Raw genomic sequence first — 72089 nt, 5'->3', positions numbered from 1 at the left:
TAAACTAATTGCTTGTCGGTTACTACTTCACTCGATTAAGAAAGAATTTTCTCAGGGATCGTTTATAAGAATTCAAGATATATACAGGCGTATCGCCAGATTCCTTTCTTTATCCAACTCTATTTATTATTTTTCTAAATGTTCTTCTATGTCATTCGACTCTTTTTTCTATAAGTAAATATGGAACTCATTCACGATCGATTTTCCAGTGAATCGCACAATGTTTTACAGATGAAACTCGTTCTTTAGCCGTACTGTCCAAGTATACTAATCTGCTCAGAATCACTTTCTGAGTCGAATAAACTATATCCGTCTGTCTGTCGCAATTTTCAAGATAATTTTATTAAATTTGTTACATACTCTTCTTTTAACCCAATCTAGATTTTTTATTCCTTCCTTTATCCAACTTAATTATTCCTTTCTTTATCCAACTCTATTTATTATTTTTCTAAATGTTCTTCTATGTCATTCGACTCTTTTTCCTATAAGTAGATATGGAACTCAAACACGATAGATTTTGCAGTGAATCGCACAATGCTTTACAGATAAAATTCGTTATTTAGCCGTACTTTCCACGCATACTAATCTGCTCAGAACCACATTCTGAGTCGATTAAACTATGTCCGTCCGTCTGTCTGTTTGTCTGTCTGTCAGTGTATCCATGTAAGACTTGCGCTCACGCTACAGGTCGCAATTTTCATGATAGTTTTTTTACTAAAAACTACATTTTTTACTAATATATAGACTTTTTACTAATATATAGATTTTTTACTAATATATAGATTTTTTACTAATATATAGATTTTTTCGAAAAACTAGTTTTTTATGAAAAACTAGATTTTTTACTAAACACTTGGTTTTTTCTAAAACCTTGATTTTGTACCAAAAACTAGATTTGCTTGTATATTTCTAGCTTAAATCTCTATTTATACCCTACACCACTTTAGTGGGGAGGGTATATTGGGTTTGTGCTGATGTTTGTAACGCTCAATAACATTGGTCCTATACCCACCTTAAAGTATACCAATCGGCTTTGAATCATTTTCTGAGTCGATTTAGCTATGTCCGTCCGTCCGTCTGTCCGTCCGTCCATGTAAACCTTGTAATCAAACTACATGTCGCAATTTTGATACATGATATTCTATTGTCCCAGGAACGAAGCCTATTGAAAATGGTTTGATCGGTTCATTATTTCACCTAGATCCCATATAACTGAACCCCTGAATAGAGCTAGTAAAACTTGTAATCTGACTACAGGTCGCAATTTTGATGATAATTCAATGAAATTTGGCACATGATCTTCTATGGTACTGGAGACGAAGCCTATTGAAAATGGTTAACATCTGTCTATTAGTTTACCTAGCCCCCATACAACTGAACCCGACTAATATGGCTTTTAAGTTCATATTATGTTTAATATACTCGTATCTCGACAAAAAGCTGCAAAACCAAGTTCTATACTAGCATTGATGACTCTCATGAATTTTATAATTATAGGTCTCATTTCACCATATGCCCTATACAAAGCCCCCTTCAAAATTTGACTTAAATGTCCACAATTTTATTCAACAATAAATGGCTTAATTGTATCTGAATAAATGGCTTAAGTATATCCAAGGTACAATTCAACTTAAATGCTTTATTATGAAAACTAAATCACATTTTATTTTTGTAACAGGTGTAGGGTATTATATGGTCGACCTCGCCCGACTATAATTTCTTACTTGTTTTTCGTTAAATTAAATTGTTCGGCACAAATCTTAATTTTCACTCAAATTCGAATTTTTCATTAAAAATACAGTTTTGATTAAAAAGCAGAATTTTCTAAAACTATTGCTTTTCACAAAAACCGATTAGAATATTTTAAAATTCTTTCCGCAAATCCGCTCCACTCTAATAGATATCTTCACTAAAGGGCAAACAAATATATAATTAAATGTTTTATTCTGCATATCATGATTTTAAATCTCTGTTTGTTATAGTTAAATAAAATAAAATTGTCTATAGAAAACACTACGCGTTACTTAAACAGCTTTTATGCTGATTAGCGAAATGCAAAAAAAACCCAAAAAAATATAAACTGCCAAAGTGTGTAAACGTCATCATTACCGTATTCAATGATTGGTCATGTAAATAAAAGTCAGCCGCCAAAATGATTGGTATGTTTTTCATAGTAATTTTATTTAAATTTTTTTTTCATATGTATTTTATATATTTTCCAGTAAAAACCCACAGAAACAAAAATTTAAAACATTACATTATTATATCTGTTTGTTGTCTATAGTGTTGCTGTTGTTATTGTTGTAATGGCATACCCGTTCGTTATTACAAATGATTGCGTACTAATTAAATGCATACACTCGTACAAATGCAACTATATTTAAATGTATAAATAAATACGAGGATAAACTGAAAAGGTATTTTTCGTTTAATTTTATTTGTATAAATATTAGTTTTGTACAATGTTTTATACAAATGTACTGAGCATAAGAAAATTTATATATACTTTTATTGTTTTAAAATAACTTTTTAGACTGCTTTCGTTTCCAAAATACACAGATCAACAATGGTATTTATAAAGAACATACACTTTCATATGTACTCGTACATGCATTCAAACAATTAAACGTTAGGATCGCATTTCATTTTCTAGTAATTTACATGGTTTTGGTAAAATGAATTTTATTTGGTAGTAAATATGTTTGCAAAATACCGCTTACTCTCACATAAACATGATAGAGCCAAGTATTTATGCAGCTTTATATATTATTAGCCTGTTTATGTAAACAGATACATATAGCAACTATATACAGATAATCACACAAACAGGCAGGACATACACGCCTGTGTGTCCCAGCAGTTTTACAAGTAGATAAAAGTATCCATTTTTTCAAATATCTTACTACTTTGTTGTTTAAAATCTGTCTAAGAATGTAGTAAAGTGTGATAATTACCTGTAAATTTAGTTACTCCTACGAAAGACAAAACTTAATACAAACATGTTTTAAATTTTGCCGTAGTTACCCGGAACTACAGGAATACGTACATACGTATAGGTAAAGGAACAGAGTGCGTATTAGCGTATGTGTGCGTTAAAGGCTAGAGGCAAATTACCACTATGGTGTTATACGAACTGACTTTTATACTGAGGCATTTTGGCCCCCAGCATACGCACACTCTCATTATACATACACAATAGTAATTATCAGTTTGTGTGTGTGTATGTGTGCATTGGGAGTATATGTGTATTCGAGAGAGTTAGTATGCCTGTACAGCTGTCAGTCTGAACTCGGAGGTATTTATGCAGATTACATTTGATTTAAATAAATTGCTTTGGCATCAATACCATTTCAAATGCATTTTAATTATTTTTTGTATACCCATCATCAAAAGAGATGGGAGTGTATTGATTTTGTCATACCATTTGTAACACTAATCTGAGTGTTATTACAATCCCGGTGTTACCAGTACCTCTAGTCTACCGAGACTATAAACTTGTGATTATCAAATGTGTCCTCGGCCTACCCTTGGAATGATTTGACATGGGATCCAACCAGAGAACCACATAGTATGGTACCTTGGGAACCAGTAGACCACAGGGTAGAGTTTCGGACATTGTCTTGTTCCAGTTATTGAAGAGGTCTCTTCGGAGGTTTAAACCATAATTCGCGGTAATAGAATGTTGGTTAAAGGACTGATGCATGGTAAAGTCTATAATTCGGAATAAGTTCTGTGCTGTTGCCGAGACAACAGATATCACGCAGTGATGTGGCTGTGAGACTAAGCGTTGGAAATGAGTTGGTGTTAAGTGTATATGATACGGGATGGATGTGGGGATATGCGGACCACCGTATACCTAGAGTGAGTGCGTCTGATGTTTTTTTCAATGAGTGTGTCGGAGGAATGAGAAGTGTGCCGGGTTCAATGGTGATGGATGTAAGGAATCTTATACCATTGAATTTTCCTTCCCTATCCGGAATGTTTAGGGTTTCCTCTGTTCATACCCGATTTATCACAGTGTGCTCTCTGTGGGTAAGAACAAGTTATCGGCTTATTTGTTAGATTCGCGTTTCGGTCTACCGATTAAGTCTCTAGGTACTATTGCCGACTCAACGGAGTTATCGTTTGCATCTCAGAAGTTAAGCAACGGGGCAGCAATGGTCAGAGATTATATAGTTCGTGTACTTGAGCAAAGTGCTTGTACATGGACCAGCAGAATCATGTGGATGGAAAAGACAACCGTGAAATTAGGCCTTCAATTGATCTTGTCTTTTTGATACTTTTTTTTATAAATTCCAAAAAAATCTAGATACTTTAAATTTCGACTAGAAACGTTGGCTGCTGAATTTACAATAAGGAAAAAATAATGTGCATAGTTCGGTTAACAATTGATTAAGTAAATTCAATATATAAATTCTGTGACGATCGACTTATTGAAGCACGTATGTAGCAAATATCAGTAAGTATTAAAATCTTTACTGAATTTTATGACATCAAATATTTTAAAAATATTTTTATACAAAACATTATATGGAAATGCAATTAAGTATAAGTCTACTACATAAATATATCAATTTATTCAATTACGTAGGGATTAGTCCATTGACCCAAGCCTTTGCTGTAGGGTACTGAATGCTCAAACAGGTCCTACCATTCTTTACTACTGGTCCAAATTAAACTACTTATACTATATATTTTAATTATACATATGTTTGTTTTTGTTTTATAGTAAGTATGTATATACATATGGATACTTTTGTATATATAATTTTATATAAACTATATGTTTTTATTTAAAATAAAAACAATTTATTGAAAGCATATATTTTGAGCGTCACTATATGCGGTCATGTAAACATATGAATTTTGGCTATTTTTTTGAACTGATTTTAATAGGAAGTTATACATGAGGAATTACAATTCAAATAATTTATATTACTAAATATATTACATCCAAAATGAAATTATGTATTAAAAACGATTTCTAGAATAAAATATCAGTGATGATGTTTTTTGATAAACTAAATATCGGCAGAGAGTGACAACTAAAATCTCTGATTGTTTTATTAGGCTACAGACTAGACTATAGACTAGACTATAGACTAGACTATAGACTAGACTATAGACTAGACTATAGACTAGACTATAGACTAGACTATAGACTAGACTATAGACTAGACTATAGACTAGACTATAGACTAGACTATAGACTAGACTATAGACTAGACTATAGACTAGACTATAGACTAGACTATAGACTAGACTATAGACTAGACTATAGACTAGACTATAGACTAGACTATAGACTAGACTATAGACTAGACTAGACTAGACTATAGACTAGACTATAGACTAGACTATAGACTAGACTATAGACTAGACTATAGACTAGACTATACTAGACTATAGACTAGACTATAGACTAGACTATAGACTAGACTATAGACTAGACTATAGACTAGACTATAGACTAGACTATAGACTAGACTATAGACTAGACTAGACTAGACTATAGACTAGACTATAGACTAGACTATAGACTAGACTATAGACTAGACTATAGACTAGACTATAGACTAGACTATAGACTAGACTATAGACTAGACCAGACGTCGGCGCTAGTATTGTTCTGACAACGAAGATTTTCGGCAAATTACATGTACACAACACGATCGCAGACGAACTTCTAAACAAGAGCATCAAAAATACAAATATTTTATTTAGTTGCTTGACAGCATTCAACAAAGCAGGCTGATGTCGCTTTGTTAAAGAAATTGCAAACACAACTTGAAAAAACAATAACAACTTGTAAAAACAAGAGCATAATTTACAAAAACAACGTACACCCTAAATAATTTTCAACAATGAAATAAATAAGTTCATCTTGTTTCATTCTTTTTTTGTACATTTTAATTTGAAATGTTGTTTCTATGTGAAGAAATTATCATTCTTATGTACATTGATTATATTTTCTTTATAAATATTCGCATTTTACAGTAATGCAATTTAATCTTCAAAATTATAAATAACCAAATATTTTTTTCAGTGCAATTTCATTGAAAAAATGCCAATATTGTGTGTGTAGTGGTGATTTTTTTATCTGCCTCTCTATACGCCGGTATATGGACTAGACTATAGACTAGACTATAGACTAGACTATAGACTAGACTATAGACTAGACTATAGACTAGACTATAGACTAAACTATAGACTAGACTATAGACTAGACTATAGACTAGACTATAGACTAGACTAGACTATAGACTAGACTATAGACTAGACTATAGACTAGACTATAGACTAGACTATAGACTAGACTATAGGCTAGACTATAGACTAGACTATAGACTAGACTATAGACTAGACTATAGACTAGACTATAGACTAGACTATAGACTAGACTATAGACTAGACTATAGACTAGACTATAGACTAGACTAGACTAGACTATAGACTAGACTATAGACTAGACTATAGACTAGACTATAGACTAGACTATAGACTAGACTATAGACTAGACTATAGACTAGACTAGACTAGACTATAGACTAGACTATAGACTAGACTATAGACTTGACTAGAAACTAGTCTAGAGGCTAGGCTATAGACAAGTCTATACACTAGACTATAGACTAGACTATATATAAATTTGACCATAGGAGATGTTATTATGCTTTAAATTATTGATTTAAAAATTGTTTTCTTAAATATCTGAATATACATATTTCTAACTTATAGAAAGTATATAAATATATATGGTATGTATGTATATATGTAGTTGGTTTAACTCAATTTATGCATGGTTGAATGAAATTGTCTGTTTTAAAAGTCGAATAGGCACACATGTATCATTAGATGTTTTATAAACTTTTATATATTTACACTTTCAAGTTACATCAGGTTCATATAACCAACATACATAAAACTATTGAATGGTCAATAAGAAAAGAATAATATTTGCCAGACCTACACACCTTTGGTTTTTCTAAAACTAACTTTATAAAAAAAAACCTATCACCAGAACACTAAAAAACTAAGTACTTCTAGTTATATACTACATTCTTTGGTGTGTACTTAGCAGTATTTGCAAACTCCTGTAATCGATGTCATAAAAAGCCAATAAATGTTTTATAAAACAGAGGTGTACTCAACTAACATAAGACAAAATGTTTAAACTTTGTCACTAGAAAATCAAAGGTGGTATTTGGTAACTTTTAAACATAAGAAAAGGTCAAATACAAATATATTGGTTAAATAAATATTTTAGATATCAAACTGGTGAGTAGTTAAAATGGTATTTGCTACGCTTCTGCATTTTTCTTAATATTTTTTATAATATGATCTAAATAGATTTCTCGACATTATGCCACTATACACTTCCACTTACTATCTTCCATAGTCACTCAAAAGCTATTAAGTCTAATATTTATACAAACTCACAACTTGCAACATAACCAACCCAACCACCTCAATGACTTCCGCAATCATGAAACAATTTTTTCTTAAGTAACCAAACTAACTAAAAAAAGATTTTGAAAATATCAAGAAAAATCCTTATTTTATTTGTTGTGGTGGCAGTAAGGAATTGTAGCATTCTTTTTTTTTTTTGCTTGGCATACTTGAGAATTTTAATTATACCCTAATGGTGTATAATAGCTGTTGGCTACCGATGCAGCCAATGCAAAATTAAACAAGTTGAAAGGGAGAGACAATGCAGCAATATGGTTTCTTTTATACCCTCCACCTAGAAAAAACAAGATCTTTTTCATCGAACCCTACTATGCTTTCAACACAAAGACGGACGGACATGCATAGATTGTTCTATAATGTAATAGGGACATGCAATATACCCTTTTGTAGGTCTGCAACCAATATTTCGATGTTGTTGCATATCTTATGATAAACCTATAAACATAACTCACAACTAGGTGCGTTGAAGTATATAATAATAAGAACTGAATTTTTTTTTTGCCGTTGCATACTCATTGTTTAACTTTGGCGTTGTCCTTTTCTTAATTTTGAGAGTTCTTACTTTTCATTATTTTAACAGCAGTTTTCTTTGTATTTCCCTTTACCTTCTAATAATGTTGGTTTCTCTGGTGGAAGATAAAATTTTAGAGCATAATATACAAAACCATTTTGTTTCATTATAATTTTTTTCCGAAATAAAGAACAGTAAAAAAACTCAAAAGAAATCGAAGCAAAACTTTATGTTGGTATTGATAAGATTTTTATTTTACATTATTTCCAAATGCAGGTCATTAGTGTAAAAGAATTTATTCTAGGATTTAAGAAATATTAGCATAGCTATATAGTATATAGCAGGTCATTAGTGTAAAAGAATTTATTCTAGGATTTAAGAAATATTAGCATAGCTATATAGTCCTAATAAATCAAAAAATATTTTGATTCTAAAACTCCTACAGATAAATCTACTTTATCTTATATTTAGATATTGGAGGTTTATTAGATTCTAAGACGATATATCCATATCCATCTGTCAACACGATAGTGCTTAAACAGCTAAGGAGCTAAAATTCCCCATAAATATTATTTATTGATTCAGTTTGTTTGTTATTGATAATAAGTAAATCGGTTCTAAATTGGACACTTCTGTGGCATAAGATCTCATTTCAGATATTGACTTAATAACAAGAACACAGAGGGAAAATAAAATATACACGCCTTGAACCAAATTGATACCAAACTATTTATAATTTGTCAATACTATCCGTTGTCAAAATATATACATACGTGCGACAACGTTGCAACAATTCGTTGTATAAATCTAAATTGTATACACATCCGTTGTCTAAATGTTAACAAACGTGGTAAGCTCACTATTGTCAAACAATCCGTTGGCAATTGTGAGCTTGAAACGTTTGTTAATATTTAGACAACGGATATATAAAATTTAGATTTCGACAACGAATTGTCTAAATGTTGACAACGTTCCGTTGTCAAGGATCCAGAATTCCTTATATATTGCGAAGTTGATTAAGCTCTTTTGGCTAGGCGATCATACCAACATTCCAAATATCTATAATTTTTCAAAATATAATATACTTAGCGAACACATTATATTAAAAACTGTTTCAAAATAGTTTGACCAGAAAATTAAAATAAAAAGTGCTTGATTATTTTATTATCCCCTTATTTCTTTCAAATTTCTCATGCTCCGCAGTCAAAAGGTTTCATGCCATGAACTTTTTGTCTATTTAAATTGAGACACAATTCGAAATTGAAAAAAAATAGTTCAATACAAATACAATTTGACGATATAGTTTTCAAATTTCTCAATAATGATTAAGTTTTAGTTTTTCCTTTTCTTTATCTCTGTTATTGGTTTGCTAATTTTAAATTTTTATTATTTGCAGTTCAGGTGTTTCATTGATATACTAATTCGAAGAATTCAATGTTACGTATACAATTGATAACTGAAATAAATTACAGCAAATATTGATTGTTTAAGAGACTTCATTTTATGATTTTATGTCTATTTGATTTTGAACTTTATTCATTGTCCTTTGTAATTTCACTAATAAAGGATCGTAAAATGTACAGAGAATACATAGAAATGGTTTATTACAGTTTACAATTATGACAGAGAAAGTTTGTATGTGTGCAATATGAGAATTAAAGAAGATGCCTTGGAAATTTTAGAAAACGGGAATCCTTTTTAGAGGTGTTATTTCTCGAACTCAAATAAATTTCAATAAAAAGGAACATTTTCAAAAATTAAGAAATTTCCATGATGGTTTATAAAAGTCCATCTTCTTAATCATTGGCTATCGGAAAAATGCAATCCCTAGCTTTAGTTTTAAAATTCGTTAAGTATTCAAAATTCATAATTGGCTCTTTTAATTTCTTCTACTAGTTCGAACAAAATCTCTTTGAAAATCACCCGTTCTAAAGTTCAAATGAAGTACAGAGGCACACAAGTATTGATTAAATCCCTGCATGAATTGTCAAATGCAAAGAAAAGTCATTGGAGATTTGAAATTATTAATACATTCTCATTATGAAGTGCAAATAGCTATATGACACTTGTATTTGATTTACATAATATTTAAGCAATAGAAAATTTAAATTTGGCTAAATTTTAAGGAATAAGAAACAGTTTATTTTGGTTGAAAATGAAAGTATGTTATAAATAGACATTTGCATGATAAGAATGTCAAATCTAAACGATTCTTACTTAACTGGTAATTCTCAAATATAGATTCGGAGCATAAAACATTTAAAAAGGGTGTTTAATTTGACTGCCTCGAATTTTGTTTTCTCAATATCTAAAACAGAAACAACAACAATTTTCAAATATTTTATACAAAACTTCTAAGAGATTTAACATATTTGATCCATTTTCATTTTTTTTATTGTAACGGTCAGATTTTCTTTTGGATCGAGTTGTATGGCAGTCTCCGGGCATGTAACCCTGATGAACTGCCCTCATCTTGGAGCTATTAGTGTAGTCCCTTCATGATACATGTAGTGGTTGTGGTTAAAGAGAATGTGGTTTAAATAATAATTAATGTTTCGGGATAAGTATCTGATGCCGACTTATCAGGAACCCATGGAAGAGTTGTTACGGGGAATATATAATGGAAATGAGTTTTTATCAGAAGACATGATACAGAATTAGTCAATGGTGGGCGGGTATTTTATATGGCCCTTGTAAACGTATCGAATGAAATTTCTTTGTGATGGGTTGAACGGTGATAGTTTTTGTAATTATGCTATCGATAAAGTTCTCTTCTGTTTCGGGATTTCTTCTGTTCATACCTGACATATCGCAGGCCTGTGTGATAAGAACTAATGTCTGATCGTATTCTCTTTAAATCTCGCCTCTGGATGGGCATTACGGGGATCGGGCATGCCTAGATGGTTTTAGGTCTTACATAAACCAGCTTCTTTATAAGGACTCTGAACATTTGAATGTTAAAATACCTCATACCAAAAATTATGCTATCACTTTTATCCCCTAGGTCTTCTCCTTAATGCACGATCGTGTTTTCAAAAGAAACAAGGACGGAAAGATGGATACAATACCCTACACCAGTTAAGAGTATACCGAATTTTCTGAAAGAGACTATATATTGTATTCATGTAGGAATATCTCTCAATAGATGCTTATTAATGTACTGAACACGATAAAAAAAAAAATTATTTTCGAATGCTCCTCGGTTCCCTAAAAACGATTGAAAATACTGACCCCGGAATAATTTTTGAAAAATAATATATTTTCGATTTTTTTAAATGGGTCTTAAAAGCTCCGGACCAGAAATACACTAAACAAAATTATAACTACTTTTTCCCGCAATAAGCTCAAAATTACGGAATTTTTGAGATCCATTCCGAAAAGATTGCAGAAGTTTTTTTGAACATATGGTACTGAGATCAAGATTTTGACTCATATGTGGGAGACTAAGGAAAGTGGACCACGGGACACCCAACTATATATGGGAGCTATGGGTTAATTATGGAACGATACTATTAAAATTTGGTGGAGGTATCTACATATGTTTATGTTTTTCAAAAAAAATAGTTTTTTATTTATCTCGTTTTTAGTAAATGTACTAATGTACGCATCGTTTTAGAGGTAGGTATTCCTCCAAAAAAAAGTGGACCACGAGACACCCAACTATATATGGGAGCTATAGGTTAATTATTAACCGATACTATTAACATTTTGTGGAGGGATCTACATATGTTTATATATGAGTTAGTTATGTAGAATTTCATAGTAATGGCATTGTTTAAAAGGGAATTAACGACGTACAAGCCATTTTTTGAGGGCTAAGGTAAAATGAGGACCTATAATTACCAAAATCGGAAGTATTATTTATGCCTACATATAAAAATAGTAGATATGCTAAAACATACACACCCTGTTCGTTGTAGGGGGGTCTGGATGAAATACCATTTCAAGCATTTCTTCCTTGGGTCCAAAGAAGCATATGGGACAAATTTCATTAAAATATCTGTAAAATTGGAAATTGTAGTTTGATTACATGGGCTGACAGATGAACGCACATACATATGTATAAAATAATTCTGAGTCGATTGGTGTACTTTAAAATGGGCGTATGAATAATATTTCTATGCGTTACATACACCAGCACAAGCCCATAATACCCTCCCCACTATAGTAGTGTGGGGTATAAAAATCAAAATATATAGAAAATGTTAAAATTTGTCCATAGTACAGGATTTACCGTTATAAATAAATAAGTAATACAAATATTACTAAGTATTATCTTAAGTAAATCCTAATAAATGACATTTAGACATTTGTGATATTACTTAGTATAAACGTGATATTTTATTATGTATGTCTTCATAAAATACAAACATATTTATCTTAATTCTTGTAAAAAAATAAAATTGTATTTAATCTATTAACATTTTTCTTCGTTTTTTTTTTTTCCTCTACGTTGCAGTATTTTATTAGTTAAAGTAGTGAATTTATGAATTATTACATAAAATAACACATCACGTACGGAAAACATAATATAGTGGGTATATTAATGTTAATATTTATTAACAATTATTATGAGTAAGTATATGTATGTAAGAAAAATGTAACTAATATTTAGTTACCTTACACTCAAACAAAAATTTGTGTTAAAATTATAATAAAGGCATTCAACTGAAACAAAATTGCAAAAAAAATTAATTAAATTTTGGTTTATAAACCATTGATAAAATAAAAATTTGATTATGAATATGAGAATTAAACTTCCTCCTATACACAAAAACTGAAATTTTGCGTTTTCATTCATTTTGCCAGTGTACTACTACTTCTGTTCCAGCTTCCTCCTATTATAGTTCGCAATGCAATATTAAAGATTTAATTTACCACAGAGTAAACATTTGTTTAGCTAAAATATGCTAATATTTATGTAATATAGATTATAATTGTAGTGCCACAAATTAGGTTTTAAAATAAAACCTTAATAAAATATAACTTCAAGGAAGATAAGAAGAACACAAACTATAAATATGATTTTAGGTTTAAAACACATGAGAAAAAGGACCATAATACATATATTTTTCTATTGGATATCCAACCCTTCTTCCATATTCTTTTCACTTATGGTTTTTATTTTTTATAAAGTGTTGGATTCATGGTCAGCCTTTAAACTAGATGATGTCGTCATAAATAGTCGTCTCCACAAGATAACATGCATACATATATGTATGTATGTTTTTTTTTTTTTTTTTTGACTGGGAGTCCGTTTATAGCTTTAGTATGTATATTGTATTTCTGTATATTTGAACTTTTTAGTGTGCACAGGTTGTAGGTATAGGTAGGTATGCACTTAATAGAACAGAATTTTACATTATGGGCAATTTTTTAGTTCCTATATAAATACACATATATGTTGTTTTGTATGTAAAGTGTAAATGCCATAAAATTGTAATATATTATCACCGCTACTCTTTCACTGATATATACATATGGGCAATTCCATGAAAAGGTAAACCACGACTGAAAAAATAAAACCCTTATAACTTTTGCATTTTTGAAGATAATTCAACAAAATTTGGTATATGATCTTTTGTAGCACCAAAGACGAAGACTGTTGAAAAACCGAAAATATCACTTTTTAGCTCATTATTCTGTTAATTATAATACTATCTAAACCTTTATGACGATTTTCATAACGATTGGACCTCATTTGACCATAGTTCCATTCAAAGTTTAATTTCAGAAAAACACTTAAACGTCCGTAACTCACCTCTTATCACTAGTATTATGATAAAATTTGGCACAAATAAGTTTTATATGAATTAAAATCACACCCTAGAATTTTATGAGGATCGATCCATATTTGACCCTAGTCGCCATATAACTCCAGTTTTTTATTTTTATCTATAAATTGCTTAAACATGTATTTAGGTCGGCCATGTCCGACTGCACTTTCCTACTCCTTTTGATTTGTTGAAGTGTGTGTATGCATATATTTCCAAAATATATATTTTATAACCAAAAAAAAAAATCAGGAGAAAAATCTGTCACATACGATGTGTCACGTACGATATTTAAATATGTTCATTATAAAATTATATTAATTTATTTTTTATTTAAAAATTATGGATTACTAATGAAAAATATGTCCCATAGTGTAAGAAATTAAAACAAAAAAGATACACCTACAGAATTCGCAGATTTTCGTAAATATTTACATGTACTTTAAAAACATTTCCGTTTTTTGTCACGTATTTTGGAAAACAAGGTTCCGAATGGGATGATTCCTTTTGCAAATATAGTATTCTTTAAATGAAACAGAATGACAAAATTGTTTTCCAAGTACTCCTAATTTTACAAAATCTATACCACTCTGAAGGCGTGCGAATGTCACATACAATCGTATGGAATTGCCCATATGTATATTAGGGTGTCCCCAAAAGGGAAGTTGCTGATATTTCCACCCAAAAAAAATTTAGTTCTTTCTAAGATACCATTTCTCAAAATCTTTGTCAATATTTGGCGTTCTGGATCAAAGGATAAAAAGATCCTTTTTGAAGGTTTTTATGATTTTTTCACATTTCTGGCAAATAAACCATACGCAAATTTAGTATCATATGAAAGGTCTTTGAGAGACGATCAATGACATAACACAAATTTGTATACAACTCCAAAATTATTACAAATGTCGTAATTTTTCGGAAAATTTTTAAGTTTTTCAAAGTTTTGCATAGAATTATATAATGTAATTAATTGAATTTATTACATTATAAACCTCATACAATTTCACCGAAATGGTTTTTTCTGTTTTTGTTTTTTTTTTTGAAATTCGTTATATTTTGTATTTTATTTTAATATTTTAAACTCTATTTTGTCCCTGGCTTTCTGCTAGTTGTATTAATCCAACGTACTTAATATGTACATCAACGTACGAGTAATTTCATTAGCTTTACAATGGTATATAACACTTTATCAAATCTTTCAGTTTAACTAAAATATTAACACAATTTATCCCAAACATCTACTTATTTGTTATACTTGCTTTGTAAACAACGATCTCCAATATTTCGCAATGTTTTGGTAGCGTACATAGGCTTCAATAAATTTAAATAAAATTTGATTTAGATTAAATTTTGAAAAACGGAAAAACCCGTTTCAATAGATTTTATTGAGGATTATTGTGGATTAATTTCAGCGAATTATGTTAAATACATCTGTGTTAAAATGTAGAAAAATCTGAAAGTTTTACGAAAATATAGAAAATTTTGATTACTTTTACTGTTACACAAAAATTTCTGATATGCCATTGAAAGCGTCTCTCAAGGACCTTTCTTATGATACCAATTAGAAGAAATATGAAAAAAATCATAAAAACCTCAAAAAAGGATCTCCTTATTCTTTGATCCAGCTCGCCAAATAATGACCCCAGGAAAAAAATTTTGTTAAACTATAATCAATTAAACTTTAATTTCGACACCTTATTTTTCCTTCATACAAACGAGCCACCCTAATGTATATAGAGGAGTTAAATCGGTGAACTACCTTTTGTGTACATAGTTCAAAATCCACTAAATCCATAAAAATACAAAAATATGTAGTTAGAAAGTACTTTTTTTACCAAAAGATTAACATTCGACTTTTCACCTAAAACAAACAACAAATTTTCACAACAAAGTCTATTTATTTTTTGTTGGAACTTTAAGGCACTGATCCCATATAGACAGACAGAAAGGCACTGATCTGATATAGAATATCATAATCAAGCGGTTCTTTGGGGCAAACGCCCGTACGAATCCGTTGCTTCACGAATGTCTCTAAACTGGAAGACAAATCGGGTCTGAAGAAATAGCTTAAAAGTTCAGAAACTGAGATGTACAACCGTCTACCTAATTACAAAAATAGCTTTCAAACTAAAATCCTTGCAATAACGGAGATTAAAAGAAGCTTTGTGTACCAGGAACAATCGACAATGAAAGATCTAATGAAAATGGTACAAAGGGAAGGGAACTCTAGAAAGTTAATCTTACCAATGAAAACCGTTTGACGCAAAGATTTCCGAAAAATATGGTAAATATTCTATGGGTTGAACTTAACCAGAGCATGTGACGTTACGAATTCTGAGTGGATATGTTCCTGTATACTATTTATTTTAAGTAAAACTTAAAGTTAGAAAAATAATTTTTGAGATACAAAATTACATCTTGATTTCGATCATAAGGTTACTTTTTTGTCTTGATAACACCAATATATGTACATCCCTACCCATTTAAGAAGCATAAAAAAAAAAAAAATCTTGTTTTCTTTTCTTCTTCTTTTTATTGTAAAACATCAACTTTATATACATATGTACATATTTTTATTTTTAGAAGAAGGAAAATATTGTTTCATCTCTGACATGTATGCAATTTACCTTATTAACATTTATTATTCATTTACTATTATTTCGTTTTATAGTACGCTATAAAAACAACACGTAATAGCAGGCAAGCGGGGGAGGGGTGTTTTATATTATATAATGTTTATACTTGTATAGCAAAGTAGTCATATATGACACAAGTAAAACGATATTCATGTTCATATTCCCAGACACACATTCCTTGCAATATCTCCCGACATTACTATAAAAGTTATATGTGTTCTTGTTCTCGGTTGTTGTTGTTGTTTTTTTATGTCCTCATATTTAAACTGATATGAACAATATCTAAATGTTTGTACTCGTATGTGGGAAAGTTTGAGTATGGTTCAGTGCCCGGTTGACCGGTCATTTTTAATATCTTTTCTGTCTTTTGTACATTATGAATTATAGTGCCACTAAAGGATGCTGTTTGTTATCTTATGTTTTTAATAGTTTGTGCACTTGTTGTACTGGTAGTGTTGCAATAAAAAACATTTGATGAGCAATAATTCATTTAGTTTTTTTCTGAGATACATATATTTTAATAAAATTTATATTAAACTTAATTTGTTTAAAATCCAACATTTTCTTTAAATTTGGAAGGCTTAGACTTTTAAAACTAATTTGAATTCATTAGCCATTTTAAATACATTCTAAGTTTTAACAAAAACTTAATAACTTCCGCAAAATTATTTCAATAAAATTTAAAAAAAAAATCTTATAACCACAAACTAAAATCGCCTCCATTTATTTAAATTTAATCTTCCAAAATTTATCTAAATTGCACAATTATCGTATGCACTAAACATATCTAAGACACCTACTCATAAAAAAAAAAACTTTACAATTATTTAACTAACTAATTAGCATATTATCTCTCTGAGTATCTCGTAAAAAAACACATGTTAGATTCCTCACTATTAAAATAATAAACAAAACTTAACCTTGACTTTGTCTCCAGTCACAATCAATATTAACCAAATTAAACTATTTAACCTTACTATCTACGACGAGTGTAAAACAAAACAAAACAAATCATATCTAATAAAAAACATCTCTAACCAAAACGACTTTTTAACCAAAAATTTAAATAAATACTTCAAAGTCAAATTATTAGTATAAATGACACGCATTAGTGGTTGGCAGCACGAATTAGACAGAAAAAAAGAAAAACGTCATAATTCAAAGATACAAATATTTTCCATTTACATATACATTTTTGGCCAAATGACAATCAAACTCATCAAACATTCAAATGCCATTATGACGTTTAATTTATACACGTTTTGTTGTTTTCTAATAATAATGTGAGTGTATGTGTGCTCTGGTATTTTTTTTTTTTTGAGTAAACAATGTGAGAAATATTAATTCATACAAATTCAGTTAATCGAAAACTATCTACATTTCAATAAATTTTTATAAATACTTTTCAATAAACGAATATAAGTAAATTTTTATAAATGGATTTTGTTTACAAAAAAAATTTTAATGTTTAATATGTTTCGGAAAAAATTCTATTTTTATAGAAAATTTTTGAAAAATGCCCTTTTTTATACAAATTTCTTAAAAAATATTCTTTTTTTACAGAAATTTTTTGAACAATGTTCTTTTTTTTTGAATTTTTTTGAAAAATATTCTCTTTTTATACAACATTTTTCTCTCTTTTAGAAAATGTTTCTCTACTTATAGAAAATTTTCTCTTTTATGAAAACTTTCGAAAAATTCTCTTTTTGCTTTCGTAAAATTCTCTTTTTATAGAAAATTTTTGAAAAGTTTTCTGTTTTTATAGAAAATATGTTTATAAAATATTTTCTTTTATAGAAAATATTTAAAAAATGTTTTTTGTTTTTATAGAAAACTATCGAAAAATTCTCTTTTTATAGAAAACTTTAGTAAAATTCTATTTTTATAGAAAATGTTCGTAAAATTCTCTTTTTAAAGAATATTATCGTAAAATTCTCTTTTTATAGAAAATTTTCGTAAAATTCTATTTTTATAGAAAATTATCGTAAAATTGTCTTTTTATACAAATTTTTCTTAAAATTCTCTTTTTATAGAAAATTTTCCCAAAATCTCTTTTTATAGAAAATGTTCCTAAAATTCTCTTTTTATAGAAAATTTTCGTAAAATTATCTTTTTTAGAAAATTTTCGTAAAATTCCCTTTTTATAGAAAATTTTTGTAAAATCCTCCTCTTTTATAGAAAATTTTCGTAAAATTCTCTTTTATAGAAAATTTTCGTAAAATTCTCTTTTATAGAAAATTTTCGTAAATTTCTCTTTTATAGAAAATTTTCGTAAATTTCTCTTTTACAGAAAATTTTCGTAAATTTCTCTTTTACAGAAAATTTTCATAAATTTCTCTTTAATAGAAAATTTCTCTTTTATAGAAAATTTTCGTAAAATTCTCTTTTCCTAGAAAGTTTTTGGAATATTATCTTTTTATAGAACATTTTCGTAAGATTCTCTTTTTATCGAAAATTTTAGTAAAATTTAGTTTTTAAAGAAAATTTTCGTAAAACTCTTTTTTCTAAGAAAATTTTGGAAATTTCTCATTTTAAACAAAATATTGGTAAAATTCTCCTTTTATACAAAATTTTTGTAAAATTCTCATTTTGTAGGAAATTTTCGTAAAATTATCTTTTTATATGAAATTTACGTAAAATGCTCCTTTTAGGGAAAATTTTTGTAAAAAGAAAATTTTTACAAAATTTTTGTAGAATTTTTAATTAAACATTTTAGTAAATTCTCCTTTTAAAAAAAATTTCGTAAAATTCTTCTTTTTATACAAAATTTTCGTAAGAGAATATTTTTATAGAAAATTTTAGTCAGACTCTGTTTTAATTGAAAATTTTCTTCAACTCTGTTTTTGTAGAAAATTTTCGTCAACTCTGTTTTTATAGAAAATTTTCGTCAACACTGTTTTTCTAGAAATTTTTTGTAAACACTGTTTTTATAGAAATTTTTCAATAAATATTCTGTTTTTATTGAAAATTGTCGAAAAATGTTCTCATTTTATTGGTCTTTTTATAAAATTTTCTTTTCATAGAAAATTTTCGTTTTTTTTTTTTATAGAAACTTTTCGTAAATTTTTTTATAGAAATTTTATTTTTTTTTTGAAAAACTTTCTCATTTTATTGGACATTTTTTAAACATTTTCTCATCTTATAGAAAATTTTCCAAAGACTCACTTTTATAGAAGATTTTCAAACAAAATTTCTTTGGATAAAAAATATCTGAAAATTTTCTTTTTATAGAAAATTTTATAACAATTTTTTATAAAAAATTGGTTTGAAAAACATATCTTCTTATAGAAAATTTTTGAAAAAATACCTTTCTTTATAAAAAGATTTAGTAAAATTACCTTTTAAAAAAATTTTCATACAACTTTCTCCAAAAACTTTACTTTTTATAAAGAAATCTCAAAAAATTAAAAGTTTTTATATTCTCCATTTCATAAATTATTATCAATTCTGTGATATAAACATTGTGTCACACTGTAAATTTGTAATTGCAAATATTTATTTTGGCTAAAATATATGCATATTTTTAATGTTGATTTGGCGTTTAAAACCATATTAACAACGTCAAATTTATGTTTTTGTTTTGCTGCAATTTTACTGTGTAAAATAGCAACAATAAAAACGAGACTATTTGTAGCAAAATATTTGTTTAGTCATTAAAATTTAGCAACAACTGAAAAATTATTAGACAAATTCTTGTTGAGACACTCATACATTTATGAACATTTTCATAATATGAGTATTAATGGACTGTCTGATTCCACATACTATAACTAAATTGTCGCACTGTGCTGTACGTGCTGACAACATTTAATATGTATCACCAAATACAAGTAAATTTTTTGTGGATTTCTTTTGTCTGTAAACAAAACGCAACGTGTGTCAACGCATTTTTGAAAACCAATTCAAATTCCCCCAAAACCAAAAAATACCACCACCATTCATAGTTGTATCTACTTCGTCTATATCGTTTGGTCTGCACTAGTCTCAAATTTATATGTATGTGTGTGTGTGTGTGTGTGGGTGAATAACTATAGTTTATTTTTGTGTGTTTGTTTTTTATATTGCTGTGAAGGTTGAATATTTTATTTTTACCGGTAAATTGACAACAACTACTGAAACAGCATATTGACTTTGACAGGTGGTAATTGATAAGTGGGGGTCATTGGTCATTTATTTAGCATACGAAATTGTTTACACTTTTTTATACTTTTATATGTATATTTTGTTTGCTTATTAAGAAATACTGTTGACAGACATTGTCTTGTGGTTTAAAAAGAATTTTTGTATTTGTAACAAAGCTATTCTAATCGTTTAGTTGTTTTAACCAGACAAAATAAGCTTGAAGCAACAGGCTTGGTAATGTTGGAAATGTGTATAAACAGAAACTCTTACTCATGCAATAAAAAGTTATAAAACGAAATTTTTCGAGAATTTTTTTTTACTGATAAATAAAGATTTATTTTCTATAAATTTTATAAACAATTTTCAATAAATTTTCTTTTTAAAGAAAATTATGGATAAATTTTATATTAAAAGAAAATCGATAAATTTTCTTTTTATAGAAAATTTTCAATAAATTTTCTATAATTTTTTCTTTTTATAGAAAATTTTCGATAAAAATTTATTTTTATAAAAAATTCCATTTTATATAAAATTTTCGATAAAAATTTCTTTTTATAAAAAATGTTCGATAAAAATTTGTATGAACATTTTCGATAAAAATTTATTTTTATATAAAAGCTGCGATAAAAGTTCTTTTCATTGAAAATGTTTCAATTTTCAGAAAATTTTGGATAAATTTTAATTTTTCGAAAATTTTGGATAAATTTTTTTTTGATTTTTTTTATAAATTCTCTATTTATAAAAAAATCTGTGAAAAACCTGATATATGTACATATGTATATGTATATATGTTAGTATTATTATATAGTAGGCCAGACATAAATTTTCAGCTCTATCGGACCAGAACTGTCGGATTTAGAGGGGATCAAATTTGGACATTTTTGGTCATACAGGGTTTTATTCAAATTAGTGTAACTTTTTACTTATTGGTCCTAGCAAAAATTGTTCAAAGGAGTTTAAATAGATATTTCTTCATTGTTTCCAAACTTTTTTTTTAATTTTTTAAAAAAATATTTTTTTTTTAATTTAAAAAACTCTCTTTTTGCTCAAAAGAAAGCTTAGACAATTTCTATTAAGGGCTTTATAGTCCTATAATATCTATCAAAAAATTCTGTGATTTTCTGAAAGAGGTCCTATGCATATAAATTTTGGCATGAAGAATTTCATCGCGATACTAGAGTTTAAAGGTGAAGGGGACTTTGTATGGGGACTAGGATCAAATGAGTATCGATCATTACGAATATCGTCAGTATCATTTAAATTTATATAAAATCAAGACTTGCCGATTTTTGTTTAGATTCTATAACATTCAACATAATTATAAACTCAAAAGCCCTATTCGGGCGGTACAATTGTATGGGGGCTAGGCTAAATAACGAACCGTTTTCAATAGCGTTTATCCTTGGGAGAGTAGAAGAAGGCTATGTGCAAAATTTCATCAAATTATCTTGAAAATTGCAACCTGAGCACAAGGTTTACATGGACATACAGACGGACAGACAGACAGACAAACAGACAGACGGACTCAAAAGTGATTTTGAGCACTATAGTGATGTAGGGTATAAAAATAGTTATTAATTTCATTATAACATACATTTTTAAGTAATAACAATAGAGTTTATCCTTATGAGAGTAGAATAAGGCTATGACAAAATTTCATCAAATTATCTTGAAAATTGCAACCTGACCACAAGGTTTACATGGACACACAGACGGACAGACAGACAGACAGATGGACAGACAGACAGACAGACAGACAGACAAACGGACGGACGGACGGACTCAAAAGTGATTCTGAGCACTATAATGATGTAGGGTATAAAAATAGTTATTAATTTCATTATAACATACATTTTTAAGTAATAACAAAAAATTTTATAAACAATTACTATTGTAGTCGTAATTAAATTGTAAACACTTTAAATTACATGTTTAAATGTGAGAAATTTGTACATATTATTTTTTGGTGCACCCGAACAGACAACAAGTATATAAAAAATTAAAAAAAATAACAATAATAAGTAGGTAAATATAAAGTCTTGCCACAACAAGTAACTAAAACTTAAAAAATAAAAAAATAAAATTCCGAAATTTTAAAACAAACACATTCATTTTTAAGGGAGTCAGAGCCGAAAACACACAAAAAAAAGAATACGTCATAAAAGTAACGACCTTCACAAAAAAAAAACATCGTATTGCAATTTTCTTAAACAAACTTATATTACAATGTATTTTTATTTTTAAATGTAAATATGTAGTTCAACCTAAATAACCTAATTATAAAAACTTGCAAAAAAAAAAAACAACACCAACTAAATGTCTTGATTACCTTGAGATTTAAACTCTAATTTGCACTTTAAAATATTTATAGAATTATTAACATTTTCATTGATTTACAATATTTTCTTGACCAACTATTTAACAAGATTTGTTTGTTTTTTTATGATTTTGTATTAATATTTTACACAAATAGATTAGGAAATAGAATACACTTTGATTTTATGTTCAAAAGGCTAAAGTTTTTGAAAATTTATGTTTAAAAAATATTTTAACTACAAAGAGCAAAGTACATACTTAAAAGTACTTAACACTTAAACAAGGTTTTAATGTAGGTCAGGGTTTTGAACTGCCTTTCAACATTTAGTTTAAGTTGTAATAATATTAAAACATGTTTTATTATAGGGAATTGTTAAAATTATCAAGAATTTTTTTTATTCGAAAATATTCTGCAGAGAAGCAAATCACAAAATTTTTATTTTCCATTGTTATTATTTTTCTTAATTTTTAGTGTTTAACCACCTTTGTATAAACTATGAATTTTTTTAATTATGAAATATTTTTTATTAGCCAAAACCACGCACGTTTACTTCTAAATCTGAAACAGAACTAAAAAATGTTAAACAGCCAAAAGTTTTCAAAACTCTTGTGCACATGCGCTTTAAGGCGCAATAAAACCATTTGTAGAGTTTTTAACAAAAAAAAAAAAAAAAAAAAAACACTCGCACACGACTTCTTTAATAGTATTAACAAAAATATAACAACTTAATAGAAAAATCAAATTCAAAACAATCTCAAAACAAGTAAGAAAATAGTGTACAACAAACCCGACTTATGTGATACCCTATTATGTTATTAATTAATGTTTTAATATTAGACCTTGAACCATAACTAGGGACAATTATCTCAAAACAAGTAAGAAAATATTGTCCAACAAGTCCGACTTATATGATACCCTATTATGTTATTAATTCGAAAATCCGAACGTGATTTTAGAAAATTCCTTATTTTGAATTGTATATCTATACCAATTAAATTAAAATTGTTGTCGAGAGTGGGTCTTAAAAGTTCTTTGACCGATGTCACAAAATTATATTTTCTAATAAATATTTTTTGTGTTAAAATTTTAATTTCTTAAATTTTAGATTATTTTCTGGTCTAATTCAATAGTTAGGTCGTAGGTTCGATTCCTACCAGAGACAACAGGATTGATTGTGCAGGCACGGGGAGTAATGACTACATTTTCAATTACAATTACATTTGAACTAATTGTAATTGAAGATTCACCAATTACAATTACTTGTAATTGTAATTGAAGTTTATCCATTTACAACTATTTGTAATTGTAATTAAAGTTTCGCCAATTACAATTACTTTTAATTGTAATTGAAGAATTTCCAGTTACATTGACTTGTAATTATATATTTTGTTCCTTATAATTACATGTAATTTTGTAATTAGTAATACCTAAGTTATAATTACAAGTAATTTTAATTGGAAATTGAAATTACAAGTAATTATAATTGGCTAAACTTCAATTACAATTTCAAGTATTTGCAATTATTATTGGTCAATTACACATTACAAGTAATTGTAATTGGCAAAACTTCAATTACAATTACAAATAATTGTAATTAGTTATTTCTCAATTACAACATTACAAGTAATTGTAATTGACCATGTAGTGAATTACTTTGTGTAATCATTACCCCCCATGCCTGCGATTGTGACTTCTGTGTCATTTCTTTGGATCTTATGTAACATACATCCTCCTTTAAAAATAACTAAATAAATATTTTCGTCAGTGGGCCTTATATGCGACTAGAAAATCGTTTAATATAGGATCTAATCCCAACAAAGATCGATCTACACAAAATATTAAGGTTTTGTTTTTGATCACATTGAACACATGGAAAATTTTAATGGGCTTTGATTGTAACCAATTTCCTAACTGTATAATGAAATTTCATTCAGTTGTCTTTGAAATTAATTACAAGCATAAACGGTAAGACGGACGGACAATGCTTAACCAAGTTCAAAAGTAATTCTAAGTCGGTCGATATAGTATTTTAACATCAGCACACATGTCTTATACCCTCTCCACTATACATAGCAGTAGTGTAGGGTATGAAAAGAAATAAATAAACTATACCATTTATAGTACCGCGATACCAAAGTACCCTCAGTAGATATATTAGACAGCTTAAAGCCAGCCAGCTAGTAGCTCAATGTTTATAGATACTTCCAACAAATTGGAGACTTTTTTCATATTGAAAACTAAATAAACACTCTCCACATGCACAGCAAATAACAAGTTATTTTTTTAAATTTTAACTCTTTTAATAATTTTATTTATTTTTTTAATGTTTGTTTTGTTTTTGGTTTTGGGTATTACCAAATTGTTGTGTTTGGTTTGAATGAATGAACACAGCGCAGCGTACAGCAGTAATGGAAATGTCAGTGGTAGTAGTAGTAGTAACAAACCCAGTCAACGAAGTAAAACCAAAAGTTGCTGTAGGTCAGTTTATTTAGTAGAGTAGAGTAAAGTGAATAAGTAAATGACTTACTAACTGACTGCAGACTGAATGAATGCAGCATGAAATGCAGAATCCGTAAAAAATTGTGCTAATAGGTTTAACAAACACAACTTGTGTGCTCCTATGTCGACCATAGATGTATTGTATTCGTTTTCGTTTTTTATATCTTTACATGCATCTTTAGATATTGCATAATAATATCAGTATTGCATTGCAATACAGATGGGCGATGACAATATTATTATTTTTGTTATAGAATTATAATGATGGTTTATGGATAAAGAAAATAAAATATAATTATGACGATACATTAAGTAATAATAGGAAGAATATATATAAAAACTGACAGAAAACTGATAATTTTGGACTTATTCATAAGTTTAACGAATTCGATATTTTAAATGTTTTTATACCCACCATTATTTTTTCATTCCGTAACACTCGAAATATTGGTTGTATATATATCCAGAATATTTATTTACAAAAGTATTCCGAATACTTTTGAATTCTGTGGTGGTCTAGCTATGTCCGTCTGTCTGTCTGTCTGTCTGTCTGTCTGTCTGTCTGTCCGTTGTAGATAGTGGTCTAAAGTTACAGAGCTGAATGTCCGTCTGCCTGTCCATCTGTCTGTCTTTCCGTTGTAGATAGTGTCTAAACGAGAGAAGTTACAGAGCTGAATGTGTTCGCATAGCTGAAACAGTCATAAATGTGTCAAATTGGCAGCTATCGAATTAAAATTCTGCAAAAGTCAGTTATATATATTAAAAAATCATTGAATAAAAGTCAGTTATATATATTAAGAAATCATTGAATAAAGTATAGCGGTCAAATGTCTAGAATTGACCCTACCGTCCATAGAAAACTCCTTCACAAAATTTACTTTAACTGCTTAAATATGTATCATAGGAACCAAAACCTCTCTACCAAAATTTTATGAGAATCGGTTTATAACTGAGCCTTCTCCCCATATAAGCTAGCCTCCAGAAAACCATTTTAATGCTCATTACTGGATTAAAAATAAATATAAGGCCCCCTAAAGTAAATTCCTTTAACACACATAATTGTCTTCAAAATTACATTATAAAATATTCGACAGAAGGAGGTTAAAATATTTATACCAAATTTCATGAGGATCGGATCAAAATTAACCCTATTATGCCCCACATAACGTCCCCGTACGAAAGCGACTTTAAGACTCATAACTGACTTTAAAATTCAATTATAGTGGCGATATTCAACACAAATTGGTTTTACAGGAACCAGGATCTGTTCAGAATTGGTCATCATTTAAGGTCTCAAACTTCAGAAAATAAATCATGCAATAACGATAGAATTAAGATTAAATTCGACAAAAATTACTTTTTGTCACTGTAATCAAACTCTGTAGAGCCCCCTCCATAACTTACTCAAGCCCCCATTAAACTTTTCAGACAATATTTTTTACTTTCCATATATAGGATCACCTTCCGAAATTAACACATACTTTGATGGTGGGTATATGAATAAGATTCGACAGAGCCGAATATAACACGAGCAGTTAAGTTTCAAATTTCTTACAAATTACTTATAACATTCCAAAAATTCGACCTTTTATGAAGTACTGTAACTGCTTAACTCAATATTCGAATAAAGTTTCTTCCACAATTTGTTTAGATCTTTACAGAGAATTATACGGGTTGATGAAAACTGAACAAAAACCACGTCGTTTGAGATATTTTACGATAATGTACCCGAAATGGAATAGATGTAGAAGGACGACAAAAACTGCTAGATAAAACGTATTTTTTCATTTGCTACTTTAAAATCAGTGGCACATACATACATATGGGCAATTTCATGTCAAGTGACCCAACTCGAAAAATCGATTTGGATGATGGTTAGAAACTATTGGATAGTAGGTCAGAGACGGTTAAGAACTGCAGGACTTATGGGGTCAATGTTGAACATTTCGGTCATTGAGTTTTTATTCAAATGAGTGTAACTTTTCATCTATTGGTCCTAGAAAAAATTGTCCAAAGGAGTTTAGATAGCTATTTCTTCATTGTTTCCAAAAAAAAATTTATTTTTTTTTTTTATTTTTTTTAATAATTTTTAAATTTTTTTTTGCTCAGCTTATACAATTTCCTTTAAGGGCTTCATGAGATATCTATCAAAAAAACTATTTTTTAACAATATGACAAGGCTAGAATGTAAGTACTAACATAATTTATTATATGTAAGTCATTATTAGACTCCTTCTAAGTAATGCAGATAGTATGTAGTGGTCATTGAAAATAAGCTGTTGAGTAAGTATAAGTCATTATCATGTTTTTGCTGGGTAAGTACTTACATGTAAATTGTGTAAATACTTATTTTGTATTCAAACAATGTTCACGTTTTTCTTTTCTTTTTTTAATCTAACAACTTTCTTTTAACAAATAGCGTAAAAATAATGTAAATGTTGTAAATTTGATTAACATTTTTTAATGAAATTCTTATATGACTTTGTAAATAATACTTACATTATACACTGTCACTTCAGGGGGCATAATAATTTTTATTTAGTTTTTAATATTATATGTCGCGTGTTTATTGTGTGGTTATTAAGTAATTTGTTTAAGGTTTTGTAACTATTAAAAACACATTGTTTTAATTATTTAGTAGTTCCCATAATGTTAAATTGTATCCAGCCAAATAAAAATAGAATAGAAAAAAACCCGATTTTAAAAAAAAAAAACTGTAAATGTAATATATTATTTCAATTTAAAATAAATGATATAAATTTGCATCATGTTTAACGACATTTTTCGTTATGAAGATTTTTAATAAATTTTATTAAATGTAAACATAACTTCAATGCCGTTATTCTTATACCAAACATTAAAACATACTGTAAAATTTTTTATATTTAATTAAAAGTATTTTATTTAAATACAATTCTAAACAATTTAGTTAAAAATTCATCTCTTTAATACTATAAGTTCCATAAATTTCAATGTTGTGTCCAGTTTTGTACATTTTACAGATCATTTAAGAATTTAGTTACAACTAACTTTTAGTTTACTAAACTTTAACTATTATTCCGGGGTAAAAAAAATCAATGTTACAATGTGAAAATGTCTCCATTTCCTAACGATACCCTTGACTATAAAACACATACATATAATTTAAATTAGAAAATAAAAATATTAACACACAACAATTGTTTATTTGTTTGGAATAGAAATCTAAACAAAAAAAAAAACTTTAAACTTTTAGTTTTCAAAATAAATACTACTGGTAGATAACATACAGTGGGACAATGTAAATTGTTTTTAAATTTCCATCACTCGATGAATACTAGTTCATTTTCTTAGTAGTTTACAGATTGTATAAATCAAAACAATTGTTTTATTTAGTTTACAATTGATCCACTGTCCTCAGTCTCAGATAAACAAGAGTATTCATTTGTAAAATCGTAAAAAGTTGTATGCAACAATGACATAAAAACACTTATATGTATGTACATTAGAGTGTCCCGAGAAACATTATTTTAAAAATCTCATTAATGTCGAAGTACTTTACGTGAACACCTGCCGTGTTGGGCTATTACACGGTAATCCCTTTTAATCCCCTGGGTGACCTTCTTTGACGACTCACCACCGCCTCTTTGTGTATCTTACACCCAGGTGGCAATATTTGTGCCGGTCCATGTGCAAGCACTTTGCTTAAGTACTCGAGCTATGCAATCTATACACAGAGGGAAAAACGTTATCAACATTGCAACAATTCGTTGTCGATATCTAAATTTTATACACATCCGTTGTCTAAATGTTAACGAACGTGGTAGGCTCTCTATTGGCAACGGATTGTTTGTCAATAGTGAGCTTACCACGTTTGTTAACATTTAGACAACGGATGTGTATAAAATTTAGATTTCGACAACGAATTGTTGCAATGTTGTCAACATTACATAGTGTTGTCGTACGTGTGTATAAACTTTGTTGTCAATTTGATACCAGGCGTGTATATTTCTTTTTCCCTCTGTGTAGTAGCCCCGTTGAGGAATGACAGGTATCATGAGTCAAGCTTAATTAGACCTCGATAAAGAAAAGGCAATCATTAGTTTAGAGTCAATAGACAATGTAACTTCAAACCTAATTGATGTTATGACGAATACTCATATCTCTAAATCATTCTCATCATCTAAAGACTCACCCCAATGCATTTCTTGACCTCTTAAGTCGCATAACCATAACTGTGATAAGTTAAGCAGTTAAGCATAACTGTGATAAGTTAAGCATGTTTTAGAGTGAACCATGAAGAAAAATCATCGATAAATTAAAGATTAAGGTATTAACAACTCCGCCAATGTCTCAACCAACTCCTCCTCCACTTCAACCATACCTCCGTCATTCCGACATCTCCACAGATTCAACTCAGAATCCCTCTCATTCATCCGATACAATATTTGCAATAAATCCGATACAATATCAGCTTAAATCCAACATTTTATTAATTCACACAATTATAAGTTTTCTTTTTTATTTTTTTTAACTTATATGCCCCTTAACTCTAAGGAAAATTTTAATTATTTTTCCTGCTATAAGCTCAAAATTACGTAATTTTTGAAACCAATTTCAAAAAGATTTCAGAAAACATTTTTTTTTTTTTTAATATATGAGATCAAGATTTTCAATTCTAGGGAACTGAGGTACTTTTCAAAAAAGATATTCCCAAAAAAGGGTGATCCACGGACACCCTAATGTGCATATATACTACGTATATAACATTTTTTGTCTAAGTACCAGGAATACGAAATGATAAAACAGTAAATAGTCACAGGCAAAGTTTGAAAATAACATGAAATAAAAAGTAACAGATTGATTTTTCAACATAAATTTTTAATTTTGTAATTTTTTGCAGCTGAGTATGAAATAGGTATATTTAATTATTGGATGATTGAAATTTTCCCTTTAATTTTAATAATCTGAGGTCTTGAATTTATTATCGAGAACACAAACCATTAACAACAGAGTTGTTTAGTGTTTGACCGATACAAGATCGATAATTTGTCGATAAATTAAGTGAAAAGCTTAACTACTAATATTTTAGCAAAGTCACAAACCACTACAGCTTTCTAGAAACCGAAATAATAAAGCTTTTCTAGATCGTGGGAAACTGGTAGATATTGCTGATATGTAAAAAGCTTTATGATTTAAAAAATAAAATAAAAAATTTTTATATTTTTGTGTAAAATAATTATTTCCAAATACATTTCTTTAATCCGTCAAGCCTTTGCATTAACGGAAAAATATCCCCTGAATACTTAATTTCCTTGTGTTGTTTTCACCCCAAAATGTCCTCGTTTATATGCTAAACCACCACTTGTTGCTGCATTTTTCTCAGTAGAAGCATAAATTCACCACACCAATATGCGCAGAAGTCAAAATGTAACTTTACTCCTGGAACCGGTGAATAGTATAAAAATATATGTAATTTATTTAAATAAGTCATTCCTCGTGGATTCGTCTTGACAGTAAGACTGAAATTTTGTTTTAAAGGTTGGAGAAAAATACGTTATTATTTGAAAAAGCTTTTATATTTGATACTTTAATATTTATAGGATGTGATATTATCTAAATAAAATTCATCCTGCAAACTCAAACTTTGTACGTAAAAGACGGGTAAAATCGGACGGCCTGTAGATTTACAAACAAAAAAAAAAAAAGAAAAATAAATTAAATGGATTGAAAGTTTGTTGCAACTGGGAAAGACTTTCTTAACAGAGCTTTTTTAAGTTATTATATAAAGCATAGTAGTCTAGGGCTGCTGATCTTTTCCAGCAGAGCTTTCTGAAGTTTTTGTCTAAAGATTTGAAAAATCAAAGATTATGATTATATTCCCTTAATAAGCAGAAAACGGTCAAAATCAGTTCAACCATTAAACCAACCAAACAAAAAAAAATATACGTATTATTCATGGACTTATTATCACAAAATCTATATAAATATAATTCTTATGACAAAGTTGTGGCAAATAGGAAAAACTTTCTCAACAGAACAATTTTAAGTTTTTGCATAAAGAATAGTAGAGTAGCTTTTTAAGTAGAACTTTTAGAAGACATCATATGGAGTCTTGTATAGAGATTTGAAAAATCATATATTATGATTATTTCCCCATAATAAGCAGAAAAGGGTCGAAATCGGTCCAACCATTAAACAAATTTAGAACAAAATATATGTATAATTCATGGACTGAACCGATTTCTAAAGAAATTAGTTTGTTACGAAATATGGACTTTTTCCATATTGCAGCAACATTATTGAAAAATTTTTATTCTTTTTTCCAGACTAAATAGTTTATATCCAAAATGTTAAATTCTCATTTACTTACTTCATTGAAAACAAAAAATAACTTCCAACTTCAAAATGAAAGATTAAATCGTACAATCGTAATTATTTATATTTACATAAAACATAATGAAACACTTAACAAATAAATATGAAATAAATTAATATGAAATTACTAAATTACAACAATAAACTGGAGAAACAATAGAGAAATCTAAATGAAAGGAATAATTCTTATTCTATAGTCGTACTAAGTAATTTTTACTATCCTCCAGCAAATGAGTATAAAAAGGACCTCAACAAATACATTTATACAATGGCATGAAGATAAACACATACATACATATATAGAGATAATGTTTTTATGTACCCAGCAGTTTTAGAAGGAGCCATTATTGTATATCTTTGAGACAACCATAAAAACCGATTTTGTTAATCTGTTGATCGAATACATCGATATATTGGTCCTTGATCATTCAAAGTCTATAGTCTAGTCTATAGTCTAGTCTATAGTCTAGTCTATAGTCTAGTCTATAGTCTAGTCTATAGTCTAGTCTATAGTCTAGTCTATAGTCTAGTCTATAGTCTAGTCTATAGTCTAGTCTATAGTCTAGTCTATAGTCTAGTCTATAGTCTAGTCTATAGTCTAGTCTATAGTCTAGTCTATAGTCTAGTCTATAGTCTAGTCTATAGTCTAGTCTATAGTCTAGTCTATAGTCTAGTCTATAGTCTAGTCTATAGTCTAGTCTATAGTCTAGTCTATAGTCTAGTCTATAGTCTAGTCTATAGTCTAGTCTATAGTCTAGTCTATAGTCTAGTCTATAGTCTAGTCTATAGTCTAGTCTATAGTCTAGTCTATAGTCTAGTCTATAGTCTAGTCTATAGTCTAGTCTATAGTCTAGTCTATAGTCTAGTCTATAGTCTAGTCTATAGTCTAGTCTATAGTCTAGTCTATAGTCTAGTCTATAGTCTAGTCTATAGTCTAGTCTATAGTCTAGTCTATAGTCTAGTCTATAGTCTAGTCTATAGTCTAGTCTATAGTCTAGGATTGATAGAGGATTGATTTAAATTGATAATTGGAAAGGAATAATTGGACTACGATTCCACCTAAACCTTATAAAAATAGCTAATCGGAATTCTGTTAAAATAATCATAAATACGTTTATTATCCAGCAGCTATAATCAGATTTCATGTTCTAAGAAATTATAATGAATAACGGGATCCTTCTAAGGAAACCCATTTATGTCAACCAATGCTTTTAAATTATTTTATCTAAGAAATTAATCAGTTTGTTTTTAAATTCTGTAATGATCGGTTCAAATCGAAATTTAATTTTAAATTAACGACACATATTTTCTTATAGAATTCGACATATCCGAACTTATACTAATTACTATTTCTAATCTAGAGGGAATCAATCGTCAAATTACTTATTGACTATATATAAGTAAAATATCATGAAAAGTGAATTGTTGCTTGTCGAACTAGTGGGTTTTTTATATCTAGATATAAGTCTTTATGTATGAATATGTGTGGGTATGTAATGGATAAATCCTACTTCATGACAAACAAGACAATGTGGAAAATTGCAAGACACTAAATTGGCAAAATAAAACTAAAATAAGTAAAGCAAGTAGAAAAGTATATTCGGGCATGGCCGACAATATGATACGACACCCCAGTAATGAGTGTAATGTAAAACTTATAATTTTTTTATAAAAAAAAACATTTATATTGAATGTTGTATATAGGTAATTTATTGATGAAAAACTGATATTCTGAAGAGAGGACAGGAAAAAATATGGGTCGAGGGATTAATGTTTATTGTGATTGTAATGCTTAGGTGCCAATACAAAAATCAGCAGTATAATTTCTGCCTAACCTTAATTCTGCCGATGATACGTATAGTAGTATGTATGATATAATTATGAGCTAAAAAGCCCAAAATCAGTAGGTGCGGTTGTAGAGAACTATTTGAAATATTAGGCCGAGTTCAAACATCATTAATAGGTTTCTTCGTTAGTCCAAAAGAAAGTAAAAAAGGAAAATATAATCTTGTCTTGTTGATGAACTTTAGAGAGAAACCTCATAATTATCGAAATAAACGAAACGCCTACTGAATATAATTACTTCAATATATTGAGTAGGGTACATTTATGAAAGACTTGATGTTGAAATGAGAACATTTACAAGTGAATGAATATGTGTATACGAGTTACAGTAAAGGACCATGTAAGTATATTTTGTTTGGTTGGTTTGGGTTGCTCTTTTAAAGAAGCACAAACTCATAAAAGTAAGCAACAAATTTCATTGTTTATTGTTTCCTCTATACATACATATACTGTAATACTATACATTACAACTTTTACCAATGCTAATGTATGTCTAAATATATGTACATAAAAATGTATGTATGTGCTTTCAAATAAAAGGACCAGATATCTGGATGCGTATATTATGAAATAAATATGTAGTAGAAGACTTTTTATTATTTGTTTTACTATAATTTCTTTGTATTTATGTATGCTCTATTATATGGCTGATAAAAATTTTATATAAGTATGCCTACACCTTTTAATTTACATATGTTTGTATCTACTTCAGATTTCTTTGTTTTCTTGTCGAACAATGAATAATATGTAGTATGTAAATCAGTAAAACTGTTTCAAAACTAGTTTTAGTTATGTATGAATGTATGTGTATCTAATTTTTTAAGTCTAGTCTATAGTCTAGTCTATAGTCTAGTCTATAGTCAAATCTATAGTCTAGTCTATAGTCTAGTCAAATCTATAGTCTAGTCTATAATCTAGTCTATAGTCTAGTCTATAGGTCTAGTCTATAGTCTAGTCTATAGTCTAGTCTATAGTCTAGTCTATAGTCTAGTCTATAGTCTAGTGTATAGTCTAGTGTATAGTCTAGTCTATAGTCTAGTCTATAGTCTAGTCTATAGTCTAGTCTATAGTCTAGTCTATAGTCTAGTCTATAGTCTAGTCTATAGTCTAGTCTATAGTCTAGTCTATAGTCTAGTCTATAGTCTAGTCTATAGTCTAGTCTATAGTCTAGTCTAGTCTAGTCTATAGTCTAGTCTATAGTCTAGTCTATAGTCTAGTCTATAGTCTAGTCTATAGTCTAGTCTATAGTCTAGTCTATAGTCTAGTCTAGTCTAGTCTAGTCTATAGTCTAGTCTATAGTCTAGTCTATAGTCTAGTCTATAGTCTAGTCTATAGTCTAGTCTATAGTCTAGTCTATAGTCTAGTCTATAGTCTAGTCTATAGTCTAGTCTATAGTCTAGTCTATAGTCTAGTCTATAGTCTAGTCTATAGTCTAGTATATAGTCTAGTCTATAGTCTAGTCTATAGTCTAGTCTATAGTCTATAGTCTAGTCTATAGTCTAGTCTATAGTCTAGTCTATAGTCTAGTCTATAGTCTAGTCTATAGTCTAGTCTATAGGTCTAGTCTATAGTCCTAGTCTATAAGTCTAGTCTATAGTCTATAGTCTATGTCTAGTCTATAGTCTAGTCATAGTCTAGTCTAGTCTTAGTCTATCTAGTCTAGTATCTGTCTATAGTCTAGTCTAGTCTAGTCTAGTAGTCAAGTCCTAGTCCTAGTCTAGTCTAGTCTAGTCTAGTCTAGTCTTCTAGTCCTAGTCTGTCTAGTCTAGTCTAGTCTAGTCTAGTCTAGTCTAGTCTTAGTCTAAGTCTAGTCCTAGTCTAGTCTATCAGTCTAGTATGTCTATAGTCTAGGTCTAGGTCTATAGTCTAGTCTAGTCTATATTCTAGTCTGTCTATAGTCTAGTCCTTATAGTCTAGTCTAGTCTATAGTCTGTCTAGTCTATAGTCTAGTCTATAGTCCTAGTCTCATAGTCTAGGCTATCAGTCTAGTCATAGTCTAGTCTAGTCATAGTCTATAGTCTATCTATGTCTAGTCTATAGTCTAGTCATAGTCTAGTTATAGTCTAGTCTATAGTCTAGTCTATAGTCTAGTCTATAGTCTAGTCTATAGTCTAGTCTATAGTCTAGTCTATAGTCTAGTCTATAGTCTAGTCTATAGTCTAGTCTATAGTCTAGTCTATAGTCTAGTCTATAGTCTAGTCTATAGTCTAGTCTATAGTCTAGTCTAGTCTATAGTCTAGTCTATAGTCTAGTCTATAGTCTAGTCTATAGTCTAGTCTATAGTCTAGTCTATAGTCTAGTCTATAGTCTAGTCTATAGTCTAGTCTATAGTCTAGTCTATAGTCTAGTCTATAGTTTAGTCTATAGTCTAGTCTATAGTCTAGTCTATAGTCTAGTCTATAGTCTAGTCTATAGTCTAGTCTATAGTCTAGTCTATAGTCTAGTCTATAGTCTAGTCTATAGTCTAGTCTATAGTCTAGTCTATAGTCTAGTCTATAGTCTAGTCTATAGTCTAGTCTATAGTCTAGTCTATAGTCTAGTCTATAGTCTAGTCTATAGTCTAGTCTATAGTCTAGTCTATAGTCTAGTCTATAGTCTAGTCTATAGTCTAGTCTATAGTCTAGTCTATAGTCTAGTCTATAGTCTAGTCTATAGTCTAGTCTATAGTCTAGTCTATAGTCTAGTCTAGTCCTAGTCTATAGTCTAGTCTATAGTAAGTATATAGTCTATAGTCTTGTCTATAGTCTAGTCTATATTCTAGTCTATAGTATAGTCTATACTCTATTCTATATTTTAGTCCATAGGGTAGTCTATATTCTGGTCTATAGTCTAGTCTATAGATTAGATAAAGGAAATTCTATTCTGAACCGATCTTCATAAAATTTGGTAATGATATTTTGGTTCCTATAAAATTCGTTTGTGTTGTTAGTTTTCTGAAAGGGTAGGATATATTCTATACCGTTCCTCATTGGGGTATAGGTGAAATCGTGGACCGATTTTGCTTCATTGCATCTAAAACTGGATTTAAATACTTTGTTTTCTGTCACAGGAATACCTTTAAAACTATTCAGTCAACCTATTTGGATGCAAAAAAACAAATTCGATTTCATTGTCCTTCCTTAGTAAAGCAGAAGTTTTTTAGGGGAAAGAAAAAAACAAGTTTATGTTCAATAATTTATATTATTTTATGATGTCGGTTTTTCCTTTTCTATATGATAATATATGTTTCTCTGGATCGTTTTTGTTAAGTACAAAAGAGTAGTTTGTCATTCATAAAAATAGAGTAGAATGTTTTAAGTATTTTATACATTTTCCTCTTTATATGCCATATTATCTTGTTAAATCCTGTACGGTTTTGCATGCATTTGTTTATGTTTTTTTATATACGTATGTGTATGTATGTATGATGTTTAGTAAATATGTTTATGCGTGCCTTAAGGTCCTGTTTTTTGTATTTAATATTTATTTTCTTTGTTTTCTCCACCCACTCACACTCCCTAAACTAGTACCCATACATGCCTGTAGTTTTGTCTATGAATTTTACAAAGCGTGAAATTAAGTTTTCACTTAAATATTCATATAAAAACGAGTAGATTTTAAAATCCGTACACACTCCTATATTTAAACATTCATATCCTGCTATATCCTTTTAAACTTTAGCCTGTTGTTGTCGTTGTTTTTTCCAAAATCCTCATATGCTATAATCATGGACATAGTTTGTTTTTAGGGGGCAATAATATCTTTTTAGTTTTATATGCCAATTTTACTAAACTAGACAGACAAGTAGAGTCTAAAGTTATTTTCAGCTTTTTAGTATTGTGATTTTATGTTTTTATGTCGAAGTAAATATTTGGGTGTTTGTATGTATTAGCATTTTGTTTAATAAATATATTTTTTTATATATTTTACTATAAAAGCTTACGGGGATAAAATTAGTATTTTAAGTTTAATATTCATGTCATAAAAATATTATGGTCGAATAGATTTTTTTAAAATTTTAACACAAAATTTCGATAAAATAGTTTATATATATGTATGTATGTATATAATATGTATATGTGTATAATAGAGAGGCCGCAAAGTGGTAGTTGCCGATGTTTCTAACGAAAATGAAATTGTAAGATACCATTTCTCAAATTTTTTGTGCTGACGTCAATATGTTACCAGGTCTAAAGGTCCCTTTTCCATAATTATGAGAAATGGTATAATGAGCCAATCTTTTTTTTCGGTGGGAACATTAGTATCTTATAGAAAAAATTATCGGTAGTTTATTTTCAATTAACATTTTTTTAAAGAATGAAGAAATACATATCTGAACTGCTTTGGACAAATATTGCTAGGACCAATAGTTGAAAAGTTACACTCATTTGAATAAAATCCTGTATGACTAAAATGTCCAACTTTGACCTCCTCTAAGTCCGGCAGTTCTAGGCCGATAGACCTGTCTGACCTACTATCCAATAGTACTTACCTTGGTGTAAATTTCGTCAAAATCGATTTTTTGAGTTAGGTCCTTGACATGAAATTACCCATATATATATTCAGCTTGGAGTGCATGACATTTTTTTTATATTTTAAACAAATAAATTAAATATAGTTATAAAAAAAGTGTAAAACTAAAAATGGGGTTTTGTAGAAAAATTAATTAATTATCGTGGCAAATGAACCAAGAGAACGTTGTTATCATCATATTTTACATATGGGCAATTCCATGAAAAGGTAAACCACGACTGAAAAAATAAAACCCTTATAACTGCTGCATTTTTAAAGATAATTCAACAAAATTTGGTGTATGATCTTTTGTAGCACCAAAGACGAAGACTGTTGAAAATTTTTTGAAATCGGTCTATTTTTACACCTCGCCGCCATACAAACGGAATTGAAAATATCACTTTTTGTTCATAATTCTGTTAATTATAATACTATCCCTTCAAAAATCGGCAGATCTAAAATGTTTATAAGCCTAAACCTTTATGCCGATTTTCATAACGATTGGACCTCATTTCAAAGTTTAATTTCAGAAAAACACTTAAACGTCCGTAACTCACCTCTAATCACTAGTATTATGATAAAATTGGACACAAATAAGTTTATATGAATTAAAATCACACCCTAGAATTTATGAGGATTGGTCCATATTTGACCCTAGTCGCCATATAACTCCAGTTTTTTATTTTATCTATAAATTGCTTAAACATGTATATAGGTCGGCCATGTCCGACTGCACTTTCCTACTCCTTTTGATTTGTAGAAGTGTGTGTATGCATATATTTCCAAAATATATATTTTATAACCTAAAAAAATCAGGAGAAAAATCTGTCACATACGATGTGTCACGTACGATATTTAAATATGTTTTTTTATAAAATTATATTAATTTCTTTTTTATTTAAAAATTATGGATTACTAATGAAAAAAATGTCCCATAGTATAAGAAATTAAAACAAAAAAGATACACCCACAGAATTCCCAGATTTTCGTTAATATTTACATGTACTTTAAAAATACTTAGGTTTTTTTCACGTATGATATCGCCATATTTTAATCCATATTTTGGAAAACAAGGTTCCGAATGGGATTATTCCTTTTGCAAATATAGTATTCTTTAAATGGAACAGAATGACAAAATTGGTTTTCCAAGTACTCCTAATTTTACAAAATCTATACCACTCTGAAAGCGTGCGAATGTCACATACAATCGTATGGAATTGCCCATATTATAAATTAGTAATTCAACTATATGTTTGTAAATTACTTTGCTGAAATGTTTTGAAGTCAGAAATCAAGTAGGAATCGAGCTCAAATTAAGTTAATTTTGTAATAAATTGAATCTCTTATATTCTTAAATCAGCATTATTTTGATCTCGAAACAAGTATATCTTAAATCAAACCGATTATTCATTTTTTTATATATATGTAGTCAATTCCCTCAGTCTCTCTATTGCCATGGTAGGGGCTAGAGAGCTGAAGACGAATAAGGACGTTAAGATAATTTTTCGTGTTTAAGTGGTTCTTTTTACATCTATTCATAAGAATAGATGTAAATCTATAAAATAAGGAAGTTCCCAAATGGTATTTGCAACTTAACGATACATTCTACAAAATGTTAATTCTAGCACTAGCGTCAGTTGTTGGCTTATTGAATCTAACATTCTGCAATTACGGCAATAATATTATTTTTAAACACATCTGTATATGTATGTACTTGTATAAAATATCAATCTATAGCTACAATTTATATACTTAGTCTCTATCGATACATCATCTCAGCTGTAACTAAACGTTTTATTATTATTATTATTTAAATTTAAAAATTGCACATTAAAAAAATGTTTAAACAACATTTTTCGTTATTATTTATAATTTTATTGTTAGGAATATTTAAAATAGTTCAAAATTATAACGTAAAAAGTTCTGTAAAAAAAGTATTAAACAATTGCGATTATGTCGATCAGAGTGAAGAAAAGTGTGTATACAAACAACCCAACTCTATTTATAAAACATTCGATAAGAAGATGTTAAATCCTTATCCAAAGGTAAAGTTAAAAAAATAATTGTAATGAAATAAAAAAAAATATGAACTTCTCTTTAATTAGGGTATAAAAACCACTAAAGATAAGAAGAAATCATGGTATGCTGAATTTATTGGATAATTATATATATCATCATGTATGTGTGTAATCTGCTCGGAGTGTATGTTGCTGTTTTTAATATTTTAAACAACGAAATTAAATATAAGTTATAATTAAAAAAATTAAAGCTAAAAATTACTTTTTTATAAGTAGAAAAAATAGGTTGAATTAGAAATAAGTTTTTAAGCAAAATATTTGAAAATTGTTACCCAACTGCACTATTTTACCCATTTTTTATTATATGCAGTTTATGGAGCATGATGTGATGTGACAAAAATAAACTTTTCGATAGAAATGTCCAAATGACCTTTTATTTGATGTGTTTTCAGTCTTCAAAATGTTTTTATAGAATCATGATTAATATTTATATAGTATGAGTCAATATTTTATTTATATTGGTATAAAATAATTTCAATACGACTGTTCTCGATGAATAATATAATTACATATAAGAATAAAAAAATTAAATCGTAATGATAAAATAAATTTTGCATGACTAAATAAGTATACAGATTTTGCATGGATTTTGCTCATATCTCCGTAGTTTGTGGAATTTTTGAATATTTGAATCCCGAAGATATCTGGGGTCTTCAGAAAATTGATTCAACAGATATTGGGACAGACATACAAACACACCGACACACAGACGGACATGGCTTAATCGGCTGCGCTATCCCTAAGGATCCAAAATATACATATGGCTCATTTCGTGTCAAGTGACCCAACTTTTAAAATCGATGTCTTCAGATTTTGATGAAATTTGCACCAAAAAAAAAAATAATACATTTTTTTTGGAAACAATGAAAAATCACCTATCTGAGCTCCTTTGAATCATTTTTGCTAGGACCAATAGGTGAAAATTTGCACTAATTTGAATAAAACCATGTGTGACCAAAATGTCCAACTTTGACCTCCTCTAAGTCCGGCAGTTCTATCCAATAGTACCTTGGTGCAAACTTCGTAAAAAATTGTGTTGGGTCACATGATATGAAATTACTTTACTAGTGTAATTAATAGAGTTTTAATGTAATTTTTGCATTCTGAAATATTTTTAAGTTAGAGACATTACATAATTGCTGAATTAAAAAAAAAATTAAATAATTTTCAGCATTTCTATTGTTTTATCTTAATGCCACGGAACTTATTTTCTTTACCCTACACCACTATACTACGTTTGAGTATACTAATTGGTTAAGAATCATTTTCTGAATCGATTAAGCCATGTAAGTCTGACCGTCTGGTAAGGCTGAAATTGTCAAAACAATTTGATGATATTTGATATCGTTATACCAAATTTCATGTAAATCGGTTCAGTAGTTTTCTGTAAGTCTCGAATGAAAATTTTGTATAACAATTATATAGAAAAAAGTGAGCATAAGAAGAATCATGATGTCAAATCATGATTTTATGTAGCCTATTGTTCCATTTTAGAATAGAACTATTAGTGTTCTAAATTTCATGTAAATCGGTTTTTCTTTCATATAATTATAGGGTAAGATATAGAAAAGGATAGTTTTATAAAAAGTGGGCGTAGAAAGGGGCGTGGCATCGGATCAAGTTCTTATATATAGCCTATAGTTCTTTTCAAGCTTATACCTATCGGTATGCAAGATTTCAGGTTAATCGGTTAAGTAGTTTTTACATATTGTGATTGTAAAATCTCTGTGTAATAATGATTTTATAAAAAGTGGGCGTAAAAAAGAGCGTGTAATCCGATCAAGATCTTATATAGCCTATTGTTCCTTATTAGCGGTCCAAATTTCATGTAAATCGGTTCAGTAGTTTTGCCGTGAAAGCGTAACAAACAAACAGTCTGTTTTATATATATATATAGGATAATGTCAGAAAACTATATTGTGGAAATTACAAACGGAATGGCAGACTTATATGGGCAATTTCCGATTTGTATTAAATTAGAAACAAGGTTCAAAATTTTCATTATTTGCTAGTAACTTGGTATCCACATTATTGAGTTTCCTTGTATCTAGTAAAGAGAGAACAAATATATTCATTTCACTTTTTTTTGCTTTCTTTATTTCATTTTTAATATTATTATAAGTATAAATATAGAAAAACAAAAATATCAATGAGAAATACTTTATAAGGGATTTTTCTTGAACCATGAAGAATGGTTTGCGGCATTCATGACCTCTTTTATATGTTTAATAAATTTTTGCTGTTAATAAAAAAATAGTTCTTTAATAAATATTATTTTATATAAAATATTTCAATAGTTCCATATTTACACCTTGCAACTAATGATCTTTACCCAACATTAGTAAGAATTAATGTTCGAAAAAAAATCTCAGTTACGAGGTATTGATTTAACATTAATAATAATACTTTACCCTTGGATATGGTCTTAATTTATTTCTATTCAGATGTTCAGGATCAAAGGTACTATAGTGTTTTTTAAAAATATGAATACATCTATTATTGTGATCGAAATGTTCACAATTCAAGGGCACTTCTAAATTTCCACGTTTGGAAAGTTTAGATTTTAAACAGTACATCGGTACTATTAGCAATGTTATTAATAGTATTAACTTAAAATAATTATTGACCATTTTTTAAAATTATAATAATATGGTTTATAATTTAATTTACGTTCCGTACATTCACTTATTTTAGTATATACTTATTAAAACGAAAAATGCTAATGAGACAAGAGAAATGATTTGCAATGAATCCGTTATTTTTAATCCTATTGCATATTAATTAGGCTGACTCTATTATGTTTAAAAAAAAGAACTTTGATGAAATTTGACGCATACTTTTTTTGCCCAAGTACGAACCTATGATGAATAAATTTATATCACGGCATAAAATCCTTGATCTTTATAAAATCCTTGATGACCCTAACTCCTATACAAAGGCCCCTTCAACACTAATATTGCGATTAAATTCAACACACGAGGCCACTATCGGGACTGTTGTGCGCTCCTTTTCATAAAAAAACATTGTTCAGTGTTCAGTAACTCAGTTTCCTGGACGTAATTCCTAAGAACTTTCCAATCAGTGTTAGTCAGGAATGTTATTTCCGGAATAATATCACTTCCAAGATACTTGGATCTAACTGCGACGAATGCTTGACAGTGACAAAGAAAGTGCTCCAGAGTTTCACTGTCCTCTCCACATGCTCTACTTTCGTCTGAATCCGTACGTCCAATTTTGTATAGATGTGCTCGTAATCTTGTGTGTCCACTCAGATTACGTACCATCATACTAACTTCAGACTTGCCCATTTTGAGGAGATTTCTTGTCTTGTTCTCATCAGTGTCACCCCATAGGATATTTGTGGTTCTACCCACCGTTTCATTATTCCAAGAGGCCTTATGGGATTCTCTCACCCATATTTTTAATTCAGCTTTTGTTGCGTCGAATGGTTCTGCGTTCGTCAGGTTAGCTACCTCGAGCTACCTTCCCTTTAAAGCTATTACATTCGCCCTTTCGTTGCCGACTACTCCCGAGTGTCCTGGTAGCCATATGATGTAGACCTTACCTTAGTTGTTATATACACGTTTTTTAAGAAGTTCATGCACTACCCTATAGACTAGATCAGAAGCTAGTCAATAGACTAGTCCATTGATTAGTGTACATAGATTTCTAGTTCATAGATTAGAAATGAATATTAGTTCATAGACAAGACCATATGCCCTATTATATTCTGATCAATCTTATTACCATAGAGAGGACCCTAATATACCTATTTTTAGAACCACTTTGTTCATATTATAATAATATTAATGCGGTTATTGACTTAGTCATTTTATGAATAACGCAGCGTATAAATGTTTTATATGCTGGTTATTGACAATATATCATTTATATCGTTTTTAATTTACGGTCTTATTTTCAAAGTAGGCTAACTAATAATCTTGACTTTTAGCAAAATTTTAAGGAATAACAAATAAGAATATTATATTTGTCTATGTCGAATCATATAAAGTGAATTTCGGAGAAGATAGCCCTATAGGTCTTTATGAATATAGGCATAGGGTATAGAGTCATAGATTAGACTATCGAAATTTATCATAATAAAACTAAAATTTTTAAATGATTTATTGAACATAATATTATTTTCTCTAATAGTGGTTATATAAGGGGTATAGTCAATTATGGACCGATCCTCATATAATTTTAATTACCGTATAAATTGAGTTTGAGTTAGGTTATTATATATCGAACATTTTGGAATTGATTAAACAAAATTTACTCATTTAATAGATTTATGCTGAACTAGAATACCCTGGGTGCTTCGCTACCCTAACCAAATTAAATACATAGAAAATTTGTTTACCTTTATAGAAAATAAAAATTTATTAAAAGTTTTTTTTTATGTTTTTATAATTTGATGAATGAAAAAGTACCAAAAGTCCCTTTCAGTAGATTCTCATTCACTAGGGTCCCTACATGGTAAATTTTATATTTCTATGTTCAATATCGTAAAAATATCAAAAAGTACCATCTGAAAAACGAAAAAGTACAAAAACTTCTCTCAATTTATGTTCCTAGAAAATTCAAAAAGTACCATTTATGCGATAAAAAGTACTAAAAGGTTCTCTCTTAAAGAATCTTAATCAATGAGGATGTTTAATAATCATATGTTTTGAATTAATATTATATAACATACAAAGAGTATCATTTGAAGAAAGAAAAAGTTCCAAAATTGGAATAAATTCTACCTTTTAAAGATTTACTCCAATTTGGTTCTATATAGGCCTTAGTACCCAAATTCCAAAATAATATACCAATAGCTTATTTTGTGTGAGTAAATAAACTATTTTTTCAAATTTTTATAAAAATTGGCTTAATGAGTTTGAATAAAATTTAATTTCCGGTTTTTCCCCTTTTTGATACATTTTTTTTTTTCGCCAGTAAAATAGCAAAAATTTTGTTTCAATAAATATTACAGAGTTAGTTCGTAATTTAATTGGAATACATACTTCAATAAATCTTAATGTGCTACAAAAAAGTACCAAAAATACAGTTTTCTCCCTTTCACACCGAAAAAGAACTGCATTTTAAAAAAGTACGAAACAGGTGTCTCATAATTTTGGAAGATATATTCAAAATATTTACAAAAACTTTATTTTGTTTATTAGTGAAAAAGTTTTAAAGGGCTAAAAAAGGTACCAAAATCACCTTTGTTACATATTTTTACCCCTTAAAAGTGCGAATTTCAAAAAAGCACCAGACACCCATCTGCTTATTTTAAGAGTAGATACAGCTGTATTTAAAAATTTTCTTGTATCACTAATATTAGGTAAGATAATTAAGAATACCAATTTTACCCGTGTTTTTCCCTTTTTACTCCTAAATTTACAAATTTCCAAAAATCCATCCTTAATCGATCTACATAACTAAAAACATATCCACTGTCAACATTTCATGATTCTAGGTTTAGTCGTTAGGGCTGTGGGATGATGAATCAGTCAGTCAGTAACGCTACTCTTTTATATAATTAATATTATCGCCAAGTTTGACTACCTTTACCGCTAAAATACCTTTTAAGTTCAATTACCGTTACTGAAGTAAATCAGAAAACCGTTATTGCTAAATAAATTGGATAGAACTGAAATCGTGCAAAGGGTTCACAGAGGAAATAATACTTTTTAAAATTATAAACAAAATGTTAACAATCGTTGTCAAAATTACAAGACCCGTGTAAAGCGGCCCATTCTAAATAATTGTACAGTTTGAGCTTAAGGGCACAATTCACAAAGTGGTAAATAAATCTGGGTTTAATTATATTCATTTACTTTGTTTAATTTAAATATGTATTTTTTTCACAGAAACTTATATTTACACATTATTAAAATATCTTTTATAGTGATACCAGGGATATTCCGTTTTGTTAACAATTTTAGACTTAAAAGAGTAAAAGAAAAAAATATTAAAATTTCGAAAAAAAAAACTATTTAAATATGTAAATAGCCAACCTGTTTAGGTTTTGGATTAAAACCACCTTTTAGAAGTCTTTTTTTCTCTGAAATATTATCTCTAGGAGCTATGTCAACACAATTATAATTGTGATCAAGATTTTCACAGTTTAGCTTTACTTCGTAACATTCTAACTTTTGGAATAGAAGTATTAAAAATGTGACCAGCAATAATGTGAGAAGTTTCTTGGACATTTTAAGAAATTTGGCGACAATTAAAATATATATATTTTAATTAAGAAAATTTAAAAAAAAATATAATTCTTGTACCGTTTATCGACAGCTTCAGTGGTTGACTGACTCACAAACTAGTTGTTTAAATAAACTCTTTGTTATCTACTTAGCTAGATTTGTGGTTAATGTAATCGACGCATGTATGTCAATTTGTTTTTCTTTGTTTACATTTACTATTTACAATTATAAATGACATAAGCATAAATAGTCCTTTTATAAGTACACGTGCCCTTCAAATCGTTTGAATAAATTGTTGCATTACCAGAATAAAATGAATTCTAAAAAAAAAAAATATTTAAATTTTAAATATCAATCTTGTTTTAAAAAGTTAACTAGAAAATAATAAAAGTAAAATTTACTACTGTCTTGCAACTGACAAGTAAAGAAAAACATTTCTTGGCACAATTTTAATAAATTACACTTTGTAAATGTAAGGTCCTACCTAAGCATATTTCATCTTTAATGCTCACTTGCACTTATGCCCAGCTTTTTTTACATCTCTTTTTACTTGTAGTTTTTGTCTCCCACCCATTGCTTTTTGTCTTAATTTTTTCAGTTCGCCTGGCCGACTATTCGGTGGACCACAGCAATAGCGTTTAAGTACACATAAAACACCTAAGTAAATTTTCTAGCCCACTTCCAGGGAAGGAAGTAGAAAATGTAAGAACGAGTGAAGAAACTCTAACACTCTCCTTCTGGTGTTTAAGTATTTTCAGTTCGTTTTTTAATTTAGCCAGAGGGCGTTTTAAAAAAAGTAGTAGAAGAAACATTTAAATTGTAAAGCGGAAGTCATGATGTAAAGGGAGATAGTGTTGTTGTAAAATGTTAAAATGTTTCCGTTCCCGCAGTAAGAAGTAAGGTTTCGTAAGGGAATTCTGAAAATAGCAACAGCCCAGTACAACAAACAGGTCTATATTGAAATGCAGATATATAGGCATACATATATAGATAGATAGATAGATAGATAGATAGATAGATAGATAGATAGATGATGATAGATAGATAGATAGATAGATAGCTAGATAGATAGATCGCTAGATATAGATAGATAGATAGATAGCTAGATAGATAGATCGCTAGATCGATGATCGCTCGATCGCTCGCTCGCTCGCTCGCTCGCTCGATCGCTCGCTCGCTCGCTCGCTCGATCTCGCTCGCTCGCTCGATAGCTCGCTCTCGCTCTCGCTCGCTCGCTCGCTCTCTCGCTCGCTCGCTGCTCGCTCGCTCGCTCGCTCGCTCGCTCGCTCGCTCGCTCGCTCGCTGCTCGCTCGCTCGCTCGCTCGCTCGCTCGCTGCTCGCTCGCTCGCTCGCTCGCCCGCTCGCTCGCTCTCTCGCTCGCTCGCTCGCTGCTCGCTCGCTCGCTCGCTCGCTCTCTCTCTCGCTCGCTCGCTCGCTCGCTCGCTCGCTCGCTCGCTCGCTCGCTCGCTCGCTCGCTCGCTCGCTCGCTCGCTCGCTCGCTCGCTCGCTCCTCGCTCGCTCGCTCGCTCGCTCGCTCGCTCTCGCTCGCTCGCTCGCTCGCTCGCTCGCTCGCTCGCTCGCTCGCTCGCTCGCTCGCTCGCTCGCTCGCTCGCTCGCTCGCTCGCTCGGTCGCTCGCTCGCTCGCTCTCGCTCGCTCGCTCGCTCGCTCGCTCGCTCGCTCCTCGCTCTCTCGCTCGCTCGCTCGCTCGCTCGCTCGCTCGCTCTCTTGCCCTCCTTGCCTTCCCTTTCCTCCCCTCCCCCTGCCTTCTCGTTTGTCCTCCCGTCCTCTCGTCCCCTGCTGTCCTTCTGCTTTTTCGCTTGTCCTTTTCTTTCCTCGGCCGTCAGTTTACAAGAAGGAAGGAAAGAAGAATTTAGTATTTCATAAATATGTTTCTTACCATATTTTATTTATTTTTCTGTTTAAGCATTTTGAATAGTTTCCCACAGAAATATATGTGTGTGTTGGTTTTTCACTAAATCATTAAGTGAATGCTGGAGTATGGCTATGGTAGTGTTGGTATGTATAACAATGGTACGTTTCAATAGCTAACAGGGGTCGATAGAAAACGATATCCTATACAAGGGTCACCAAGTAATACATAATGTTTCAAAATTTCTTAAAAGAAATGTATGCTTTGACTTCATTATGTTCTCTTTGTGACAACCACTGCTCGAGACCATTTGGTTTATAGTGTTTGTAAAAAAAAGAAAGCAAAAAGCAGTGTTTTCTTCCACCCATCTTAGTTCTTGTCTCCCTTGCAAATTTCATTATTTTCCTTTTTGTTACTCTGTTCATTTATTTTCTTTTTCCTCATTCTGCAGCTGTATAGACATTTTGATGCAAGTCATTTTCGCATTAGCAACATTCTCCAAAGTTTCTTATTGTTGCCACTTTGATAATGATGACTGCTGCTACTTGTGTGTGTTGAGTTGAAATTCTATTGTGTTGCAGGTGTTAGCGATAGTGCTTGTTGCACAAGAAGTTGTTACATTAATTTGTGGTTCACCATTGTGTTGGTGGCTTGACGTTGATATTAAAATTGCATACATATTTTTTTATATATAATTTTTGCTACTACGAGTTTTTGTATGAGGTAATTTTAGCCAACTGAAAGTACCTACTTATATTTAAAATAAATTTGTTTTGTTTAAACAAAGTTGATATGTAGCATATCTTCAGGGTGTCACAATTAAAGGGCCATCTTTATAATTAATCAAATGCTGTTGTGTCTTATGCAGTTTTAAGCAAAGTAGGCCGTATGTTTTTGTTAAGGTAAGGTTTGCAGCGGACAGAAGATTATTTATTTTAAATTTTTATAAATTTTTTTTGTATGTTTTTGTGGTATGTTTTAAAAATTGTAAAAGAATCTTATAAAATATTCTTCGGATACTTGGTGGGGTTGTTAATTTTTTTACTTGTAAAAAACTGTTTCTTCCAAAGATCAATGTAGTTCAATTACACAAAAAATCATTTGTTTCGTGTTTATTCATATAATTGACCATTAAACTTTTCTAGAAAAACCCCAAAACAAAACACAATTTATTATTTTAACAAAAAAAATTCTACAAAAATAAAATAAAAACAAATTCGACATTGTTTTTCATAACTTTAAGAAAGCAATGAATACTAGAATATGTAAAGGTAACAAGCTAAAGTTAAGTAAAAAAATAACGTACAAATTCATTGTAAATTGGACGAGAAAAAAAAATACAAATAGAAAACAAGTCGTTGACTTGCAAAAATCAACACTATCCCAACAATATTTTAACACACAGATACAAACATACATAGATATGAATACATAGATATTAAGCTGCCACTAAATAAAAGGAAGAACAATAGAAAATGAAAAAAAAAAAAATTACAGCAAAAAGTGAAGAAAAACAAACACGTGTATACTGAATTAAAAAACTTCAGGTAACCACACAACTAAATAAATTTACACTTCTCTAAACAAAACTAAGTTCTACAATAAAAATGAAATAAAACAAAATTCACATGCATATAACGGATCTCAAAATACATTCGCACTTTCGCAAATACACAGATACTCTAGCGCACACAATCATAGTAAACGCGTTAAGTGTTTTTCTTTTTTCGTTCTTTAGTTGGCGGTTTTTAGTAGATTTTCAAGTGGGTTTTCCAATGTTGAAAAATTGTGAAAAAAATACAACAACCGGAAAAAACTTAAATTTAATTTTCACATTTTCAAAACAAAAAATGAGAAAAACATAACTTAAGTGTTATACTGTTGTATGAAAGTATGAAACTATTCATACATTTACAAACATTGTACATTCGGAAAATGAAATGAAAATATTTGTTAAGCCCAGTAGTTTTTAAAAGTGTAATTTTACCCTAAGGCCTTACTACTTAGACTACTTAATAGCCTAGTCCATAGTCTTGTAATTTTGGAATATATCCTAACGCTTTCTGGTATAATTTATAAATATTTCAAAATTTAAAATTTCCATTCTCCATGAAATCTAGCGAAAAGTTAATCATTTAAGTTATCTAGAGAAATTGGAACTTAAAGTCTTTGTTCTGCATTTAAATAAACTTCTCCCGGCAATAAACCATATTCCCACTTTGGGACTGTTACCCCGAATTTTAAGGGTAGTTATTGGTTCATGTTGCTGTAGCTATATTGTTAAAAAGTTTACTTACGTAGTTGTTGTAATAACTGCACTTACCGTTATCGTACATAAAGATATAACGAACAAACAACTTGAGTTTTTAAACATGTTCTTTAAGTTGCTTGAGTACTAGTTATTTTCCCCTCCCGGTTTTTATGTTATAAAGTTTATTAGTTTTTAATAACCAACGTTAGCGGGTTAGGTCGAATTGGGGGTATACAATTGAAAGGCCTTTTAATAAACTCTTTGCCAAGGTAAACATTTATGAAAAAAAAAATATGGAAAATTATACAGACCAATGATGAAAAACTATTTATATAATTTTCTCTAATCCCAGTGTTATTTGGTGTGCTGATTCCTAATATGGCAATAAAAAGGTCGTATCACCCACCGATTTTTCACATTTTCATCTGTTAGTCATTATAGCCTAAACCACTATAGTGGGGAGGGTATTATGTGTTTGTATTGATGTTTGTAACACCCAAAAATATTGGTCCTACACCTTAAAGTATACCAATCGGCTAAGAATCACTTTCTGAGTCGATTTAGCTATGTCCGTCTATCCGACAGTCCGTCCGTCTGTGTGGCCATGTAAACCTTGTGTGCACTCTACAGGTCGCAATTTTCAAGCTAATTTGATGAAATTTGGCACAAACTCTTCTTTTGATCCAAGGACGAAGCCTATTGGTTAAAACCGATCCATTATTTCGTATAGCCCCCATACAACCGTACGCCCCGAATAGGGCTTTTGATAAATATGTTAAATATTCTTGTATTACTTTAAAAATCGGCAAAACTTAGTTTTATGTAAGTCTTAATGATACTGCTGATTTTCGTAATAATCGGGCCTGATTTGACCCTATCCCTCATAGACAGTCCCCTTCAGAAAATGACTTGATGGTCAAAATTCACTAATAAACACTGATATTACGATGATATTCTGCATAAATAACTAATGTAGACATAAATCCCTCTACCAAAATTTATAAGGATAGGGCCATATTAACCCCCTGTCCCCATATAACTCCTCTTTTGGAAAATTGCTTTTTTTTGAACAAATTGTTAAAATGTTTCTGAATTAAGATAAAAATGAAATTAAATACTTTATTATTAAACGAGTATATTAAACATAATTATGAACTTAAAAGCCCTATTCGTCGGGTTCAGTTGTATGGGGGCTAGGTGAGATAATGAACCGATGTTTATCATTTTCAATAAGCTTCGTCTCTGGTACCATAGAAGATCATGTGCCAAAATTTCATTGATTTATCTTCAAAATTGCGACCTGTAGTTTGATTACAAAGTTTAGAAACCCTATCCGGGGGTTCAGTTGTATGGGGGCTAGGTGAGATAATGGACCGATTTTAACCATTTTCAATAGGCTTCGTCTCCGGTACAATAGAAGATCATGTGCCAAATTTCATTGAAGTATCTTAAAAATTGCAACCTGTAGTTTTATTACAAGGTTTACAAGCCCTATTCAGGGGTTCAGTTGTATGGGGGCTAGGTGTAATAATGGACCGATCTTAACCATTCGTTCCTGGGACAATAGAAGATCATGTACCAAATTTCATTCAATTATCTTCAAAATTGCGACCTGTAGTTTGATTACAAGGTTTACATGGACGATCGGACGGACATAGCTAAATCGACTCAGAAAATGATTCTAAGCTGATTGGTATACTTTAAGGTGGGTATAGGACCAATTATAAACATCAGCACAAACCCAATATAACCTCTCCACAAAAGTGGTGTAGGGTATAAAAAGTAATCAATACTTGTAACATAATCACTGGTGTAAGATATCATATGGTCGTTTATGCTCGACTATAAATTCTTACTTGTTTTGTCTGTATACTTGTGACTCTAATATAATTTAAAAATAATTGTATTTGGGATATAGTTATAAATAGGAAACCCTTCAAACGCCAGTTTTAAACTTTTCAATTTTGTTAATCAAATTGTAAAATGTTGAGAAAATCTTCATGTGACTTATAAACAATAAAAAAGGGAATAAAATAGTAAAGAAAATAGGTCGAGTTGTTATTTTTCTTTGTCTAATACAAAATTTTTGAATTAAGTATGAAATAAGGTTAAATCCAAAGGCCCCACTTTATAAACAAACCACCTCAGAAAACACACTCTTTCTCAATTACATCCCAAGAGGGTGTAAAGTGAAATGTTGTAAAAATATTAGCAAAACTTTTTGTTGGATTTTGTATTATATAAAATTGTAGTAAAAACCTGAGTTATTATATTATACATAGGTAAATTCTTTTACTACAATATTTGCTATTTAGTTTGTGTATCTTTATAAATTGACCGCTCCTGGAATATACATACATATGTACGTTTGTTTTTTGCTGTTTTATAGTTGCTGCTTTTAATTCAAAGTTATATTCAACTCACTAAAACTGCTGGCAATAAAATTATTTGTTGCTATAGAGTAAAAGTAGCTAAGTAAGTGTAATAGTAAGTATTGTAAATTTTTCTTCTTGTATTTTATAAATTTTTGTAATTTCATAACAACTCTTTAAGTGTTAAATTGTATCTGTGAAAGTTTCTTTCCTGCAATCGAGGTAAAGCAGTAAGAGCACAAACAGTACAAATCTGTGTTAGTATATATCTATGTATGAGATTATGTTGCTGTTTAGTTGTGTATAGTTTATTAGTATATTTTTTTATTTTTGATAAGTTTTATGATGCAAACGTTAGATAATTTTGTTGTTGGTACTGCTATTGTTGTTATTGAATCTTAACTATCAAGTTGTTTCCTGTACATAGTTTGTTGCCACAATTTGCTGTTGCAAACACACACACACATACGTACTTACATGTATGTGTATGTATATTTCCCTGCTAAAACTTCTTTACTTTTAATATTTATATTGTTGTATACATTTTTTTCTGCTAGCTATTTCCTTGCAACCTAGAATCGTTCTGTATTTTACTTTAAGTCTTGTAGTAAATTGAATTTAATACATTTTAATTATGAACTTTATAATTTATAATAGTTTATTGTAGCTTAGCACTAGCTATACTTCAAAAAAAATACTGTTGAACATTAAATACTTTTAGTGTCTTGTTGTTCACCTGCCCCATGTTTTGGGGGCAGTGCAACAATTCAAGGAGTGTTAAAGTGTTGGATGTTATTATTTTTTTTTTTGTTGGTTGTTATACATAATTTTGTGTTTTTGTCTAGACATGTTGCATATATATTTTTGTATGCATTAAGTTCAAGTAGAATTTTCTATGTGTTTTTGAAGGGTCACTTGGTGTTTTTTCATTTTGATTATTTATTATGCAAAATGTTTATTAATTAAAAAGGTAATGTTTTTTTTTGCAACAAAATTGTTCTAAGAGAGATAATTTAAATGCTAAAGTTTAAAAATATTAAGTAAGCTAGATGGTCTTGGCTGGCCTTATGATACCCTACACCAGTTCTAGGTATATACATATAAAATGTGATAAGTTTTTCATTTCGTTTGTAATTTTAAGATTGTATATAGTATCTGGATCCTTAAATATAGCGGAGTCAATGAACCTCCATCTGTCTGTCCGTCTGTATATTTGTTAAAATCAAATTTTTTACCCCAGATACCTTCAGGATCCAAACTTATAATTATTTCATCAGACATGCTTTCGAGAAGGTTTTTATTAAAAAATCAGCCAACTTTTTCCATAAATAACACATATATGAACAAAATTCCGGATCCTATGTATTAGAAGAAGTGGGAGATTTACGTTTACAGAAGTATTAATGCTAAATTTCATCTCAATATTAGTGTTTTCAAGCGAATTGTGGATATTTAAATCATTTTCTAAAAGGCATTTTGTAGGTGAAACAATGGACCGATTTTAACAATGTTCAATTGGATTCGTTCCTGGTACAATAAAAGATCACGTAACAAATTTCATTGAATTAACATCAAAATTTAGATCTGTAATTAGATTACAAGGTTACAAGGACGGACAAACAAACAGATGGACGGACCTAGCTATATCGACTCAGAAGATGATTCTAAGCCGATTGGTATACTATATAGAACCAATATTACATTAAAGTTATTTATGCAGAATTTCATCGTTATATTAGTGTTTATAACTGAATTTTGATTATCAAGTCATTTTTTCAAGGTACGGTACGGTTGCATCGGGTTAGGCAAAGTTGTGTACCGATTTTAAATATTTTCAATATGCTTTGGTAAAAATAAGAGTATATTTCAAATTTCATCAAATTATCTTGAAAATTGCGAGCTGTAGTACGCGCACAAGATTTACATTGACACAGAGACGGACAGACAGACAGTTGGAAGGACATAGGTAAATAGATTCAGAAAGGACCACTATTTTTGGGTGTTACAAACTATTTTTGGGTGTTACAAACATAAAGCCCTCCCCAATACAGTGGTGTAGGGTATAGAAATGCGAAAAATCTTAAAGTTTTAATAACGTCATAGGCGAGAAAATGGCGAAAATCTTTTATCACTTTTCTAGATGTCGCTTGTGTATGTTCAGACACTATAAGCGGAAAACCTTAGTAAAAAATCTTAGATAATATCTCACCACCCAATATATCAGATCTCACTCTACCAATTAACACACTCGTTAAAATCAAAAACTAAATGTATTTACCCCATCAATAATCTCTCCACTATTTGCACAAACAATTTAAATTAAACATGCTCCCTGGATATTTGTGGATTTGTGTGAGAGTGTGTGTGTGTGTGTCAGCCTTTGTAAACTTATTAACAGAGTGAAAAATTTCTGCCACAAAATACAACCAAAAAACGTCAACCACATCCGTACCGACAGCGGTAAATAGACAGTAAATGCAAAAATGTACGCAGCAAAAACAAGAAATGTTAAATATTTGAAACATAATTACGACATTATTGATGTAACAAATGTTTATACGAAAGAAAAAAAAAAGTAACAGAAAATCGTTGTAAATGTGGAGACTCACCACATTAAATACATAAACACACGCACTCGCACGAACACAGATTTGCCGATATTTACATGTATGTATGAACACCCAGCAAACATATTTAAGGACAGTGATCCTTGCAAAAAAAAAAAAAAAAAAAAAAAACAGAAATATGTTGTAAATCATTAATCATCACATTAAATAAATAAAACATGCATATTTACAAATCACCCAGAAAACATATTATAGGGCAGTAATCAAGCAAACATTTTTATCGTGGAAGTATCATTCTAATGATCAAATTAAAAACATTAATTAGGGTAACAGCTGACACAGCAATCTAGTAGTTTAAATTTGAAAAATGTTTGCTGGGTTAACAAGAATTGTAGATGTAGGTAGTCTAAAGCCAAAACACACAACTATACCGTGTTCATTTTTACATTTTACGCATAAATGCATGTTCATGCATGCAACAATACCAGACGAATGGAATTATGCGTTTATTTGGAAAACCAGGCAGGCAACCAAGCAACCAGCCAAAGTGAATTTTAAATGAAATTTTCAAATTAAAATACTATTACAATGTTGGGGATTACTTTGCATGGTTGTTCGCTGTTCAAACACGTGTACACCTACGACAACACGCATGTATTTCGAACAACAACAACAACAAGTAATATTTCTGATCCTTTAATATCCATAAGGCATTTATTACTTTGAAAAATCATAAAGGAAAAAAAGACAGTCATGTCGAAAAGAAAATATATTTGTACATAAAAACAGTAACTACTACTATGTAATGTCATTAGCCATAACGACTGTTCCAACGTTGTGGAGGTCTCCAACGCCGTCTTGTTGTCTGCTTTACATAAGGTTTATTGGGCTCCGTATCGAAGTAAAAATTACCATAACTCGCACGTTGTGAATGAATGCCAAAACGTCCACGTCGATTGTTCCAGCAGAGACCACGGGCATAATTCTTATAGCTATCACAATGGTAGCCCATAAAGGCATAAGTGGGATCCATGGACTGTTTGAAAAACACAGCTGCCGTCGAATGGCTGCAGGCAATGGGATCTATAGGACCAATAACCAAAAACGAACATAAAATATTCAATTATGACTTTTACAATTAAGCAAACCTGGAGGCGTAAATACAAATTAACACACAAACTTACTGGTATTTTGTACATCCTGTAGATTCATAAAGAGACGACAGTTACGCTGTGGTGCTTTGCCGCCATTAGGATAGAAATCAGCATGACCGGCTTTAACACCCGAACCTAATGTCCCGGCCGAGGTGTGTAGAATCTGTACAAATTGTGCATCACTTTGATCCAGTCTATATTCCGGAGACACCACCGAGGGCATGGTGAATAGTGGTCCTGCTGGATCTAAACCTATAATTTGTTCAACTTCACCATTGAGAGCAGTACCTGCAAAACCAGCTGCATGTGCTCCTAAACTATAGCCAGCTATAGTTACATTCTTACGGCTAAACTTATTTGAGCTTAATTGTTCTAAGGCTTCCACAATACCTGCCACCGTTAGGCCGACATCAAATATAGACATGGAAGCAGTCTTATAATCATTCTGTGACAAATTACCCCAATCGACAACACAAACGCTGCACTCCGGATCAAAATGGGTCCAAGCTGGGTATAAAATTACACATAAAAAGTAATTAATATTTGTAGTTTTATTTACTTTTTAGTACTTACTTCTTAACATTTCCTGCACCCAGCCTTTACTGCCCTCATCATTCCAGCCATGCAAAAATAGAGCCAATCTTTTATTGCTGTCCAACTTACGAAAACCTTTTAGGTCTCCCAATTGCAAGCTAAAGTGAGCTTCTTCTCCTATTCTTACATTAGAGCTATAGGTAATTTTGATATGAGATCAATAACTTGTAAAATATTTGAGGTCTCTGGAATAAAGATCTTGAGTTTGACAGGCTTTCGATTAAAATAAAACTTATTTATGAATTAATTACTAATTATAAGCCTTTGATCCGCAAATTATAGGATTGAACTAGCAGATTTGACTTTATTTTTAGAATATTAGTCGTGGACCCACAAAAGTACATATACTATATATCTTTATCAGAATTTAAAACGTTGTTGTCCGTCCGTCTATCTGTTCGACAAAATCAAATTTTTTTAAGAAAACAAATCTCTCTTATAACTTTTATACAAATAAACATAGAAATATCGGCCGCAGACCCCATAAGGTATATATGTATAAATATGTATATATTCTTGGACTTAGGTTAGACCTTGTAATGTTAGTTGAAGGCAAGTTATGGCCAGGAGGAGGCGAATTAAGAAGAAACATTTTTTTCAAAATATTCTGTGGTGATCAGAAGTGTTTGCTATAAATTGATCAAACGAAAAATATTTTAGAACAAATATCCGTTCGTCCGCCGGATGAGTATGCTTGTGTAAAGACTGTAAGGTATAGAATTTATGTAAGGTAAAGAATATTGAGTGGTCAAAGTATGACCAGGTAAGGTGAAATAGTAACAGTTTTGACTAAACATATTTTTGGGTGTTATGATCGGCACATCCTAAGCAATATGCTTTTAATTTTCATCGGAATCTCTGATTCAGGAGATCTGTAAATGAATCAGCCGATTCTTTCAAAATTAAAAAAAAAAAAATTGTTTTATTTAAAAACATTCTCCTCTGCATGCTGTTAGTCATTGTCATCCCGTACTACTCCAATATGGTCGGATCAGTTATAAGTATTAGTATTAGGGAGTCCCGTAGACCACTTTTTTGTAAGAATTCTATTCAAACGATGAGCATTAATGTACTTTGCATTATAAATAGAAAACAAATTTCAAAGAGAAAATAATATGCCTCTGAAACTAGTGACGTGTCACAATGTCCATGGACACTATGACACAGTAAATTGAGTCCATGGACATTATGACAATTTCAAAAGTGTCACAATGTCTATGGGCATAATGACATAAAGTCCATGGATTTCAAAGAGTCCATTTATCAAAAAAAGCCTAATTTAGCAAAGCTGGTATCCGAAATACCCCAGAGTTTTAAATCCCTGCAACCGGCCGAAGGCCGTCAGTCCATTTTTTAAAGGAATTCAAAACGCTACATACATCAAATTTCGGAGCAATTCTTTTCGGGATAAGAGTGTCCCTTTCCTAAATTCTAAACAAAAAAGTCCGTTTCTCGGGATATTGTAATGTATACATGTATATTTCGTTTAGGTATATATGAAGAACTTAACATTGAATTTCGATTTCATATAGAACTAAGGGAAAACTTAATTCAAAACTTCGTTAAGAAATTATTATTATCTTGATGTACAGTGTTATTTATTACTTGTGTTTGTGGAATTATATTAAAATTTCACTGAATCATTAAAATTATTTTAGGCTAAATGTAATTTTAAATAGTTTTTTCTGTCTTAATCAGTTGATCTTTTTCTTTCTTTTATTTCGTTTTAATCTTCCTTCGTTGTTTGTTAAACTTGAATTAAATTATTATTAACTGGACACATTTCTTCTTTCACACAAATATTTTAAATATTTTTGCAGTCAACTGAAGGCATATATTAATAAAAATTAATTTAAATTAGCATACATTTAATAATGTATTTACGAATGTAATTTGCATACAGAAACAAAACCAATCATAAAAAAATACAACTTTACGCACTTTCTAACACAACAACACTGTTAGTATTTCTCTTCTTTTAACGTTATTCAAACTCAAGATCTCTTTCGGAAAGCAAAATTATCGCAGGCGCACGCACCCCAACACTTACGTTGTACGACATTCGAAGATAATGCCGTAATTAAGTTGAGCACGATTGAGACTTGTTCTTAACATGGTCTCTTGCAAATAGCGAAATGTACTCTTCATCGCATGCCACTTATGACCGATGGCTTTGTTGAATTTTGGTTGAAGTATTAAAATTATTAAAATAAAAGCCGCGATGCTAATAAAACGCGAATGCATGATATGCATTTTTCTCTGTATTTGTTTGTTGTTAAGGCGAATTTTAGTTTGTTTTAAAAGCTCCAACTCATACACACACGTTTAATCTTAACCGAATCTTACACCGAATTAACTCTCTTTAAACTTTAGACTATGGCTTCAACCAAATATTCCAATAAAAGTCTTAAAACGAGATCTTCAAGCCAAATTCAACAATCACCCCATACACACTCATGCATACAAGTGAGTGTGAGATGTCTGTTAAATTTCCAAAAATTTACTTTCTTGCTGTGTAACGTTGATGCCCGGTGGCATGTAAATTCTGCTGCTGCTGCTACCACAACTGATAGAGATGCTGACAGTTGTCTTCTTCACTTTCGTCTTTATCGTAGTCTTTACCTTTAATAAAGGTGTTGTTGTAACAGTTGTTATAATATTTAAACTTTATCAGAATTTTAAGCATCTTTCAAACGGTAGTCACTATAGTTTTTTCTTTCTTAAATTTCAATTAAAACACTTTTATTTATTGTTGTTTATTTTGGTTGTTGTTGTAAATTTGATCAATTTGTATCTTTCGATTGAGGAACTTTTGTAATGTGTGTTGCTTTATTTGTTGTGTATTTTGTGTGTGTGTTTTTTTTATTATTTTTTGGGATAGATCTTAACATTGCCAACGACTCTAAACTACTAACATCAACTTTGGTTAAACATCAAATATATGAAATGTTTGTTCTTTAGTTTCTTTAAAGAAAATAAATAAAACATTAGAAAATAGTTTTCGTTAAATTTTAGATGTTGGTCGAATAACGATAACACTATAAGTACGCAGGCAATTTTTAATATTTTTTCTTTGCACTTAACTCTATGTGTATAATCAAATGAATTAAAGTATCAGGTTCAAAGTTTAAATGTATATAGTGTGACCTATAGTCTAATATAAATTATAATCTTTATTTGAACAATGGTCCAAAAATATCCAAAATCCCAAAAATAGTCCGGTATATAACCTAATCTAAGTATGTATACTATAGTCTAGTCTATAGTCTAGTCTATAGTCTAGTCTATAGTCTAGTCTATAGTCTAGTCTATAGTCTAGTCTATAGTCTAGTCTATAGTCTAGTCTATAGTCTAGTCTATAGTCTAGTCTATAGTCTAGTCTATAGTCTAGTCCATAGTCTAGTCTATAGTCTAGTCTATAGTCTAGTCTATAGTCTAGTCTATAGTCTAGTCTATAGTCTAGTCTATAGTCTAGTCTATAGTCTAGTCTATAGTCTAGTCTATAGTCTAGTCTATAGTCTAGTCTATAGTCTAGTCTATAGTCTAGTCTATAGTCTAGTCTATAGTCTAGTCTATAGTCTAGTCTATAGTCTAGTCTATAGTCTAGTCTATAGTCTAGTCTATAGTCTAGTCTATAGTCTAGTCTATAGTCTAGTCTATAGTCTAGTCTATAGTCTAGTCTATAGTCTAGTCTATAGTCTAGTCTATAGTCTAGTCTATAGTCTAGTCTATAGTCTAGTCTATAGTCTAGTCTATAGTCTAGTCTATAGTCTAGTCTATAGTCTAGTCTATAGTCTAGTCTATAGTCTAGTCTATAGTCTAGTCTATAGTCTAGTCTATAGTCTAGTCTATAGTCTAGTCTATAGTCTAGTCTATAGTCCTAGTCTATAGTCTAGTCTATAGTCTAGTCTATAGTCTATTCTATAGTCTAGTCTATAGTCTAGTCTATAGTCTAGTCTATAGTCTAGTCTATAGTCTAGTCTATAGTCTAGTCTATAGTCTAGTCTATAGTCTAGTCTATAGTCTATTCTATAGTCTAGTCTATAGTCTAGTCTATAGTCTAGTCTATAGTCTAGTCTATAGTCTAGTCTATAGTTCTAGTCTATAGTCTAGTCTATAGTCTTAGTTAGTCTATAGGTCTAGTCTATAGTCTAGTCTATAGTCTAGTCTATAGTCTAAGTCTATAGTCTAGTCTATAGTCTAGTCTATAGTCTAGTCTATAGTCTAGTCTATAGTCTAGTCTATAGTCAAGTCTATAGTCTAGTCTATGTCTAGTCTATAGTCTAGTCTATAGTCTAGTCTATAGTCTAGTCTATAGTCTAGTCTATAGTCTAGTCTATAGTTAGTCTATAGTCTAGTCTATACTCTAGTCTATAGTCTAGTCTATAGTCTAGTCTATAGTCTAGTCTATAGTCTAGTCTATAGTCTAGTCTATATTCTAGTCTATAGTCTAGTCTATAGTTAGTCTATAGTCTTGTTATAGTCTAGTCTACAGTCTAGTCTATAGTCTAGTCTATAGTCTAGTCAATAGTCCAGACTAAAGTCTTATTCTATATTCTCGTAATAGTCTAGTTTTGTCTCTACTTTGTATATAATCTAGTCTATAGTCCAGTCTTCAAATTGGTCATTAATCTTGTCTACACTCCGGACTAAAGTTTAATTTAAGTTTATTCCTTACTAAATCTGGCCTTTAGTGTGGACTATAGTCGACATATTCAAAATGAATCTCATGAGAGACTTAGTTGATTCAATTGCTTAACAACCTACAAATACTAAAAAAATCGACGTAGGGTATTATCAAAACATATTAACGCTTGTCCAAACTAATTTTACAATTTATTATTTCTGTTAATGAGGCTGAATTTGTAGCTCTTCTCTAACTGTGGATATCTAATCGTAATAGGGTTTTGTTAAAGACCGAACCAATGAATTTGTTGCTGTTTCTCAATGTTTATCCCATCGTTGATGTTTGAACAAGTGAAAGTGATCTAACAACTGAGAAGTGTAGTGTATCTATTGTTGTTGTTTGTTTATAGCGTTCAATATGCTGCCAACAACTTGTATAAACAAAGCAACATAAAGAAGACCATGAAGTTAAACATTTGTATAAGATGGTCAAAATAAAAAGAGATATTATTTGGAAATGTATTGAAAAAAAAAAACGAAATAAATTTATTACTTTAGTAACTTATAAGATAGTCTTAATAAACCGTTAGTTAAACAATAGAATTTATGTTAATTTGGTTATGTGTAAAGTAAAGTATATTTTTCAAGCCGTGAAAGAAATTCTTCTGATGCGTTGATCTTGAATGTGTTTGTTTTTCTGTTTAAGAAAAATTTTGCAATTAATTTGAAATCATAGAAATATGTTTTAGATCTTTTATATAGCCTGAGGAAGGGAGCTATTATTTTTCGAAATAACAATACTAAAAGTAGAGTAGAAGCTAATGAAAAAGAGTTTGGAGATTAAAGCATTTTTATGACAAACAACAGTGTAGAGCAAAATAAAGTGGAAAATAACAATTATCCACAATAGCGGAAAATAAAAATTCTAACAAAAATGTTTCGCATATCTAAATAACATTTCTCTTAATTTACTAACAAATAATAAATTCTTATTATCTTCCTATAATGTCTCAATAACCCTTTTAGTACGTTAACCTAAATCTCTTGTGCTAAATAGCTTAATCAGCATTATTTAAATTCTTCATAATAATATTTACTCTTAACAACTCATTGATACACATACATATGTATGTATAAATGTAAGTATGTATGTATTAAGATAAACGATACGAGCATGAAATTGTAAGTCATTCAGAAAATTGAAATGATACATAAATAGACGTATAAGTAGAATATGAATTACACCCATCATCCAACAATACATATATACATACACACATACCTCCATCTTGTGTATTAAAGGCAATAAACTCTTTTTCTAGTCTTATTTACCTATGATATTTATTATGTGCCTCCTTCAATTCTATTTCCAAAAGATACTATCAACAGCAACTCTTATTTTTTTCATTTGGTGATATGACTATTGTAGTTTTACTTGGGTTGCCAGAGATGTCAAGGAATTGTGTCTATTAAGAACCGATAATAATTTTTAGAAGTATATATCGGAGCTATATCATGTTTTCCAGATATCGTGTTATTAAGAAAAACTCTTCATTTAAAAGATTTGTTATGCTATCCGAAAATCTATTCTGTCGACATTAAATTAACGTTTCAAAAATGGTAAAAAATGGGTTATTTTCGAATTGAAGGACACGATATCTCGAAGACTTGATGTGATGGGGAAATTAAGAGGACAATGGAGTTCAAGGTACACTTTGGTTTGTGGATTAAACATTTGTTGGCTTGTGTTATCTTTAAAATTGCGTATAGTTTGTTTACAAGGTTTAACTGGTAGAACGTAGTTAGATAAACGTAGAACCCAAATTCACTATGTTGGATTTGTGTCCAATATCTCCATGGAATGATCAAATTATAATTCATTGCATACCTTAAAATATCTGTTTCCAATAATTTCATGAAATTGACATTGATGATGATTATAGGGAGTAAATAGAATTGAAAATGTGTAAAAATATTCAAGTAGCAAAAAAATGGCAATTGTCAACAAAAAAATATTTACGAAAGCATTAATTAGACTGCTCCAAAAAATATTAAAATGGAAAAAGAAAATAAAAGTCTCAAAATTTTACAAAAGCCTGAATGCAGTTCATTAAATAGAATTAAGAATTGATAGAAATCGGAAGATATCTTGGCGGTAAATATAATTTTTGCATGCGATATAACCAAATACTATTTACTTGAAATTACGGTGTTTCGCGCAACTCTAATTTCCTCCAGCATACAAACAAATGTAAGATAACCATAGATAATGTAGTTTTTTTTTTGTATCCTTTACCAACAAATATTTAAGTATGTGAGTATGTCTGAAGGTCTGTATTTATCTGTCTATATAAGAACAAGTATTTGTTTAAGTTTTTTTTTGTTTGTTGGGTAAATTTGAACGAACATATAAATTGCAAAATCAATTGAGCGGTAAAATAGTTGAACATTCACAATGCTGATGATGACAATGGCAAAAACAACAGCATCGACAAGAACAAAATGGATAAATGACGATGATGTTGTTGATGAGACAGCAATTTTCTTTTTCACAAACGAAAATTTAAACTTAAATTAGACTCATTGAAATAAAAGCCAGGATTTAAGGCGAGTCAAATATTGCAGATGAATTTTGCTATTTTTTTACAAAAAGCATGAAATGAGTTTTCCAAGCACTATTTTAACAAAAATATACTTTATTGAAATAACTAATGTTCAAGCAGGAATATTAAGACCGAGTCTAGACATTTTGCAGATAAGACTAGACTATTGATATTGACTATAGACTAGATATCTGACTATCATATATCTCTTGATAAGACATGGACAAATTGATAGTATTAGACTCAATAGCACTATCTATAACAAAACTACTAGACTATAACTTAGATATATAGACTTTAGACTAACATAGACTAGACTATAGACTAGACTATAGACTAGACTATACTAGACTATAGACTAGACTATAGACTAGACTATAGACTAGACTATAGACTAGACTATAGACTAGACTATAGACTAGACTATAGACTAGACTATAGACTAGACTATAGACTAGACTATAGACTAGACTATAGACTAGACTATAGACTAGACTATAGACTAGACTATAGACTAGACTATAGACTAGACTATAGACTAGACTATAGACTAGACTATAGACTAGACTATAGACTAGACTATAGACTAGACTATAGACTAGACTATAGACTAGACTATAGACTAGACTATAGACTAGACTATAGACTAGACTATAGACTAGACTATAGACTAGACTATAGACTAGACTATAGACTAGACTATAGACTAGACTATAGACTAGACTATAGACTAGACTATAGACTAGACTATAGACTAGACTATAGACTAGACTATAGACTAGACTATAGACTAGACTATAGACTAGACTATAGACTAGACTATAGACTAGACTATAGACTAGACTATAGACTAGACTATAGACTAGACTATAGACTAGACTATAGACTAGACTATAGACTAGACTATAGACTAGACTATAGACTAGACTATAGACTAGACTATAGACTAGACTATAGACTAGACTATAGACTAGACTATAGACTAGACTATAGACTAGACTATAGACTAGACTATAGACTAGACTATAGACTAGACTATAGACTAGACTATAGACTAGACTATAGACTAGACTATAGACTAGACTATAGACTAGACTATAGACTAGACTATAGACTAGACTATAGACTAGACTATAGACTAGACTATAGACTAGACTATAGACTAGACTATAGACTAGACTATAGACTAGACTATAGACTAGACTATAGACTAGACTATAGACTAGACTATAGACTAGACTATAGACTAGACTATAGACTAGACTATAGACTAGACTATAGACTAGACTATAGACTAGACTATAGACTAGACTATAGACTAGACTATAGACTAGGCTATAGACTAGACTAGACTAGACTAGACTATAGGACTAGACTATAGACTAGACTATAGACTAGATTATAGACTAGATCAGAAATAGACTAGATAGACTATAGACTAGGACTATAGACTAGACTATAGACTAGACTATAGACTAGACTATAAGACTAGACTATAGGACTAGACTATAGACTAGACCTATAGACTAGACTATAGACTAGACTATAGACTAGACTATAGACCTAGACTATAGACTAGACTATAGACTAGACTATAGACTAGACTATAGACTAGACTATAGACTAGACTATAGACTAGACTATAGACTAGACTATAGACTAGAACTATAGACTAGGACTATAGACTAGACTATAGACTAGACTATAGACTAGAAGACCTAGACTAAAGACTAGACTATAGACTAGACCTATAGACTAGACTTTAACTAGACTATAGACTAGACTATAGACTAGACTATAGACTAGACTATAGACTATACTATAGACTAGACTAATCTATAGTAGACTATAGACTCGACTATAGAGTAGACTATAGAGTAGACTAGATAGACTAGACTATAGACTAGACTATAGCCTAGATTAGAGACTAGGCTATAGACTTGAAAAATCGCATTTTAGAAGTTATAAAGGGAATGAAAACTTATTTATATCTATACCAGTTCCACGTAAAATCTTCATATACTCGAAATTGGTTTTCCACAACTCTTAATTTGCTGATTAAAAATTTAAACATTAGTTTTCTGAAAAATTTATATTTTTACTACTCGAGCTAATATTTAATTAAAAATTGCATTAAAATCGTAAATTGACTACAGTCCTTTTAAAAATTCCTTGGCTTTCAGCGTAATTCTCATTAACTTTAAACACAAATTTCATAAAACGTGTTAAATACAACTGGGAGCGTATGCATATATAACCAAAATATTTGCATAAATGCGTGTGTTTTTGTAAGTTTTAGTGATTTAAGCATAAACTAATGTTTATTATTATAAACAAGTATTAATGTTGGTAAACAAATGTACATATTAACATGTTTAAAACCTACTACTATAACAAATATGATAAAATTACCCAAATACAAGCACACACACACACACACACAAACTTTGAAAACCAGTGAAAAAGTTACAATGAAAAATAAGTTTATTTTTCACCACATTGTTTTGCATAAAAATGAACGAAACGTGATGATGCTAAAGTTCAGTAACAAAATATACAGTATGAAAAAAAAAGAGGATTTTAAAATTGTTATTGTAAAAATTGCGTTAAACAAATATACATATGTATGTAAGTATTAAAATTATAGTTACTTTTGTAAGTATGTATGTGTGCGAATGGTTTGAATTCCAGCAGTTTTACCAGGAGTCCCTAAATAATCTCTCGGGTATTCATCTGGGAACTAATCTATTGCTAAGTCAATTACCTCTTTGTAAGTAAAGTCCATTAACATCACCTAACACATTTAGTAATACTGTTGCTAGCTGTACAATATTAGGTAAAAAGAATTGTTCTGGACGAACACCAAAAATTGTAGGGAGTCCTGTTTGTATATCATTATGTAAGAACTTTTGTGATTTTAGCTTACTTAATGATCGCTTTAATAATTGACACAGCCAACATACTTATTTACAACTATTTACAGGGTTTTAATAATAAAATGAACACGTATGGATGTAGTACATACATATGTACGTATACCCACATACATATAACAACATTGAGGTTTTGCAGTTTGAAATTACACATGCAGTCACACATAGTATTAACTAGCTAGTACATGGCACAGTGGTACAAAGTTTGGAAGAAATCCTTCCGTTTATCCTACTTCAAATGAAATTGAAGAAAGTCTTTGTAAAACGGTAAAATCCAATTCCGTTTACAAACAACCAAAAACATAATTATAATTAGAACCTTCTGTGAATGAATCATTCACTGCAAAGGGGCAAAATTCTATAAAATGATTCGTATTAAAACTACAATGCATCGTTAGTAAACAAAATGTTTTATAACCACATTATACTTTTACATAATTACTACTACAAACATACCTACATTCATTATAAATATGAAAGGGTGTGTATATGTTGGTACGTTTCAAATTATAGCTTGTTGTTGGTAATTATAAAATAATGTTTGCATGTAGTGTTTATATATTGCGCGATTTTTAACAAAAATATTTTGTTAATATTTTTGTGTGTAGTTTTTTGGCCTTTCATCATGTTGGTTTTAGAATACGTATTTTCAAGAAACTTAACAAAATGTTAATTGACGTCATAACTGTAGGAATTAAATCCTTTAATTAAAAAGGATTTGTTAACAAATAACTATTGTAGAAAAATAAACCTTGAACTTTAAAAGAAAAGAACGCAATACTGAAGGGCAGGTTTTCAGGAAGTAAAAAAGTCCATTATCAAAAATTGTTTTAACAATTGTCATTTCGTTTGTTGTATATTTAACCCTAATTGAGTATTTAGTCCCTTGAGAGGATCATAAACACAAAAATGGGATCATTTCCAAAAAGTAATTTAAACTTAACTAGAACTGAACTGAACTAGAACTGAACTAGAACTGAACTAGAACTGAACTAGAACTGAACTAGAACTGAACTAGAACTGAACTAGAACTGAACTAGAACTGAACTAGAACTGAACTAGAACTGAACTAGAACTGAACTAGAACTGAACTAGAACTGAACTAGAACTGAACTAGAACTGAACTAGAACTGAACTAGAACTGAACTAGAACTGAACTAGAACTGAACTAGAACTGAACTAGAACTGAACTAGAACTGAACTAGAACTGAACTAGAACTGAACTAAACTGAACTAGAACTGAACTAGAACTGAACTAGAACTGAACTAGAACTGAACAACTAGAACTGAACTAGAACTGAACTAGAACTGAACTAGACTGAACTAGAACTGAACTAGAACTGAACTAGACTGAACTAGAACTGAACTAGAACTGAACTAGAACTGAACTAGAACTGAACTAGAACTGAACTAGAACTAGAACTGAACTAGAACTGAACTAGAACTGAACTAGAACTGAACTAGAACTGAACTAGAACTGAACTAGAACTGAACTAGAACTGAACTAGAACTGAACTAGAACTGAACTAGAACTGAACTAGAACTGAACTAGAACTGAACTAGAACTGAACTAGAACTGAACTAGAACTGAACTAAACTGAACTAGAACTGAACTAGAACTAGAACTGAACTAGAACTGAAATAGAACTGAACTAGAACTGAACTAGAACTGAACTAGAACTGAACTAGAACTGAACTAGAACTGAACTAGAACTGAACTAAACTAGAACTGAACTAGAACTGAACTAGAACTGAACTAGAACTGAACTAGAACTGAACTAGAACTGAACTAGAACTGAACTAGAACTGAACTAGAACTGAACTAATGAACTAGAACTGAACTAGAACTGAACTAGAACTGAACTAGAACTGAACTAGAACTGAACTAGAACTGAACTAGAACTGAACTAGAACTGAACTAGAACTGAACTAGAACTGAACTAGAACTGAACTAGAACTGAACTAGAACTGAACTAGAACTGAACTAGAACTGAACTAGAACTGAACTAGAACTGAACTAGAACTGAACTAGAACTGAACTAGAACTGAACTAGAACTGAACTAGAACTGAACTAGAACTGAACTAGAACTGAACTAGAACTGAACTAGAAAAAAACTGAACTAGAACTGAACTAGAACTGAACTAGAACTGAACTAGAACTGAACTAGAACTGAACTAGAACTGAACTAGAACTGAACTAGAACTGAACTAGAACTGAACTAGAACTGAACTAGAACTGAACTAGAACTGAACTAGAACTGAACTAGAACCGACTAGAACTGAACTAGAACTGAACTAGAACTGAACTAGAACCGAACTAGAACTGTACTAGAAGCAAAATTAAGCTTACGTCTTAAGAGCTTGAGGGTTATGACTAGAAACACTGTGCCGTTCTCTAATTAAAATCAACTTTATATTTATACATTCCTAAGTATAAAAGACATTCTTTTGAGACTTTTTCTTTGAAAGATCACATAAATCGGTCTACGTCAATTTCATTACAACATATCTTTTGTTGATACATAAAAAATTTCCACCAGTTCTCCCAACACTTTCCTTAAAAATTACCAAAAAATACAAATCCTTGGCATTCATGTTTCAGATTCTAGAAATATTATAATTAAATTATGAAAATTTTAATAATAGCAAAAAAGCCACAATCTTTTACAGATGTCTACATATGTATGAATTAATATAAATACACACACACACGCAAACTTATTTAACAAAATTTAGGCATAAGTTTATTTAATTAACAAAAAACAGCAATTTATGTAAAAGCACTTAACATACACAATAACATACACTTGTACAAATGAACAATTAAATAAAATTTCTTAATAAAACACAAGTTTATTAATATAAGTAGTAGGATGGTGTCGGGAGAAAAATTTACGAGAATTTTTTAAATGTTCATTTATTTAAAATTTGTATTTATTAAAAATTTGCTAAATAGAAAGTTTTTGATAAATTTTCTTTTTATGGAAAAATTTTAATTAATTTTATTTTTAAAGAAAAATGTAGATAAATATTTTAATATAAGAATTTAACACAAATTTTATTAAAAATTTTGATTTATATGACCCAAACTACCATGTAGCATTTTTTCCGAAAATTCCAAACTACATATATAACTTTTTAATATGGTATAAAACATTTTCTTTATATGTATGTGTCGAGCTTAAATCAGGACCACTCTAATACTATCACACATATCCACATATTTACAAGCTCCCATATGTCGACAACTCATACCACTGCTTCTGAAACCGAAAGTAATTTGTCTTAATTTATACAATTGTTAGACAAATATTACAATAAGCTTTTTGTATAGACACACACACACACACATACACATACATATACTAACATTAGTATTATTAGAACATATGTATGTGTATGAGTATTATTAACAAATATAATAGCTAAAAAAAGTAAAACAAAAAATCCTTTTTTCCACTAAAACTTTTGACTTTCCCACACACATAGATAAAAAAAGGAATGTACAACCAATTAAATTTAATTTTGCCTACATGAGTAAGTTGTTCTTTATTTTAAAATACTTAAGTATGTACTTGTAGCCAAGTCTATGTGGTAATAAATGTTCAGATACATTATTAAAATTAAATGATTTTATTATTTCGCATCAAAACCACCGCCACCACAAAAAGTTTTCATTATTGAAACCAGTGATTAAAATTACTAATATATTAGTAACCAAAATGCATATTTTCTCCTATGCATACGTATGTAATATTAAAATATAAATATATTTTATGAATATAATATATTTAATTGCTCCCATTCGAAATATTTCTAGTATTTTTGCTAAAAATATTTACCCATACAAACTATTGCATATTACAGCTTACAGACAAATATAAAATGTTTTCACTTACAATATATTACGCAGCAACTCGCTAACATATTTATAATACCCACATATATTTCATATGGCTTGCCTATAATATTAAAATATTTTCCTACACAAATTATTCGCAGTCAACAATATTGAAGCCATGCGAGCAGTAATATACGAACATGAAATGTACGCAAGCAGAGCATATATGTGCCGACGAAAACACGAAACAAAACGATAGTCGCGACTATCAGGTTACAATATTTTTACTATCAAACTTAAATATTATTTACTATAGGAAATGACTTATGGTCTAAAATTTAACATTTCATGTTGAACTTGAAAAATTATAAAATGTGAAAAATGTATGCAAGATATAACCAAATTTTATTTAGAAAATAATTGAAAACGTTTATATCTATGTATGTTTTATGTATATTATGGGAAAAATGTATGCATAAAATAACCAAATTTTAATTAGAAAATTTTTGAATTGAATTATTGAATGTATGTATTTATTAAATTTATGTTTAATTTTTATGTGGAGTATTAAAATGTATGTATTTGTATTGATTGTAATATAATTAGAAAAAAATTATATAAATACTTAGAGGATCATATGAATGTAAAAATATATTCAAATATGCAACACCATTTATATCTGGTTTTGTATATACATATGTATGTATGTAAGTATGTGTGAAACAATAACAAAAAACACATTCGTCATAAAAATGACCTGTAACAGCACTTTTCTTTCCTACTTTTCACGCACATTCCATAACGGTGGATTACGATAGGTCATTTTTTCCCTGAATTGGTGGAGGGAAGAAGATATGTACGTGTGATGCAAAAATACATTCGTCATAAAAATGACCTGTAGTAGAAATTCTCTTTCCTACTTTATCATTTTACGCACATTCCTTAACGATGGTTTACGCAAGATGCTTTTTTTGCTTTA

General features: G+C 29.9%; 1 protein-coding gene across 1 annotated transcript; it reads right to left on the bottom strand.

Annotated features, from left to right (window-relative positions):
* Positions 1-46512: 46512 nt before the first annotated feature.
* LOC119611292 (pancreatic lipase-related protein 2) lies at positions 46513-60001 on the bottom strand. Its single transcript, XM_037966826.1, has 8 exons — positions 59157-60001; positions 57086-57240; positions 56543-57019; positions 56193-56441; positions 52293-52300; positions 47939-47956; positions 47694-47720; positions 46513-46617 (listed from the first exon to the last, which is right to left on the bottom strand). The coding sequence occupies exons 1-8, from the start codon at positions 59357-59359 to the stop codon at positions 46513-46515; spliced, it is 1242 nt and encodes a 413-aa protein (XP_037822754.1). The 5' UTR covers positions 59360-60001.
* Positions 60002-72089: the final 12088 nt, after the last annotated feature.

Source organism: Lucilia sericata, unplaced genomic scaffold (genome assembly GCF_015586225.1).
Source record: "Lucilia sericata isolate MDLA Ls3-8-SP2 unplaced genomic scaffold, ASM1558622v1 Contig001416F_arrow, whole genome shotgun sequence".
NCBI classification, from domain to species: domain Eukaryota; kingdom Metazoa; phylum Arthropoda; class Insecta; order Diptera; family Calliphoridae; genus Lucilia; species Lucilia sericata.
Note: the sequence above shows the minus strand (reverse complement) of the source record. Positions and strands in the feature narration are given on the sequence as shown.

Excerpts from the sequence above, each read along its gene's own strand:
- LOC119611292 (XM_037966826.1), bottom strand. The coding sequence starts at position 59,359 with ATGCATATCATGCATTCGCGTTTTATTAGCATCGCGGCTTTTATTTTA. Across the intron at positions 57,241-59,156 it reads ATCTTCGAATGTCGTACAAC|CTCTAATGTAAGAATAGGAG; the intron begins GTAAGTGTTGGG and ends AATTACCTATAG. Across the intron at positions 57,020-57,085 it reads GGTGCAGGAAATGTTAAGAA|CTTGGACCCATTTTGATCCG; the intron begins GTAAGTACTAAA and ends TTTTATACCCAG.